Genomic DNA, 72,089 nt, shown 5'->3' with positions numbered 1-72,089 from the left:
TTCTATTTCTTCCTGGTTCAGCTTTGGTAGTTTTTGTGTCTGTAAGAATGTATCCATTTCCTCCAGATTTTCATATTTGCTGGTGTATAGTTGCTCATAATACATTCTTATAATTGTCTGTATTTTTTTTTTTTTGGTGTTGGTCATGATCTCTCCTCTTTCATTCATTATTTTATTAATTTGGGTCCTTTCTCTTTTCTTTTTGATAAGTCTGGCCAAGATTTTATCAATCTTATTAATTCTTTCAAAGAACCAGCTCCTAGTTTTGCTGATCTTTTCTACAGTTATTTTGGTTTCTTTTTCACTGATTTCTGCTCTGATATTTATTATTTCTCTTCTCCTGCTAGGTTTAGGCTGTCTTTGCTTTTCTGTCTCTAGCTCCTTCAGGCATAGGGTTAGGTTGTGTACTTGAGACCTTTTTTGTCTCTTGAGAAAGGCTTATATTGCTATATACTTTCTTCTCAGGACTGCCTTTATTGTGTGCCAAGGATTTTGAATGGTTGCATTTTCATTTTCATTTGTTGCCATGAATTTTTAAAATTCTTTCTTAATATTCTGGTTGACCCATTCATTCTTTAGTAGGATGCTCTTTAGCCTCCATGTATTTGAATTCTTTCCAACTTGCCTCTTGTGATTGAGTTCTAGCTTCAGAGCATTGTGGTCAGAAAATATGCAGGGAGTGATCCTAATGTTTTGGTAGCGGTTGAGACCTAATTTGTGATCCAGAATGTGATCTGTTTTGGAGCATGTTCCATGTGCACTAGAGAAGAACCTTATTCTGTTGTTTTGGGATGGAATGTTCTAAATATAACTGTGATCTCCATCTCATCCAGTATGTTATTTAAAGCATTTATTTCCTTGTTGATCTTTTGCTTAGATGATCTGTCCATTTCAGTGAGGGACGGTGTTAAAATCCCTTACTATTATCGTATTATTGTCAGTGTGTTTCTTTGATTTTCATATTACTCGGTTTATATAATTGGCTGCTACCATGTTAGCGGCATAGATATTTTCAATTGTCAGATCTTGTTGGAAAGACCCCTTGAGTATGATATAGTGTTCTTTATCATCTCTTGTTATATTCTTTGGCTTAAAATCTAATTTATGTGATCTAAGGATTGCCACCCAGCCTTCTTTTGATATCCATTAGCATGGTGAATTGTTTTCCACCCTTTCGCTTTAAATCTAGAGATGTCTTTGTCTAAAATAAGTTTCCTGTAGACAACATGTTGATGTGTGTTGTATTTTTATCCATTCTGATACCCTGTGTCTTTTGATTAGGGATGTTTAACTCATTTATGTTCAGGGTAACTATTGAAAAATGTGAATTTAGTGCCATTGTATTGCCTGTAAGGTGACTGTTACTGTATATTGTACCTGCTCCTTTCTTGTCTGTTACTTTTAGGGTTTCTCTTTGCTTAGAGGACCCCTTTCATTATTTCCTGTAGGGCTGGTTTGGTGTTTGCAAATTCTTTTAATTTTAGTTTTTCCTGGAAGGTTTTTTTGTCTCCTTCTATTTTTAATGACAGCCTAGCTGGATATAGTATTATTGGCTGAATATGTTTCTCATGAAAGTTCTAAATATATTATGCTAGTCCTTTCTGGCCTTCCAGTTCTCTGTGGTAAGTCTGCTGCCAATCTAATATTTCTACCATTGTGTGTTAGAGACCTCTTGTCCTAAACTGCTTTCAGGATTTTCTCTTTTTCAATGAGACTTTAAAGTTTTACTATTAGATGATGGGGTGTGCACCTATTTTTATTGATTTTGAGGGGGGTTCTCTGTGCATTCTTGATTTTGTTGCTTGTTTCCTTCTCCAAATTAGGGAAATTTTCTGTTATAGCTTTCTCCAAAATACCTTCTGCCCCTCTTTTTCTTTCTTCTTCTTCTGGCATCCCAATTATTCTAGTAATCTTTCATCTTATGGTATCACTTATGTCTCGAATTCTCCCCCCATGGTCCAGTAGTTGTTTGTCTCTCTTTTGCTCAGCTTCTTTATTCTCCATCATTTGGTCTTCTATATCACTAATTCTATTGTCTGCCTCTTTTATTTTATCAGTAAGAATCTTCATTTTTATTGCACCTCAGTAATAGCTTTTTAAAAAAGACTTTATTTATTTATTTGACAGAGAGAGACACAGTGAGGTTCCCAATCATTGGTACTGCCGCTTGTTCTTTTTTGTGTGTGTTGAGTTTTTCTATATTGTCATTTTTTCCAGGTAAGAATAGAAGAATGAGGGTACAAAATACTAAAAGGGTAGCAAGGGTCTCAGAAAAATATACACTAACCAAATCAGAAGAGACCTGTAACGGTGGGAGATGGAAGAGGGAAAAAAGAACAAAATATTTATATATTTTGACTGGTGAATAGGACAGAGTCACATACTTGATTTTTGGTATATTTTGGTCTGTTAGTATTTGGTCTGTTAGAAGAAACTACCTCCTAAAACTTTAACGAAAGAAAAAATATATATATATATGCAACAATAAGGTTAAACATGAGGAAGGGATGGAACATGACTGTAAAGATGAAAATTAAAAAGGATTCTAAAAAAGGAATTGATAAGATAAGAAGTTAGTTGAAAAAAGAAAAAAAGAGGAAAGAATGTGATCAGGCTGGAGACTAGAACAAAGCCAAGCCCTAGATTTAGAGTATATTTTGATCTATTAGAAGAAATTATATCCCTAAATTTTAAAGAAAAAAAACCCCTATATGTCTACAAGATATAAGGTTAAATACAAAGAAGGGATAAAATATGATTGTGACAATGAAAATTTAAAACGATTTTGAAAAAAGCATTGTTAAGAAAAAACAGTTAAAAACATTAAAATATGAAAGAGGATTAATAAAAATTAGAATAAGAAAAGCATAAAGTTAAAAAAATTTAACTGTGAAAGATTAAAGGATCATGAGAAAAAGACCATGAATTCTATGTTTTGCTTTCCCCTAGCTCTGGAATTCTGCAGTTCACATTGATCAGTAAACTTAGTCCTATCTGGATGTTCTTGCTGATCTTCTGGGGGAGGGGTCTGTTGTATTGATTCTTAAATGTCTTTGACTGATACGGAATTGCACCACCCTTACCAGGGTCCTGGCTAAGTAATCGGCTCAGGTTCACTCTCCGTAGCATTTGTTTCCTGAACACTTTCCATACAGCTTTGGAGGGTGGGAATGCAGGTGGTGGCCTCCCAATCTCTTGCCCCATAGGAGCCGAGAGCTCAGAGCCCCACTCCTCAGTGCACCCTCAGAGAAAAGCAGTCAACCCCTCCCATCTTCCTGGTCTCTGTCCACACTCCAAGCTCACCCAGCCTTTGACTGAGAGTTTCTATCTCTGGAGAACAGCCCCATTTGGAGTCTCCAAACCCACCATATTCCTATAGCATATTCCTGTGTCATTCCTCCCAGGGGAAGAAGAAGGGGGTCTCCCCAGATCTGCTGCTCGTGGGGTCCATGCTTGAAGTGCAGTGGCCTGACTGTGCCTTGGATCATGGTTTTAAGGTAATCCAGAGCTGAGAGTGCACTGCTTGCTTCCATCTCTGTGGCTAGCTTCTTCAGTCCAATACTTGGGAGCTCTGCCACACTCAGACATCCCTGGCATTTTTGTGTCCCCACAGGTCCTGAGACCACTCTGTTTCCACAAGGGCTCCACCCCCCACTTAGCCTCTGGAGTGACTTCCATCAGTGGGGCAGACTTCTAAATGTTCTGATTTTGTGCTCCGCTGTTCTCTCATTTGCCTGGAGCCAGCCCCTCCCGCCATGGTCTGTCTTCCTTTTGTTTATGATTCACTTCGCATGTCCTACCCTCCAGAAAGTGGTTGATTTTATGTTCCTAGAATTGAAGCTCTTCTCTTCTGTCTCCTGTTGAGTTTGTAGGTGTTGAGAATGGTTTGATAACTATCTAGCTGAATTCCTGGGACCTGGTGATATTTCAGTATCCTACTCCTCCACCATCTTGCTCCTCCCCCAAATAGCTATTCTAATGACTTAATATTTCCTTTTAGATGATCTAAAATTATGCACTTGCCTACTTATCTCAACCCATATTGAATAGGTTGTCAAGTATATAATTTTATTTTCACTAGTGATTTTTCAAATGCATCTTGTACTCTTTCTATTCCCTTTTACCTGCCTCTATTGACCATCACTTTTTAAACTCTTTCTATCCAACGTTACCCTTTCTTGTCCAATGTTAGCTGAAATGTCCCACTCCTCTGAGAATGTTTTCATGACCTCTCCAGGCAGCACTGAACATGTTCCATAGACTTGAGAATTCTTCCAATGTGTATCCCTTTGTTATAGTCATTGATTTCTCATGTTTTTCTTCTGTGGCTATAGTGACCATTTCCTAATTTTTTTTTAACATTTTTTTAAAATTTATTTTATTTGATGACAGAGATTACAAGTAGGCAGAGAGGCAGGCGGAGAGAGAGAGAGAGAGAGAAAGGAGGATGCAGGCTCCCTGCCGAGCAGAGAGCCCGATGCGGGACTCGATCCCAGGACCCTGAGATCATGACCCAAGCCGAAGGCAGCGGCCTAACCCACTGAGCCACCCAGGCACCCCCTAATGGTTTTGTATTCTTAATACTTAAAACAGTATCTAAAAACATGGTAGGCACTCAAATAGAAAAGTAAATGTTTAGATGTCTTCAGAAATTCTCTGTGGTTGGTTTTCCTCAAGATAATTGTCATAAGCACTGGATATTATACACAACTGATGAATTATTTAACACTATATCTGAAACTAATGATGTACTCTATGTTGACTAATAGTACTTAAATTAAAAAAAAGTAATTGTCTTAAGTTCATGACAGAAGAAACAAGTTTCTCTGGGGCTAATTTTAAATATTTTGCTTTTGGGGTTAATTTTAGTTGCAGAATCTTTTAGAACCTCTGTTTATCATTGTTAAAATATCTATGGTGCCCAGAGCAATCTATATTTTCAACACCATCCTGATCAAAATACCATTGGCGGTTTCCAAAGTGCTGAAACAAGTAATCCTAAAATTTGTATAGAACCAAAAGACCATGAATTGCTAAGGAAATGTTGAAAAAGAAAAAGCTGAGGGCACCACGTTGCCTGATTTCAAACTTTATTACAAAGCTGTGATCACCAAGACAGCATGGTAGTGGCACAAAAACAGAAACATAGACCAATGGAACAGGGTAGAGAGCCCAGATATGGACCCACAACTCTATGGCAAATAATCTTTGACAAAGCAGGAACAAAATATACAGTGGAAAAAAGATAGTCTCTTCAATAAATGGTGCTGGGAAAATTGGACAGTTATGTATAGAAGAACGAAATTTGACCATTCTCTTACACCATTTGCTAAGATAAACTCAAAATGGATGAATGGCCTCAATATGAGGCAGGAATTTATGAAAATCCTAAAGAGAACATAGGCAGTAACCTCTTCAGCATTGGCCACAGCCAGTTCTTTCAGGACACATCTCCAAAGGCAAGGGAAACAAAAGTGAAAATGAACTTTTAGGACTTCATCAAGATAAAAAATTATCTGCACAGCAAAGGCAACAGTCATCAAAACAAAGAGGCAATCCATGGAATGGGAGAAGATATTCGCAAATGACACTACAGACAAAGGGCTGATATCGAAGATCTATAAAGAATTTCTTAAATTCAACACCCCAAAACCATAATCCAGTCAAAAATGGACAGAAGACATGAAGAGACACTCCTCCAATGAAAACATACAAATGGCTAGCAGACATGAAAAAATGTTCATCATCATTAGGTAGTCATCAGGGAAATTCAAATCAAAACCACACTGAGATACCACCTTACACCAGATAGAATCACAAAGATTAACACTGCAGGAAACAACAAATGTTGGAGAGGATGTGGAAGAAAGGGGAATCCTTCTACACTGTTGGAAGGAATGCAAGTTGGTGCAGCCACTTTGGAAATCAGTGTGGAGATTCCTCAAAAAATTAAAAATAGAGTTACACCATGACCCAGCAATTGCACTACTGGTTATTTACCCCAAAGATACAGATGTAGTGAAAAGAAGGGCCATATGCAACCCAATGTTCATAGCTGCAATGTGCACAATAGTGAAACTGTGGAAAGAGCCAAGATGCCCCTCAACAGATGAATAGATAAAGAAGATGTGGTTCATATATACAATGGATTATTACTCCACTATCAGAAAGAACTTTTACATCAACATGGTGGGACTAGAGATTATGCTGAGTGAAATAAGTTAAGCAGAGAGTCAATTATCATATACTTTCACTTACTTGTGGAACCTAAGGAATAATATGGAGGATATTAGGAGAAGGAATGGAAAAGAGAAGGGGCAGAATCAGAGTGAGATACGAACCATCAGAGGCTGTGGACTCCAAGAAACAAACGGAGGGTTTTAGAAGGGGGTGGAGTGGGGAGATGGGTGAGCCTGGTTGTGTAAGGAAGGCATGTATTGCATGGAGCACTGGGTGTTATATGTAAGCAATGAATGTTGGAATACTACATCAAAAACTAATGATGTATTATAAGGAGACTAACCCAACACAATAATTTTTTTTTTAAATCCCTGTGTTTATCATCTCCATAGAGAATATATATACCACTGTTTTAATATGAATTGCTTTATGTAAATTGTGCCTGGTAAAATACTTCATGACATGCACAAATGGATACCTCAAATGTTGTTCTTTATTAGAGTGGAAATGAGTTTAGCTACATAAAAACTTTAAGGACTAAAATGGACCATTTTTTAGCAAAATTTTTATATACCAGGCAAGGGTGGAAAGAAAGGAGACAGGAAGAGAGTTAGCATTTTAAAATATATATATAGTGAAATGTCATTGTTAAACATTGTGATAGGTACCATAAAGGCAATTATTTAAAGGTTTTAAAAATTTGAAGTAGGAATTTGCTACCTCACTATTTGGGAATAGTATGTCAAGAATGAAATAAGCTAAAATAAATATCTCACATACTCATGTCCACGTTTCGGAGATGAGAAAACTGGGACTTAAAGAGATGAAGTTGCTTGCTAAGCCTAACCTACAGTAGGACTCTAAATGCACTTCATTCTCATTCTAAAACCAGTTCTGTATGCTTTTCAATGAAAGTGGAATAAAACAAACCAGTGCTACTTCCTTCCATTTTACTTCCAAACTGGACTTTGTATTCATCCTGCATACTTTTTTTTTTTTTCTTCTGCTTGTAAAAGGTGTCCCAACTTGTCCATACTAATATCTCTCTTTTCTAGATTTACCTCCTTTCTCTGGTTCTGCTTCTCTTGGCTTCAGTTTACATGTAAGTTCGGATCTTCTTCATTCTCAACTATAGTTATCCCTCAGATTCTCTATTCTGAACTTGGACACCCGTCCTACCATTTAGAAACATGCAAATGAAGCTTATTTTCCTCATTAAATTCTCTGATTATGCTCCCATTTGTTTAATCAAATGAGTAACTGGTATCACTGGCAGTATCTTAAATCTAAAGCTAGGTTTGTCTCTTTTTACCCTTACTGTATGTAAGATATCCCTTACTGTCTGATGTTTTTTCCCTTTCTTCTCCCTTTGATTACCTTTGCTGTCTCATAAACATTTGTAGACTCCAGAGGTGAAAATGTAAGCCTTCTCCTCTTTTTTTCTTCTGTGCTTTCTTCCCATTTATTATAATCCATGTTCTTTAACTTCAGCTAAAATTACAATATTATCATTTTCCATCTTTACACTGAGCTTCTGGTTAACATTTTTAATTATCTGCAAGACCATTCTAGTAGGAGATTCCATGGGCTGTTTAAAATTGATGTGCCTTAAATATAATTTCATATACTTCCCCATCCTCAGTGTGTAAAATGTCTTTCTGTTTCTATATATTGGTAAATAGGGTCATAATAGACCTAGTGGTTCAAAATAAATGCCTCAGATCCACTTTCAAAGCTTGCTTTTTAATACCACTTCCTTTAATATCCCTGAACTCTCGTTATTCCCAAATACATTCTGTTTTTTTCAGCATTCACCTCTATTGCATTATGGCCGACCTTCCTCTTCATCTTCCTATACTACTACCTGCTAACTAGTTTCTTCCACCTTCAGGCTATGCTTTCTAAAACAGATTTTTCACTTTCAAGCATCCATTGGTTCTTTGTTGTCTATACTGCATAGAATTCTTAGGATTGTGTGCAATGGGGATAGGTCAGAATTTCAAGTGAGTCATCATGTGTTCTCTGAAGAAACAGTCAGTATACATAATCTTTTCATGATAAAGAGGTTAAGAAAGTGAAGCTGCATGAAATATTCTTGGATGAAGTTAGACATAGTTACACTATGCGAGTAAAAAACATCGTAGGGAACATGAGGGAAAAGTCCCAGATTCTTACCTAGCATAGCTTGCTGTTAACAATCTCACATTGACATTTGTATTTTTAAAAATATTTTCATGTTTTTTATTTTTTATTTTTTTAGAGAGTATATGTGCATGCATGCAAGAGCAGGGGTGGGGGAAGTGCAAAGGGCTAGGGGGAGAGAATCCCAAGTAGGCTCTCCACCCAGTGCCAAGCCTGAAGTGGTACTTGATCTCATGATATTGAGGTCATGACCTGAGCTGAAGTTAAGAGTCAGATGCTCAACCCACTGAGCCACGTAGGTACCCCTGACATCTTTTATTTCTGTCACTACAGTTCTCAACCAGTGGTTTATTTATACTTTGTTACTAGACCCTGCCATTTCACATCCTTTCTGTATTAGTTTCATTTTGCTCCTGTGACAAATGACCATAAATTAAGTAGTTTAAAATAACTCAATTTTTGATGTTTTAGTTATGGTGGTTAGGAGTTCAAACTGCATTGGACTCACCTGGTTAAAATCAAAGTGTTGGTATGACTGCATATTTTCTGGAAGATCTAGGGGAGAATCTGCTTTCTTGCCTTCTCATTTTCATTCCTTGGCACATGTCCTCTTCCTCCATGTTTAGCATGCATCACTCCAATCTCTGACCTTTGCCTCCATCCTTATATTCTATCTCTGTGAATATCATTCTTTCACTGCCCTTTTATAAGGATGTTTTTTATTGCATTGTGCTTACTTGAGTCATAATCTCCCATTGCAAAATCCTTAATTGAATTACATCTTCAAAATTCCTTTGACATACGAGGTAACATGTTCACTAGTCCCAGGATGTGAATGTGTTTGTGGGTGGGCATTATTCTGTCTACCAGAGTGACAATTCCGTTATACTTTATCCTAGACGCAGAAGTCTCTTTACCTTAAAAAAAAAAAAAATCTTTCCTTTATGACCTAACTATGCTTCTTCCTCTGAAAGCTCTTTGCTGTGACTCTGCCAGACCAACCTGAAGCAGAATTAATAGATTTCTATCTCTATTCCCTCAGCACATTATACTCACCATATGGCAATAGGGCCAGTCTAATTAAGTAGGTAAGCATTTGTTTCCTTTATTGGTCTATGAGCCTTCTTTATTAGAGTGCATTGCATTGTCTTTGTGTCTCCACTACACCATAGCATAGCATCTTGTAACTACTATATGTTTAATAAGTCTTTACCAAATGATGAGTTGGAACGCCAGAATTCAACTTCATGTAATAGTAGCCACATTCAATCTGTCATACATTCACTTTTTCAGCTAAAATTTACTGAGCATTGGAAATAAAAAGATGAATAAAACATGTTCACCCTGATGGGACTTCAAGTCTAGGAAGATAGAAAGACATAAAATTAAAGAGATAAGCTAATAGCTTGAGGTAGGCTGTAAAGAAAGCTGGTATATATAGAAAGTTTCTCAGATGAGAGGATGTAAGTTGTATCTATGATAGTGTTAACAATAATGGCAACAGCATCAACGGTAGTGTGAACAGTAACAATAACAGCTTTCATTTATTGACTTTGTTGTCTACCTCTTCTAGGTACTATGCTATATACTGTAATGATACCTATTTTTCAAATGAAGAAGCTAGTCACAGAGAGGTTATTTGCCCAAAATAATATAGCTAATAGGTGGTGAAAGTAGGATAAGAACCTAGACTGATTGCCCAAAACCACTGTAATATGCTCATTCTCTTTAAGGTGTATAGTGGTTTACATGAAGTTACATGGTGATGGTATTAACAGGACACAGGCAGATAATTTCAGGTCCATCCATCCATAATTTGAAGCTACTGGAAATTAAGTCATTGATACGATGAGCCATCATGTGACAATAAGAATGTACAAAGAACATCACTATATTTATATATAGTTGGTATTGGGATTTGTGGGTAAGGATTTTAATTATGCAACAAGTATAGTAAAGCTTTGATGTTTATGAGTAGATACCTTTGATCTGTCTTTCAAGATAAAGTATAATAAATTATATCAAAGAGGTTTGTAAAGATTATTGTAGGTTGATCAAAATGTTGAATCTGTGATATGCCATATATTTCTTCCCTAATACACAGCATTTCAAGAGGCTCAATTAAAGATCTAGATGTTACCAAATTGCTGCTTTCCAAATCAATTTAGTTTTAAGAAATAAAATTGTAGACTAGCTTGTGTGCAAAAATAGAAACGAAATGACTGATGAAGTAGTATTTTGAACAAGAGTAAAGTAATAAGATAGTTAAGCTGGAAGGTCCTGCAGTGTATAGTTGAATCCTGGAGTTTCTTGGGTAATGCTGATTAAACTCACCCTGAGAGAGGAACTGATTCTCATGGCTAACCTGAAGGCTGAAGATACCAACTTGAAGATTTCCTGCAGCTCTAGTTGGTGCAGTGGCTGGGAAATGGGATTCAGGTTTTAGGATCCATGACTCAGGCTTGCACGGTAATGTGGCAGTTCATCAGATATGTTTGATGAGTTGGTTTTTCAGGCTAGGTTTCATTTATGTCTTTATGTGAACTCAAGGTCCTTGGTTAGAAAACTGAAACAGGCTATCGTCATTTAAAGGAGCTATAGTTAAAATAGCTTATTTACAGTGCTTAGTTTAAAAATTCACTGACTTTCTGACTAAAGTGATGATGGTATCACTTTACTTCAAGTGAATAGATAGTGATTTTTGTCTTCTGAATTAAAATGTGTCTTAACAGACTTTTATTAATGCAAATGAATTAATCATTTAGAAATATTCAGAGGTGAAAAAAATATTCAGAGGTATCTGCAGCAATAGGAGAGCAAAATATGTGACTGTCAAACTACCATTTCAGCTTCCTCATTTTTAATAAAGTCATAGCAATTGAAAGTTGAATATGATCAGTCCTCAACTGTCTTGGAAAGAAACTTGTGCTGTCATAGATTGACAATATATTTGAACTGTGTTCTGACTTGCTACTTTTTGAAATTCAGTCTTTTACCTCTAATATCTCAGTCTTACACAAAAATAAAAGAGGGGTGATTTTCCAAGAAATACAGTGTTTCATTTTAGTTAATTTCAAATGAAATTTATCTCCCTTTTGAAATCTAAACACCAGGCTAATTTCCCTTCTAGTATCCCCCTGAGAGCCTTGTAAAAGGAAGAAATGATATATCTTTCTGTAGCTATCAGAGACAGCGTACTTATTTTCAATAGAGACAGTCTTAAAATTCTCTTGAAGTATCTTTTAGAGATTTTTGAAAGAGAATTATAAAATTATAATTAAATCTTTACAGACAGAAATTTATTATTTCTTTTTGATGGGAAAGAATTATACAGAATAAAATCATATTCTATTGTAACATGGAACATTAAAAATGTCAGTGTTTGGTAATTTATATTAAAAATCAATTGTTAGTGAAATAGTCTTTTTGAAGGGATTGTTTCTACTTACTTAAATGCAGTTAAGTACTCTAAAGAGAAATTAAAAATGTTTAAATGATCTTAAGATTTTAAAACAAGTTGGGGGCCCCATGGAGACATAATTTTGGCACTACCTGTTTGGATTTTGCTTAGCAACCACACATATAGGAAAACATACAGATTCTGTTCACATTCTTTGCTCTTGTGATCCCCACTGCCCCAATTGTGTGCACGATCAAAAGTTGAATAAAAATCTTAACATATTGCTATATATTTTTAAAATATATGTTTTTCTTTTTTATCTTTGCTTTAGGGAACAGCCTTTAAAAGCTGGAAGATGAAAGCTCCGATTCCACACTTGATTCTCTTATATGCTACTTTTACTCAGAGTTTGAAGGTTGTGACCAAAAGAGGCTCTGGTAAGCAGTGTATCTTTCTTTATTCTCCTTTTATGGCTTGAAGTGATGGTGCTACATTTACACATGTGCCATTTGTGGAGAGATTGATAATTAATGGGGGCCAATGTTGTAGAAGTATTGCAGACACATTTTTAAATGAATGGAGATTATTCACAGGGAATTAGAAAGATGGGAATAGGTTGAAAAAATGTAGCTTATATAATCAATTACTATGAATTTGAAGGGATTTAAAACCAAAAGCTTGTACTTTTTTTTATAATTTTATAATATGATTTTCAATATTTGTTTATGAAGAGTTTCATTTTAACTTTTGCATGGAAATATTGTGACTTATTTTCATGTTAACTTTACTGTTACCATTTCAATATCAGCTATGCTTTGGGCAGATTCTGTTTAGGGTTGTACTTCAGCTGATTTGCTAGATTATTTTGCAGGTATTTAAAGAAAGCACCAGAGTTATTAAATAAAAAATGTCATGGGGGAAACATCCTAACATGTTAGTAGAAAAGTACAGAGGTAAAGTAGAATGGCAATAGGAAAGGAGCTGCTAAACAGAATAGCGTTGAAATTTATGGAAAACTTTGTGTTATAAGACATCTTGGTTTTCAGTTGACTGTTGCTACTTAGAGTGAGTGAAATATATGAGGCTATTGAATAAATACTGTTACCAGTATGAAGTTTCATTTTGTCTAATAAGTGACAAGTGACTTGCCACACTCACATTTTATGTGGGGTTACAGAATTTTTGAAGCTATAGTTTTTGAGTATAATGGAGGAAGAAATGTGTTTAGTTGCGAGAACTAGAATGTGTTGTATGTTAGCTCTAGAGAGACAGTGGGAAAATGAAGAGTTAATGTGTAAGAGGCTGCAAGGTGTTGTGATTATTAAGAATTGTATAAACAAAAGTATCTTGGGAATTCAGAAAGGAGAAGGAATGAAATGGCCTAGATGGGGCTACAGCAACCATTCTCAGTCCCTTAGATTAAGAGGCTCCAAACTCATATTGATTATCTTATGAAAAAGTCCACATGCAAGGGAAGTAAAGAACAAGTCTGCTCTCATGAGCCCCCCTCCTCCTTTGGATGAAAGTCTGGGGAAGAATTGAGGGGTATTTGTGCATATATGGACAAGGGGATGATGTAAGATTGAGAATAAAAGGAATTTTATTGAGCCTCTTGGCTCTAGAACTTTTTGGTTATTGCACAGCTGTTGTATCTGCCATTGATGTGGTTGTAGACAATGGGAAAAATAGTGTTTCTATGTTGACACATTATTTCATATGTTCCTCCTGGTGGATTTTTTTAAATGGAGAAAATTCTAGAGCAAGATTATGATGTGGTGACTTTCATAATTCCAGTGGGTTACTGGCAAATACCAGATGTTTTTATTTCTTTTTCTGCCACTTGTACAGAAAGTTGAGCATACCTATGGGAGTTACAGTAGATACAAGAGGGAGCAGGTAGTGAAGGAAGCTGGTAATTTCTACAACAGTGCTGTTTTCTCCAATGGCAATTTACATTAAAAGCAATTAACATGGATATTTGATATACTGGCCGCATAGAAGGGAAACACTTAACTGTCCAAGTTTTAAAACAAAATGAAACTATTAAAATAGAAATATTGAATGAATCTTAAAAAGCTTAATTTTTTCTGGTTATGACACTTGGTTACATAAAATTTTTTTCGTTCTTTTTGTGTATGTCAGATTTAAGATTAGTATATTAAAGTGCAAATGTGACTTTTTTTCTACCATCAAATAGTGGTGACAAGTCTAGTCTATATAAATTGTAATTTGGGGGAAAAACTTCTATTAAATCGGGATTTACTTTGTTTGTTTGAGTAGCAAGGGAACAATGCTAGAAATTTGGGACAGTTAGAAAATCCATAACTCCTTCTGCTCCAGAGACCTGAGAAAACTCAGTGACCTGTCTCAAAATCAATTTTCTATTTTAATGATAGAATTATTTTAAGAGAGTGGTCATAAAATGCTGCTCTACGTTTGGCAGAAGTTCTAAGGCTTTGTTCTCCTCTATTAACAAATGTAGTTGCCACATAGCCACTTAATATCTCCCAAGCCAAATGTGTTTTCGGTATCATAATGTAAAAATGATAAATAAGGCAGATACTGAGATTAAGTGGCAGGTTTGATTTATTTTTCTGTGTGATGTGAATTAAGATAGCTTCTCCCACTATGTGTGTTAAGACCCAACTATAAAAGTCTGTTTGTATGATTTTTGAATACTAAGCATGCAATTTAGGAATAAATAATATTACTTTACCCATATACTTTCATAGCTGACACTCATTTCAGCTGATGCCTGTTACCATGTCACCTTTGACAAGAGGAACAGATATGTAGCTTACTGAAGAGCATCATTACTGATATCCATAGATCAAGTAGAAGAGGAGTGCACTTGGCATCTTCTCCTTAAAAGATTAATGGCTCAGTCTTCATGCCGAGTCCAACCTAGGAAACCAGAGGCACCAAGGCCAGGGAATAAAAATCAGTTTTTGATGTTTGATTTCACATACTAACCAAGAGGGCTATTTATCCTTGTTCTTATCATTTAATTGTTTTTTTATTTTTAATTTTATATATCTTTTTGAAAATACAGTAAACATCATTTAAAACCGAATAAATGAAACAGGATGGGATTGGGAGGGAGACAAACCATAAGTGACTCTTAATCTCATAAAACCCAATGTTTTTCATGTGTCTTTTGCTAAAATACTATTTTTAATTCACTGTGACTACTAGAAAACAAGAACTAGATATTTTAATAACTAAGAGCATACTAAACATGATTATAGTACACATTAGGAATGCTGAATTTTTTATGTCACATCACTTGTTTATAACATTGACTTTAGATAAACACATATGGCCATTCCATAAAAATGTAGAAGTAGGTATTTGTTTCTTACTAGCAGAACTAATTTGAAAGCAATAGGAACTCTTCATAAACAGGCTGGAGATGTAATATTTTTATCACATTGCCTTACACCCCCATTGCTATGAATTTAAGGAACAAATTAAGTATAATGAAATTATGTCATCATAACATTCTTGGTTGAAATATTAAAAATTGAGTTTTATGACATTTTGGGTTAAATATCACATTTGGGTGTGTATGTGTGTGTGTGTGTGTATATATGTATATATACATATACATATATACATATATATGTATATAGACACTAGATTCAATCCTTGCTTGTTATAATCATATATGTGTGTGTATATATATCTAGTGTCTATATACATATATATGTATATATATATATACACACACATATATGATTATAGCAAGCAAGGATTGAATCTAGTGTCTCAGGTCATGTTTTAAAGTTTTGCCTACATTTAGAATGAAGGCCTTTAATATCACTGGGAGTAGATCTTTAGCCTTTGTACCCAATAGATTTTCTTTTGCAACAATTTTCTACCTTGTTTTTAGTTTTTATAAGCAGCACTTGAAGAAAGAAGCAAAGATTTTCAGTAATACCCATTCTCCTCTAGTTTATGAAGCACTGTAGCAATTCAGTAAATAAATATTTGAGTTGCTGTCATTTGTCGAATTCTGTACAAAAACCCATGTAAAGCAAATGCTTGCTTGGAGAGTCTGTATCTCCACCAGTCCAGTAAGGTTAGCTTAATGTTCTCGTTGGTATGTGTGAGTGGGTGGGTGAGTGAGTGAGTGTGTGTGTGTGTCTGTCTGTCTGTCTCTCCTTCTCTCTTCCCTTTTTCTTCCCTTTTCTCATTTCTTCCTTTCCTTCTCTTTGTTGCCTCCTCTTGCTTTCTCCTCTTTTTCTCTCCTCCTTCCACCCCTTTGTCCTTTTTTTAATTAGTGTATTTGTCTGCAAACAAAACAACCTATTTTGAATATTCCCACTGTGTATTTGTAGAACTTCTTTTTAACTACAAAAATACTGTCATTACTTTGTTTGAAGGGTTAAAGTCCATGAAATACCATGTCTTCAAAAGGTTATTTCAAGAGTGTAGCATGGACTCTGTTCAAAATGGCTATTACATATTTTTTATTTTGTGTGACTAAGAGGATATAGAATATGATTCAGAAGCAGGGGTATAATATAAACTGTTAAAAGACTGTTATGTACAAAGTATGGGTATAGTATTTGTCTGCAAACAAAAGAACCAATTTTGAATATCCCTACTGTTTATTTGTAGAACTTCTTTTTAACTACAAAAATACTGTTATTACTTTGCTTGAAGGGTTAAAGTCCATGAAATACTATATCTTCATAGTATTGTTTGGGAACTAAAGTATGAGTTGTGATTTGGTCCAAGAGTTGGGGTTGTGGAATATAAATTGAATCCAGAGGGACCTGGATATAGAGAATTGGGAACAGAAAGGGATCCAGACCTTTTTGTTGTTGTTGTTGTTGTTGTTTTGTATTTTGTTTTGTTTCTCTTTGCTTTCATAATCATCTATAAAACGTAAGATGACGAGTGCAAGTGCCATGATTTATATATACTTATAACCTCCACAGTGTCACATATGATACGTGTTTTAGAGTCTGGAGTCCATGATGATTACATGAATGTATGAATGCGTGACTTTAAAGTTTAGGTTGGATTACATCAGTGAGGATGCTACAAGTGTTAGGAAAATAAAGGTAAAATAGGCATTTAGGAAAAACATTTTTTCTTAAATAGAAATTAGTATAATGTATAATATGAGACTGTTGAAGCAAAAGATATAAACTCAGAATAAGCAGTATCTAAGAAATACTAAGAGTTTATATGAAGACAATGAACCTTTGCAAATCATGAGTATCTTCACGAGCTTGGAGTGCAGTTCAAAATCTTCCAGAAGGCAAGGAAAGTGATTCTTTAAATATTATTGCATAGGAATTTTACTATATTTAGTTCTGCTTCAAAGAAGTATTGTCATTATGCAGGCATTTTGGTTTTAATGGTATTGCTCAATATAGATCACTGGGTAAAGGATGTAGTGTAGTTCATGATTACTGACACACATTAAGTAAGCAACTGACTTCAGTATAGAAAAAAAAAGTATTCACAATTATTTAGAGCATATGGAGAATAGTAGGTGGCTATAGTACTACAAACCAAAGAGTATATCTTATTCTAGAAGGTATTTAGGATGTGTAAAAGCTACTAAAACCAGTCAGCTATTAGAGAGTAAAAGGTTTACAACAGGAAGTTTATCTTCTCTTTATTCTAGAACACGACAGTGGACACCTGTTTATGTAAAATGTTTTAGATTCAGTTCTTTCTGACAGCAAAAGGAAGTCGTCTCTCAAGAGGTTCTGATCTTTGTTATTTCTGGATCTCCATTTTTTAAGAGAAATAAATTATGCTACTGTGTAAAGAAATTGAGATTTAACTGAACAGGAGTGAGAAAGTTTGGTGGGGTGTTTCCATTTCATGCCAATGTGATTTATGAGTATCAGCCTCGTGAACATTCCAGAAAGTCAGTGAGCTTAATTCCACATGATTAAGAAACAATCTAGTCCCCAGCATCTGCCTTTTATTATGGTACTATGTATTTATTCCCAATTTGCCAAATACGTAAAAAAAGTATGAAGTATTTCTCCTGTTTTTCCTTTGGGATAGCTTATAATAGCAAACTTCTGAGGCTTTGTTTCTTTACTTTTTGAAAAAAAAAAGTACTTTGTTTTTTCTTGGAAAAAATTCCCCTCTTCTATGTTCTTGTTTCTAAAATAAATCTTGAAATTAGGTCTAGAATAATTTTAGTATTCATTTGAAATAATGAATTAGACGAAGTCTAATGAACAAATGGACAACCCTGACAAAATTATCCAGCATATTTTTTTTAAATAATCATCTGATATATGTAAAAATTTCACCATAAACTTGTTCACCTTTAGTTTTCAGTACGATTTTATATAGAGTTAGTGTAGATTAAGGTCATTTGTGGAGATTGATGCCTGCTTCATCATGAATTTACATGAAGAAGATAAAAGTCCATGTGGATGAGTCTTGCAAGTTAAAAAGGATTTAAGTGGAAGAAGAATACTTCAAGTTAAAAAATATATCAGTGTGGTACTGTATCAAAGGAATAATAAAATATATATCCTTTTACATATGTAAAGGGATAAATGAGCAGTAGGTGCAGAAGTGAGGAGCCAGTCATGATGAACATTTTAAGTCACATTAAGAAATTGATGTTCATTCTAGAGATAACACAGAAGTGACCACTGGTGGGCCAGCAGATGAGCCCCTGATCCATGATGAGTCTACTGTAGGCTTGAAGATGATCCAGGAAGTGTCTTGGAAATTAGGGACACTTTTGTGTTAGTATCCTATTGCTACTTTCACAAATAAGCAAAAAAGTTCAGTGGCTTAAAGCAACATAAATTTATCATCTTATGATTGTGGAGGTCAGATGTCTGAAATAGGTTGGTAGGACTGTGTTCTTTGTGCAGCCTCTAGGAAATCTGTTTCAGGTTGTTTTTGTGCTTCCATTGGCTGCCTACATTTTATAGCTTATGGTCCCCCATCACTGCAACTTCTGCTTATGATACACATCTCTTTCTCTGGCTCTGACTTTCCCTGCCTTCCTCTTTCCCTTTTAAGGGACCTTGTGATTACACTGGAACTGCATAGGTAATCCAGAAAAATCTCCCCATCCCTAGATCCTTAATTTAATCAGATCCACAAAGTCCCTTTTGCCATGTCATGTAACAAAGTCATTTGTTCCAGGAATTATGATGTAGACATATTTGGGGAGGTGAGTGCGTTATTCTGTCTGCAATTACTGATAATTACCTTAGTCAAACAAATCTATTATTGCATTTGGACTACAGTTTAGAGAATAGGTGGTCAGTTAAAAACTAGATAGGAATGGGAGAAGTTGAAAATTTTTTCCTGAAGGAGACCATGTGATTTGTTATCTATGAAAAAAGGAGATGAGATGGGGGACAGAAGGAGGAAAAGGGAAAAGAAAACAGGGAAGAGAGAAAAGGAGACAGGAAAGAAGGAAAAGAATCTAGTGATGCTTTGGGTCTTGATAACTTAAGTTTCATCTGTACCCTGCAAATATGTTCTAAAAAATATCCACCATTTTTTTGGTGATAATTTAAATGAGTCTGTTTCTTTCAATCAAAACTGCCTGACACAAAAATTATTTCCTGACTCAAAGTAACAACAATGAAAATAGGAAAGAAAAGCAACTTTAATGTTAGAATCCATTGAGTTTGATGATTAGATGGACATTTGAAAAATAAGCGTAGAGAGTATAATTCTGTAATAGGATTAGATGTCATCAATCATATTAAAAGTTTCCAAAGAACACAGACTCAAAAGGACCGCTTATTTAAATAAAACAGCAGGGGAGTCTTTCTGATTAAGATGAAGCCCAAAAAGTAGATTGAGCACAGAGTTTGAAGAGTTTCATATGCCTTGCCATGGGATTTTGGATTTTATTTTGTATAACAAAAATTTTGGCTGAAATATTTAATTACTTTGTAAATCCCTTTAGTAGTAAACTTGGTCTGTGAGGTTGGGCCTCAGATTTGTCAGACCTATGTACTGGGGTGTCTTCTATATACCATAAAGATGAAACTCCTTGATAAATATGTAGTAGTGCTACACAAGTGTTTGTAGCAGCCCATCAGTAAAGCTGCCTTTACAGAAAAGAAAAGACACACACAGAGTCAAGCTATAAAGGGTCACACATGTCAGTGGCATGGTCAGATCAGTTTTGAACAGATAAAACTCCTGGTAGGATAGAATGTATTGGGGTTCCAGTGTGATCAGTCAGGGATTCAATAAAAATCATATTGAGCTACACTCAATATGAGCCTGAAAAGCAGTCAGCTGGACTGAAACATATTTCTAGAGAACCATAAATGTGGACAAGTAAATGTTTGGAGATAATAAGTTATATTGATTGTGTCACCAATTAGGAGGAGGGGCTTCCCTCCTTTCCCCCCTGGGAGACACAATGAAATGAGTTCAGTTTGGAGCATATGAGCTGTGGCAATCACTGAAAATATTGAGCTGATGGATTTATGGGTTTGGAGTTATACTATTTCCTGTGGCTGCCATAACAAATTACCACAAGCTGGTGGATTTAAAACAATAGAAATATATTCTCTCACAGTTCTGGAGCTAGAAGTTCAAAACCAAGGTGTCAGCAAGGCCACATTCCCTCTGAAGACTCTTTAGGAGAATTCTTCCTTGTCTTTTCTAGCTTCTGGTGGCTTCAGGTATTCCTTGGTTTGTATCTGCATAGTTCCAGTCTCTCTGCCTGCATCTTTGCATGGCTTTCTCCTTTATATCTTTAATCTCCCTTTGCCTTTCTCTTGTAAGGATACTGGTCATTAGATTTAGGGTCCACTTCAATAATTCAGGATGATCTTGAGATCTGAAAGCTACTGTCAGGTTTTAGTTGTGTTTGTGTGTATATTATACATAATCAGTATATTGTAAGTGTTGTTTGTTTTATATAGTTTGCTCAATTCTTAGGAGTTATTTTATTATTTTCTATTTAGGTAAAACAAAAGTAAAACTCTTGTTTGTCCATGATAATGAGATGTGTATGTAGAAAGGATAACATTTCTCCAACCAAAAATTCTTTTACCTAAATCTGAAATGTTTGCTTAGACTAATCTCCTGAAAGTAGGGTAATACTGATTCAATTTTCTTTCTCTTATTTTATATAAACAAATAGGAAAGCTTGCTTACAAGGATATTGAAATGTGTCATGGTTATTAGTTTTTGATGTAGTGTTCAGTATTCATTGGTTAAGTATAACACCCAGTGTTCATCACATCACGTGCTCTCCTTAATACTCATCACCTGGCTACCCCCTTACCCCACCCCTTCCCCTCTGAAACCTTGAGGTTGTTTCCTAGGTTCCATAGTCTCTCATGGTTTTCCTCCCTCTCTGATTTCTCCCCCTTTGGATTTCCCTACCTTCCCTTATGGTCCTCTGTGCTATTGCTTATGTTTGACATATGAACGAAATGATACGATAATTGTCTTTCTCTGCTTGACTTACTGTAGAGGTGGATAACTGAACATAATAAAAAATTAAAAAATTGAAAAACATAAGAAAATCAGTATTCAAAAATTATCTCAGGATAATTATCTCAGGATATTCATATAATGAATAAGGGATCATTGTATGAGTAACAAATAAAAATAAGAACAACACCTCCCCAAAATGTGTCATGTTTAAGCCTCATGTTGACTATCATAAATTGGCAGCCATTTCTATAGATAACTGATAGTGACATGTCAACTTTTTTCTACATTGATGAACACTGAAAACACATGCTTTGAGTTGTTTTTCCAGAAGTAGTTTTTTGTCTTTTTTTATAATGTTCAGTTAGCCAGCATATATAGTACATCATAAGTTATTGTTGTAGTATTCAATGATTCTTTAGTTGCATAGAACACCCAGTGCTCATCCCAACATGCGTCCTCCTTAATAGTTTAGATAGTTTTGGCAAGTATTACGAGACTTACAGAAGTGGAAATTAAGAAACTAGGATTTCAATCCCATTATGTTGATTGGGACAAGTCCCTGAACCTTTCAGATCTCAGTTTCCTTTTTCATAAATGAAAAATTTTGAGTTACATCATCATCACTAGAAATCGAAGTTTATTCTTTTGTTCATTTCACGAGCATTTATTGAACACCTTCAGTACATACACAGTATATAAAATGATACCTTTTCTTCTGTAACATATTGCACTTATTTACAAATTGATCAAACAGATTTAGATGATCAGAGTTTATAGTCAGAATACTTCATGGCTATATTTAACTTGATGCTACACAGTTTGTCTTAACACTGCAGGGTGGAGGATATCAGTTTAAAACAAAGGTTCAATTAAGAAAAAAATTGTTTTTAGTTAAAAAAGCACATGGTACATAGTTACAATGCTTAAATAAAGATAAGGTATTTTCTTTGCTGGTAGTGATATATCTAAGTGAAATTAGGCTTGGCGGTTCATAGTACTAAACTGTATTTTAGCCTATTTTGGCTTATTTATGGCAGATTTCCTTCTGTAGAATTGTAGTCTCTTAAAATATCTAAAGTGCTGCTTTGCATGGAAAATGTTGCCTTAAGGCAATGACAATGGATAACTTTGCCAAGTTTTAAAATCTGAGGGTTATATATAAACATTTCTTTAAAGAGTGTCTGTCTGTAAGCTTTTTGTGGGTATCCTAAACACTATTTCAAATACCATTTATATTTTACTAATTATACTAAAATGTTTCCCCATTAATATTGCTACATGGATTCAGTAAAGTTCTTTCACTGGCATTTTACTTTGATTACTAAAAGCATATTCCATTTAGTTTTTATTCATATAAGGAGTAATTATTTTTATCATTGATAAGAAAAGGTTTCTATACTCTGATTAATTCATTTTTTTCTTCAATATGTATTTACATCAGAAGAAAAGGACAATTTTGACTTGAAAAGAAGATTCTTCCAGTTTTTCCTATAAATATTTTCCATCAAGTAATTGGTTGGACTCTCCAATGCCATCTGGTGGCTTTTCAGAGTTGGTGAAAATACAGGAATAAACAAAAAGGAAAAAATAAACATGGAAAGAAAACTTCTAATGAATTATTGTTCCGATGTTATTTTAATTGATTTTTAGTATTTCCCAAGTCTTTATTTTATCCAATTATATTGCTGTAGGTTTGGAAAAAAAGTGTATAGATTTCTGTTCTTTCTTGGGTATATTTTACAATAGAATTTTTCACTGAGTTTTTTAAAGAGACAGAAAAAATACTGTATTTTACAAATATATAGTCATGTCATTTAGTAGCCCTGTATTATCAAGTTCAAGCTAAAAACAAAAGTACATGCATGTCATAAAGTATTTAAAAAATTCCTTCTTGTAGTATGCTGCTGCCATTAAGGTCTTGTCACTGTAATGATTTAGGCAATAAAAGGAGGAAAAAGTGAAAAAAGATTTTTCAGTTCACTAATATAAATAAAAGCTGCTGGTAGAAATACAGAAATGAAGAAAATGGGAGGATGGCTCTGTGCTAAACTCTTTAGATTTTCCTGATTTCCTAGAGGACTGGGCATGGAACATGAGGTGGAAGGTCAAGCTAATAAATGTAAAGTGTGAGTTACCAGGAAAAGTTGTCTTGAAAAAGCAATTGCTCTTTTTAAATTAATTAACTAATTAACTAATTTTTAATTATTTTTTATTACTTTCAGTTAGCCGGCATATAGTATACCATTAGTTTTTGATGTAGTTCAGTGATTCATTAGTTGTGTATAACACCCAGTGCTCATCACCACACATGCTCTCCTTAATACAATTAAACAATTGTAAATACAAATAAAGCAATTGCTCTTATCTGCTTATTCTAGAAGAATGAAGTTCACATTGAAAGGAAATTCCTGGTTGGCCATATCTCATTTTTTATAAAAGGAAAATTTTCCAAGAGACTTAGTTGTTAACAAATAACTTTTCAAACAAAAGGAATATATTACACATACACAAATACTAATGTACAGTCTTTCTCACTCTTTTTAAAGTTTGAAGATAATCTCCATCTCTTTGTAGTTATGAGTACTTACATTTAATGTGTACAGCTGTATTCATTTGTTTCTTTTTTTTTTTAAGATTTTATTTATTTATTTGCCAGAGAGAGAGAGAGAGAGAACACACAGGCAGGCAGAGTGGCAGCAGAGGCAGAGGGAGAAGCAGGCTCCCCGCTGAGCAAGGAGCCCGATGTGGGACTCTATCTTAGGACGTTGGGATCATGACCTGAGCTGAAGGCAGTCGCTTAACCAACTGAGCCACCCAGGCGTCCCCGTTTGTTAGTTTCTTTTATGCATATGACCTAATGTCACATGGAAGCTCCTTCATCTTCCCAATGGACAAAAGTAATAGGATCTGTATACAATTGTTGACAAACATCTATTGAATTCCTACTATAGTATGTGGACAATAACATTGACTAACATCAGTTATCCTGGCTATAAAAGAGGTTAAAATGTTTAGATATTTGGCTGTAGAGATTTGACTTTTGGATTCGTTATTTTAAAAACTAAATGATAGGAAATTTTGGTAAAAGAAACAAGGTGAAAAGATTTATCATTGTTGGGTTTGATCACTTCATTCTTTGTTTTCCATATCCATGAACTGTATTGTGAAAATTGTTTATACCATTTCCCCATAGCTTTGTTAATTATTGTTTTAGAAACTGCTATGGACTGCTGATTTTGGTAGCTGCATGTTTTTTTTTCTTTTTTCAATAACATATAATGTATTATTTGTTTCAGGGGTCTGTGATTAATCAGTCTTACACAATTCACAGTAGCACATACCCTCACCGTAGCTCATACCCTCCCCAATGAGCTGCATATTTTTTCACATTATAAAACCCATATATCTATCATAACATTGGAATTGGTAATACTATAGGCATTGTTGTTTCATATTTACTAGTCCATTCTAGTTATTCTTTCGTATTTAGCAAATACTTTCACACAGAGCATACTATAAACAAAAAATTGTACTGGATTCTTTGAGGGATTAAAAAGATGAACAAATAACCCTCTCTATACTGTTTCTGATGTTAAAAATCTTGCAAAAGAAATAAGTGATATGATATATACAAGTATAGTGTATTGCTATTCCTATTGCTCCTTTGAAAATTACCACAGATTTTGTGGCTTAAACAATCCAGATTTATTATCTTACAGTTCTGGAGGTCAGAAGTCCTAAAATCAAGGTGTCAGCAGGGCTGCATTCTTGTAGGAGCCTCCAGGGGAGAATCTCATTCCTTGCATGCTCCAGCTTCTAAAAGCCATCTGCACTCCTTGGCTTTTGTGGCTCCTTCCAAACTCAGATTCCATGACACATATACTAAACTCTCTCTCTTTCACTTCTACTTCCATTGTGACATCTCCTTCTCAGCTTCTCATGCTCCTGATTCTCTGTGATAGGATCCTTTTGATTACAGTTAGAGTCCACACAATTAATCTAGAAAAATCTCCCCATCTCAAGATTCTTAATTACATCTGCAGGATCACTTTTGCCATATTAGGTTACATAGTCACAGGTTATGGGAATTGGGATGTGGGAATCTTTGAAGGGTCACTCTGTCTATCACAGATGTACACTACAGTGGTTTTTACTTGAGAGAGTTAATGTGGCTGGAATACATGTACAGCTGGACACAGCATGGATGAAAGGAGGGAGTGTGTCAGGAGTAAAGGTGGGAAAAGATAGATAGGAGCCATATCACAAAGGGCTTTGTATGACATAGAAACAATAGGAATATTATTTGGGAACAATGGAAGGAATTCAAGCAGGTGGGTAGCAGGAATAGTCTGACCAGGTAGATTGGAAAGAGCTCTGAGACCAGAGGGTGGGAAATGAAGCCAACAGTCCAGGCCAGGAAGTTATGAATTGAGGCAGTAGCATTAAGGAACATGAACATATGAATTTGATTGTTAGTGTAATAAAGAACTGATAAAACTTAGGGGCTGATTGTATAAGTGGAGAGAGGAAGAGGCAGAAGGTGATTCTAGTCACTTTCATTAGAGTTTTGTTGAGAAATAATAGCTAATGTTGCATTTCTAGTCTGCATTCTTCCCGGAAAGATACATTTTTAGGATTCAATATGATCTATGTTTTGTGGTTTGGCTTTAGACCTGCCCACTGTACATCTGACATAAAAGTCTAGGTTTTGGAGCTAAATCTCTCTTTTTGTAGTAGCTCTCTCACACAGAGCATCTTCCTAAAGTCAGTGTTTACTTCTTATAGTTGTTTCAAGTTTCTTCTGTCAAATGCTCTTGTAATAGAGGATTGTATCAGTGAGTGAGTCTCCCTTTGCTCATTCCAGTGAACTACCTCAAAAGAACATAGGAGTATTTTTTAAAGGTGTCAGGCTTTTTAACAAATACAGTATGGCATATGTGCATATGTTCATACATACCCACATACATACGTGTCTGTGTGTATGTATGCATAATTAACTTCACAAAACACATTTATCAAGAAGCCACTATGTGCCAGGTGCTGAGAGTTCAGAAGTGATTAGGCTATGTGATTGCTGCATATTTTAACATCTGTCTTTTATTTACCCAACTAAATAGTACAGACTCATTGAGTGTAAAAATATCGTGTGTTTATGTATATGTCTTTTAGAATCACTGTGCTTGAAAGAGTCATTGCATAATTAGTGCTCAAATACATATTTGTATTTGATTGCTGGATTTAAGCATGTTGATGAAGCTCATCACAACACTGTATTTTCCCACAGCAATTTTTGTGCATGTCATAACTCCTCCCCAATACCAGAAGTTCCTTGAGGAATGATCTCTATGTAGTTTAATTCATACTTTTTGCAAACCCTCACTCAAGGCCTTGCACAGAACATTTTGAGACTAATTGTTAGGTGAGCAAATGAATGAATTTAGCTTACATAAAATAAATATTTTGTTGGAATTTACATTTCTCTGGAAAGGGAGAATTAAATTTTATCTTCAGCTGTCACAGTGATCTGACCATCAGTGGTTATTGAATATACTTCCCTGCTAGAATTGTAATAACTGAAGCCAAAAGCACTGAGGCTATTCTAGGAAGTGGATCTTGAGGTGGCATTTTTTTCTTCTGCTCACAAGGGCAGCTTTTTAGTTATTTCATTATAATGGGAATTGCGCAGCTTTTTCCTCCTTCTTATCCATGGAGGTTTTGCCACATGTTTACATATGTAGGTCATTCCATGCAGGAGGACTAGATGCACAAAATGAGTCCTGCATGGAAGGAAGCCTGCTAGGAGTGGGGCATGAGCCAAAGCAGCTGCTCATTGCCTCCATGCCTCCTAAGACGTATCACAGCAAACCCTAGGAATGCTGGTGAATAGAAGTGGCCTACAACATTGAGGGTGTTTTATTTTAATTCAGAACATGAATTAGTCCAATTTGGCAACTTGCACATTCATTCTGCCACTCTGTAATGACATGCAGCTCGGCAATGAACAGTGGTGACTTACTGTTTGTTTCAAAGGCATGTTTTTGCTTTGGGAGACGTGCTTAGTTTGTTTTGTTCAATTTTTAATGATACATGATTTTATTTTAAATTTCTTTTGAAACTGCTTTGTATCCTAGGGTTTCCGGCTTTCTATGAATTGAGGGGAAGTTATTACCTTCTAAGTTTTCAATTAGGAGCACAAAGCAAGTTTGGAAGCTCTGTTGGGATCTTGTAAACCCTCTCAAAGCATGTTCTGAATGAGACAATTTTTGTGCAACTAGCTCTAATTGTCTGAGATGAGACTATCTACAGAAGTTAATTGGAGAGAGTCTCATTCTGCAGCATGCATGGGGTTGATACAACAATCATTCTTCTTTGGTTTCTTTTTGTTTGTTTAGTTTTAGAGGTTTTTGTTTGTTTGGTCCACTCTTCCTTTTTGTACTTTATATTTTTAAGGGAAATTTTTCTCAATTTTAACTCATTAATTCTCTAAAGATAAGGTTCAGGCTCTGGGTTTACATATATATCCTCAAATTCTGCATATTCCTAAATCCAGATCCATTTTTTTTATTTAATAAGGAATTAGTAAACTATTGATGACTTGTATCCCCTTGTAGTTAACCTGCATTTGAGATTGGATTCTGTTCCAGTATAATGTTTGTGTTCTGGATTATAGCTGGTAGGTAGAGAATAGTATTTATCCCATTTTCTTTCGTATGATCACCACCTGAGTGATTATACTGTTGACATATTCTGAATTAGACAAGAACATGTGCTTGACTAAATTGATATCTCACATAAAAACTTACATATAATGAGTTTCATTTGTGCATTTATTTTAATTTTTGATTACATTCGTTGGTTTTAGTTTTATATTGTTTATGGTTCCTCAAATGTGTTTCTTCATAACTTCAAAGATGAGACTGCTCTGAAACTTGGAAACTTAGGCAGATTTCCTATCGTCCTACCTTGAAGAAATCAGACTCAGAGGAACAATATGTAAACTTTATGGATGCATGCCATTAGTTCTCATATCATCCTGAATTTTATTTTTAATTTATAATATTTACCTTGAAAGTGGGGAAAAAATAGAATCTTATTGACACCTTTTGGATGTAATGGAAAAGTTTACTGGAAAGCTCTCTTGTGTCAGATTATTTTTTCTACAAATCTTCATGTGATGCCTGACAACCAGAGGAAAATTCTGGTTGAAAACTGGAAAGTAGAAGGGAGGAAAAAGTCCCAGAAAGGAGGCCCCTGGGAGTGCAGGGTAGGGAAAGTTTAGGAGGCAGAATATTTAGTAATGTGAGGATAGAATAGAGTTTTCCACCCTCTCCTTCTTGTACCTAGTATCACACTTTGCCATTATGCAGTTTTGTCATAAAATCAAACCCATTTTCCCCACAATAGAAAGAAGTAGAAATTAAGAAGAAGAGGATGGAATATGCCAGTGGATATCATGGCTTAAATCACAGATGTTTGTCTTGCGAAGAAACCCCAAGAAAAAGTTCAAGACTAGGAAATCTATGTTACAGCCAGATGTTTTGAATTAAGGGAAACATCTAGATGCTTTTTGAGATTATTTTTTAAATGAGAACACTTGGTTCATGTTGCAATGGAGTTGAGCCACACCATCTGTAAATTAGTGTTCAGTGATGAATTATTAAAACTTCGATTCAGACTCATAGTTATATTTAATTTAGATGTCTATATCTCCAGGAGTTGAAATATAAAACACAGAAGTGAACTTGCATTAATACACGAAGAGTTGGTGAGAATCTGGATTCCCATGTGTATGAATATAAGTGCATGTTCCATTTTATATAGATAATTTAAATATTACTTATATGGTTATAAGGTTATATATTTATATACTTAGAATGGGTTATTAGACTGTGAGCTTTTAATGAGAAAAAGTTAAATATTTCTGAAAAACAAATTTGTTATTCATTAGAAGCATATAAATATGAGGTCTTTTAAATTTCTACCTCACTTTATAACCAAAAAAGAGGTTATGTTACCTTTACTGTTTGTGGAAGGAGGAGGATATTTATATCTCCACTATTGCTTTTTTTTTTTTTTTTCAGTGTTAGGGAATCAGTGAGTAGAATCCTTTTTGTTGGTATTGTATTGCTGTTGAATAGCCTAAGTCATTACAGAGATAACAATTTTAAAGAGGTATTTTTTTTAAGAAAACATTTTGAAGTGTGCAAATGAAAAGAGTAAATCTATTTTCTGTCAAGTTGTACAAACTCTTCTAAGAGCCCTAAAGCTCTTTGCTTTTTTAGTGATTGTTTGGCTTGTGTGTTGAACAGAATAGGCTGGGGGGTATTAAAATATGATGTAGTCCTTTTCTTCCAAAAGTAGAAGATCTAATAATTTTCACTTGATACCCATTCAGCATATAATGTTCTGAGTGGTTTGCTGTGTGCCAGGTAGTAAAATGATTGGCAAATTTACCAATTTCAAATAGGGTGGGTCAGGAGAAGCCTCTTTGAGAAGATCTCATTTGAGTTGAAATTTGACTATAAATAAAGAGCCCATTATTTTAAGAATGTTGGCAAAAGCTCATTCCATGCAAAAGGAATAGTGAATGCAAAAGACATGCAGCAGGAGCAGACATGACACGTATAAGAAATAAAAAGAAGGTCATTGTGGTCTACTGGTAGTGACCAGAATTCATTCAGTGAATCAGACATTTTCAAAGGCTGTAGGGCAATGATTGGAGGGGTGAGGCAGAAGGAAATGTTGGAGAATTAGCTGTAACCCTCTAGGTCATCATTTGGAACTTGAATTTTATTCTCAGTCTAATGTGAAGTCACCGGAATCTACTAAATGGAAGAATGATGAGATCTGATTCACGTTTGTAAAGATTGATTTGGCTGTGGAGTAAGAAGCTACTGAAATCATCCTAGCAAGAGAGGACAATTGCTAGTTCTAAATGAAAGATGGTGAGGAAAAGACTGGCTTGGGTGACAGTTGGGAAGGAGAACTAAACAGGACTTGATGTCATACTGGATGTCACAGATGAGGAATGCATGAGGAATATATAATATGTAAAGAACCATGGATGGCTTCAGAATTTTTGAAACAGTTGGGTTCGTGGTGGGGCTATTAACTGAGGCGGAGCCAACAAGGGGATGGAGAGCTTACTGTTTTAGAAGTGTTAAATTTGAGATGCCCATTCAAAATTTACATAGATTTTTCAAGAAGTCTGCAGGCAACTCAGTGGACAGGTCAAGATGGAATATCTAAATGGAAGGAGTCACTGGCGTTAATTGGTATTTAAAATCATTTGCCTGGATGATATCACTCAAGCTGGGTGTTAGTAGTTATAAAAATGGAGTTTGCAGGATAAAGCTCTAGAACGCTTCAACATTTCAGGAGCTGGCAAAGCAAACCAAGGTGCAAGGAAAGTGAGATTAGGCAGGGCGCCTGGGTGGCTCAGTCAGTTAAACTTCTGCCTTCAGCTCAGGTCATGATCCCAGGGTCCTGGGATAGAACCCCGCCTCAGGATCTCTGCTCAGTGGGAAGTCTGCTTCTCCCTCTCCCTCTATTCTTTCTCCCCCTCCCCTTTCTGTCTCAAATAAAATTTTTTTAAAAAGTGAGATTAAGAAAAAATGGAGTGATTTCTTGTGAGTTCTAAGTAATTCAAGGACATGAAATGTATTGAATAGGGTTGGAAAGTGAAATAAGATGAAGCTAGTGTACTACTTGTTAGATTTGTACAATAATTAGTAATGAAAAGCAGAGAACAAACATGAGAAAAAAGTTGTGAATGATGGCTACGTGGAGGCCAAGGAAGCCAGCTTTGAAGTCTTACCTTATTCACAGTGTTGGTGTTACACTGTAGCTAATTTAACTTCATCTACTATTGGTAACATGTTTGTGGAGGATGCTACTAGCTCTTATGAGGAGGATATGTAGGCCAAAAGGAAAAGTGAAGAGAATAGAAGCAAGGAATTTAAACTATTATATGAAGATTTTACATATGTATGTATTTATTTGAGAGAGAGAGAGAGAGAGAGAGCGCGAGTGAGCATAAGCAGGGGGAGTGGCAGAGAGAGAGGGAGAAGCAGGCTCCAAGCCAAGAGGAGCCCTATGTGGGGCTCAATCCCAGGACCCTGGGTTTATGACCTGAGGTGAAGGTGGATGTTTAACCAACTGAGCCATCCACGTGCATCCAAATATTTTAGGAAAAAAAAAAAACTAGTTAACATCAGATTGATCGAAATTTATTTCACAAACCCATATTCCTCACGTCCACTGTCCTATTAGATCTCTTATATAATGAATAGCTGTGTTAATTATTCCCGCCACCTGGATCTAATGAAATTAGAAGTGAAATTTCTGATAGGTACAGATGGCCATTTGGAAAAAAAAAAATTTTTTTTCCTGTCAGCTGGTCAGATCTCCTAAGTTAGAAATGTTCAGTGTATGAAGTTAAATCACCATCCTTCTTCATAAGTATAGATAATGAGCACAAATGATAATGTCTTCAAGCTCAAATAAATTTGTTTTATTTAAATTTAGAGCTTAAATAATATTCAGGTAAGCATACCATGCTGACACATTGTGATTTAAAACAGTGTTTGATAGAGGTTTAACGTAGTTGAATTATTTCAATTTAAATAATCTGATAACCCTATCTCCGTTTAATTCTGTAAATTGTATGCAAGTACATGTTAATATAACAATACATATAAAGTATAAAATAAGACCAGAGTATGATATGTTCTGGTTAATAATAAGGCTGCCAATATTAAAGCAATCCTCATAGAAAAGGTGTGGCTTATTATAATGAATAATGCACAATTTTGACAATTTGTATGTGAAGCATTAATTTTCCTAGCAAGGAAATAGAACATACATAGTAATGATGGTCAGAATCCTATTCATTTTTCACAGATAGCTGCCAGGATTCTCATTCTGAGGATTGCTAGAATGAGGATTTAGATGGCTGTGGGAAGATACAACCTAGAAATCAGGAGTCCACGTAGATATACCTGGTCAGATAAAGAAAGGATGACAAAATAGAGAAGCAAAGACATAGCTTGGTTACTTGAGTTAAATAAAAAAAAAAAAATCAAACTGGACACAGTAATTGGAAACAAGTAAATTAAGCCTAAAGATGAGAAATACCATGATTAGGAATATGTTCAGATCTACATATGTACCAAATGCAGTGGATAACAGACGTCTATTTCACTGTAAAAATGGGCTGGGACAGGTAAGGCTTAAGATGACCACAAGCTAAGAGAAGAAGCAGAAACATACTGTGAAAAAGTGTCAAAGCCTAGAATGTCAGGGGTCATGTGTTATAACTCTCTCTTACAAGGTGAGTTTATAATTTACTTTCCTATATATACTATATATATATATCTAGTATATATACTATACTATAATTTTACAAGGTGAGTCAATAATTTACTTAAAGTTGTTCTGCTGGTTGTATGGCCTGCTAGTTTATACCTGATAGATATAACGTGGTTCTCTTTGTATGAATTGTTTAGGAGAATTATATGTGGTATGAGGAGAGGTCACACCTGTGGGTTAGAGACCAATCTTTGTGCATTACTCATTCTGCAGGATGCCAGAATAAAAAGTAATTTTTCATTAAGTGGCATATTTGAATCATAGAGATCAGTGACAATACTGCTATTGCACAAAATTCATATATGAAGAACCTACTTGTGTGCCCACCTATTTAGTTTTTATTAGTTTTGTCTCTGCAAAATGAAACAACCTATTATGTACAGATTGTTTAGGCAAGCACCCAGTTGAATCTCAGAATTTGCCTACTTGGACCTTTTTTTTTTTTTTTTGTCTTTCTTAGTTAACCTTGTTTTTAATGCATTTATATTAATTTGCCATGGTATCATTCTCTGATTAATTAAAGTTTCAACCCTTTGAGTTTGGCAAAAGCTGTAATTTTGAGAAAACTTAACCAGGTATTTTTGGATCCTTACCATTTTCTCCTCTTGAATATAAAAGATTTTGAATATCCACAGATGATTTTTTTTTTTTTGCTTGTTGTAATTAAAATGTCAAATTTCAAGTTGTTAAAATACATACTGTTCTCGGATACTAGGAATTTTTTTCTCTTTACGAAAGCATTTATCTGTTATTTAATACTATACATGTCTCTGTATTTGCTTAGGCAAATACAGAAGTGCCTGTTCTAAAAATTTGCCTATAAGTGAATAAGTTAAATATGTAAGTCTCAATTTATAGATATATCTTCATAAAATAGAATGTGAAAAAATTACGGAGAAACCTGTTCCGTAAGATTAAAAAAAAACAAAACTCAGCAGTTTGAAAGAGAGGCTTAAGAATGACACTATACATAGAGTGTCATGAAAGTTTGTGTTGAATGTCATATCCTCAGGTACCGTTAACCTAGTCACACCAAGTGTTACTTCTTCACAACACGTGTCTCATTACCAAGTTCTACTTTATTTACACACCTATGGTCATCAGAAAGCATTTTCTTTATTCATTTAGTTGTTTAATATTCAAATGTCCCTTTTAAAATGTCAGCTTGGTTATAGGAGGGATTTTCCTTTCTTGTTCATTCCTATATCCCCAGCACCTAGAATAATATCTGGCATATGAAAAAAATTCAATAAATATCAATGAAATAAATGATAACGTTTTTCTTTATTGTAATTTTCATTAAAAAAATCCAAGTCCATTTTAATTGACTTCAGGTGTTTATTTTTAATGCCTGAATGTAATGCTACTAATATCCTCCTACTGCATCCAAATTTTGATAAGTTCTGTTGTCATTTTTGTTTAATTCAAAATATTTTAAAATTGTTTTGAGGCTTTGTCTTTGATCATGGATTACTTATAAGGGTGTTATTACAATGAATCTTGGAACACTGAAAAAATAAAATTAAATAAAAAAATAAGGGTGTTATTAAATTTTGAAATATTTGAGATTTTCCAGTTATCTTTCTGTTGTTGAATTCCAGTTTAATTACACTATTATCTAAGATAATTCATTTAATCATTTCTATTTTTAAAAATTTCTTAAGGTATGTTTTATTTTGCCTAGAATGTGGTGTATCTTGATGAATGTCCCACAGGAGCTTAAGATAAATGTGTATTTTGCTGTTGTTGGATGGAATTTTTATAATGTCAGTGAGGCTGAAATGATTGATTGTGTCATTCAGATCATATATAACCTTACTGCTTTTATGCCTCATTGATCTACTAATTACTGACATACGGGGTATCAGAGTCTCCAAATATAAAGTGGATTTGTTTATTTTTCCTTTCCGTTTTATCAGATTTTCACTCTTATATAGTCAGGGTTGCAGTGTGTTTTTGAGAAATTGATTCCTGTATCATGAATTAATTAACTTCTCTTACAGATGTTTACCACATTTGGAAGATTTATTAACTGGAATTAATAATTAAGTTTTCTAAAAGTTTATGAATTCAGGTTTCTTTATAGGTGCTGGGTAGCCAGTAGTTTCTGATCTTGCCTTGCCTCTCTCAGTGTGGGATCTCTGTCCTATGAAAGAGCTGAAGCAAGAATGTTGAAGATGCCAGGAATCATGATCTGTTGTACTTAGGATAGGGCTTCTGTTAAACTGCGGGAGGAAGAGTTGAGTAAAAAAAAGGATTACTCCAACTTTTTAGTTGTACAAACAAGCAAATTAGACTCTTAATCTTGGAACTGGAAGGAATGAGAAATGCTGGCAGCTTTTTCCTTCCAGTGGAATATTTGATACATTTGATGGGGAGCTGAGTAGGGAAGGAGCACTTATTTTTTTGCTGTACCTACCTGTAATGGAGCTTTTCTCTAGCTGAGCGGGAGGAGAGAGTTATAGGAAGGATGGAGCAGGTCATGGTTCAAATGTCATGGTTCAGATGTCAGTGTTGATACCAAGTTTTAGTGTATTTTTTTGAAAGGATGTTTCTTTGTTTGCTATATTCCTTACGGACACTTTTCAGATACCCAAAGTTTGTTTTTAATAGTTTCAACAATTTTGCTTATTTTATGAGGGAATAGTCTACAGAGTTCCTCACATTGTCATTCCAGAAGTAGAATTCTCTTTGTTTGTATAACTATTAGCATTGTATATCTTTATTGTTATTCTTGTAATCTATGGCTCTTTATGTTTAAGGTGGGTTGTTTATTGGAACATATACTTGTGTCTTGTTTTTTTAATAGATCCACTCTACCAATCTTTATTTTTTAATTGGTGCATTTTGACTATTCACATTTAATGTAGTTATTGAAAAAGTTGAATTAATATTCACATATTTGTAACGTTTATATATGTTGTATTCTTTTTTTTCATTTCCCCCTTTTTCTGCCTTTCTCATTATAATTGAGCATTTATGTGCTCCATTTTATCTCCTCTGTGGCATATCAATTACTTCTTTTAAAAAAAATTTATCTCTTTCCCTGGTGTTTGAAATACATATTTTTTAAATCTTGTTTCAGTCTACCATCAGATAACACTACACTTAGTGATGTATAGTGCTGTTATTTATAAAGCACATCCCAATTCTTTTCGATATCACTAGCCATCAGGGAAATAAAACTGAAATACCCAATTACTATAGGGTCATATTTGCTTTGTGGGAGTCGGCAAGGCTGCCACAAAATGCTGTTTCACTCAAATCACAAAAGTTATTCAAAGCCAGCAGGAAAGTTACATAGTCCCATTTAAAAAAAAAATTATTTTTTTTATTTATCTGACAGAGATCACAAGTAGGCAGAGAGGCAGGAAGAGAGAGGGGGGGGAAGCAGGCTCCCTGCTGAGCAGAGTGTCTGATGCGGGCCTTGATCCCAGGACCCTGGGATCATGACTTGAGCTGAAGGCAGAGGCTTTAACCCACTGAGCCTCCCAGGTGTCCCATAATCCCATTTTTATAATAATAGATATCACCTCCCTGGAAGGGGTTACTGAAACCAGTTTCCTCTCCTGGATCCATGGACAGTTGTTGGGCCCTAGTCTATAGCCTCTGCATTGCTTTTTGTCTTATTTGTGTCCTAAATCTTATACTGGCACCAGACTTTTGCATATGCACTGCTGTCTCCTTTTGTCTCAAGCATCTGAAAAATGATTCATGGACGATAATCTAGCTATGATTCTGTCTTTGTTTTGTTGGCTAGCACCAATGATTGGATGCATCTCTTAGCCCTTTCAGTCTGCATCTTAGGATTTGGAGGCTGCATCTTAAAGTTTGACCCAATATCCAGGATGCTTTGGCAGGATTTGCTCTTAGGACTTCAGTTTCATCCTTTCGTTTATAAACCATAGATCTGATCACCAAACACCATCCTAACCAGCCTTATCTCGTGTTTATTTAATACCAAGTTTTAACCAAATTCCTGAAATTAAAGGAATAATAGTTTTCCAACTGAATTTTCAAATACATCATCTTTTGAGTTTGTGTTTCCATCTTTAAGTTAGTTTCCGACAAAGTATACAGGAAGCCAGGAACAGCTATAGTTTCCTCTCCTCAGACTGCATCTTTTCTCTAATCCTCCAATGTTTTCCTAATGCTGGAAGTGCTGTTTTCAAGAGCACTATAAAAGAAATAGTAGTGCAATTTATCACATTAGTCTTATCTCCCAGTTACCTTGCAGCCTACTTGATAACATTTAATGAATCCCAAGGAAGTCTTCCTCTCCTTTGATTGTAGCCTATTACATGGGCTCAGCAGTGACTGGAATTTTAGTATGACACTTGCAGTCTTGAGGCCAAATGGTTACTTCCTGTATCACACACAGATCTTGGAAGAGTGATGCTTTATATGAGGAGTAGTTTTGGTAGAAAGGACAGAAGGAAGAATGTGACTGTTGAATGGGGGAAAGGTGTTAGGGAAATGGAGGAGTCAGTGGTTGGGCGAAAGGAACACAGTATCTTTTTCAAAATTAGCTTTGAACTCTCGATTCAAGAGGAAGCCTAAATTTGAAGCTCTCTTCCATCATGAGTTACGAGGCTTTACAAAACCTTCTTAGACTCATAGTCTAGTTTTCTTACATGTGGATTAAGAGCAGTAATAGGACATCTCTTAGAGAATTGTTATTGATACAAGTAAGGCATTTAGCATATTATCTGATACATATTCAGTGTTCAGTAAATCTGAACTATTATATTATAAAGAATAATTCAATAGTTTGGACATTGGGGAGGGTATGTGCTATGGTGAATCCTGTGAATTGTGTATGACTGATGATTTACAAACTTGTACCCCTGAAAAAATAATACATTATATGTTCATTTTAAATAAATAAATAAATAAATGAAAACGTTGCAACTTAAAAACAAAAAAAAAGAATAATTCAATGATAAAGTCCAGTGTAAGGTATTGCATTTCTAAACTGAAGATAATGTAGAGAAACTTATTCAGTTGCCCATATATGGAATTTAATCAGATAATTCTTCATTAAACTTTAGATTTCTTATCTGGTATTATAATGATGGTAAAGAGATCAGCAGGGTTCTTTATATATACTCAGTGATGTTTCTCGAAATGTATTGTAAATGATGTTTGTGTAAGGAAGACACAGAGAAAAAGCAAGTGTTTCTTATGACCTTATATCCTCCCACTCTATCACTTCTAAGGCCTTCAATACTGGATTTCATACACTGTAACCTTTGAGTCAATAATCATGAACTCCTGGGCGCCTGGGTGGCTCAGTGGGTTAAGCCGCTGCCTTCGGCTCAGGTCATGATCTCAGGGTCCTGGGATCGAGTCCCGCATCGGGCTCTCTGCTCAGCAGGGAGCCTGCTTCCTCCTCTCTCTCTGCCTTCCTCTCTGCCTACTTGTGATCTCTCTCTGTCGAATAAATAAATAAAATCTTTGAAAAAAGAAGGAAAAAAAATAATCATGAACTCCTAATACCAGTTTATTTGCAGTGGGTCACCCATGTATCAGATAGGCCTTTCAAGATGATGAATAGGGGAAGGGTGCTTAGAAGTCACCATGCTGAAAGAACAACAGGTTGCCATAATCTCCCAGAACAATACTGACAGGAGACTATTAGTATAATCAACATAATATATAATATGCTTAGAGCTATCTCTAAACCAGTTTTATCAGACGTACACCAAGCAGAGGATACATAATTAAATGTAGACATTTACTGTGAAACAAGATGACATGTTATCTTAAACTAGAATATACAAATCGGAAAAGAAATGGAGTTCATTTCGGTTTTGAATATCCTTGTTTCAGTGTTGTGCCTTTTTCCCCCAAATCTGTATTGCTAGTTATTGTATGTTAGGATTTAGGCAGGTAGCTAAATAATTTTCACAAGAGAAGGACTCTAGGTCTCCTCTGGAAGATGACCTGTTTGTAATGTTGAACTGACATGTAACGGAATGATGGACATGTCATGTTACGGGCAAGCAATTTTCTGTTTCGGTGGGGAGAGTTTTAAGATCATTGGACTCTGAAACCTTTGTAAATGCTGACAGGATTGTGGGTCTAGATATGATTGAGCAGTTTAGTAATGTACATAATTATCATGACTGCCTGAAAGTTCTAGGCACCTTTTCACTTTTGATCATGATTTCAACTACTGACGCTTAAATTACAAATCAAATGGTAAGATAAATCATGATGCCGGAGGCATAGCTGGTCTTGCCAGGAAGCTTCAAATTGGGTTTTGTAAGGGGGGTTCCAAACTAGAAAAGGTTTGTAAAAGAAAAGTTGTAACTTGTTTAGAATATACTTGAAGGCATAATTTTGGATTTACAAAACGTTAAGGATAAGAGGAGTTGCTATTTTGAGAAGGCTTATTTTTTGGATGTGGAGCCTTACGTTTTCACTTATATGTGGAATTTAAGAAACAAAACAAATGAACAAAGGTAAAAAAAAAAGAGTCAAAGGAAGAAATAGACTTAACTCTAGAGAACAAACTGATGGTTACGAGAAGGGAGGTGGATGAGGGGATGGTGAAACTGGTGATGGGGACTAAGGAGGGCACTTGTGATGAGCCACTGGGTGATGTACGGAAGTGTTGATTCACTGTATTGTACACCTGATACTAACTTAACTGTATGTTCACTAAGTGGAATTCAAATAAAAACTTAGAAAAAGGCTTAAATTTTCCATTTTAAAGTAGGATTAATATTATTTGGGTAAACAAATGTATTAGAGCTTGAAGAGGTGTATGACCTTAAGTGTGTAATTTGTAGCAAAACCAAATTGTGGGCATAGAAAGCCACTGTTTAATAAGGAATAACTACTCTGTATCGTAAGAATAGCTGTATTTCCCTAAGATAATTTCCCAAAATGAGGGGCCAGAAACAAAAATTTCATTAGTTATATTTTGTATGAGAATATATGGTTACACATATATATGCTTCCATCTGGGACTCTGGAAGTTGTTTAAGGCCTGACAGTTTCTGAATCCTAGCTGAAGTTGATTGTTTCTTATATGATATAAGGGCTAATGATTCATAACTTGGTTTTTATGAATTTTCTATATAAAGTAGGTTAATTTTCAAGTGTTTCATGGACTTTTTAGGTGATTTTAAGATTAACATTGAAGTTCCTGACCGAAACAAGACTAAATTTCTTCTGACTTAGTCTGACTGTTTTCTTGAGCATGATCTCTAACTTCTGAACTTCAGTTATGCCCCCAGTAGTTTCTCTGTTTATAGACCAGGTGTTTCTGAAACCTTTGAAGGTAAGACTGAGTGTTTTCAAAGTTCCCATTCAGTTTATATCTAGGGATCAGTGGAAGTCTTTTAAAACTAGGTGCCATAGTTATACTTGCCTGTATCCTCTCTATTTACTCCAAAGTGCAGGAGCTCTATAAAAACCATGAATGCTTACTACTATATCACTGCCTGTCAATGAATTGCAGGTCTGTGCCACAAAGAAATCTGGACTTTTTCATCATCTTAAAACTGCTCCAATATTATACTATAAACTAATCAGTTATTCCCTTAAAGAAAGAGCATTGACTGAGAAAATGCAAATATTTGCATCTTAGGATACTTAAATCCAAAGATTTTTTTTTTTTTGAGAAACCTGATATGCCACTTAATTTGAAATGTGTCTTGTATATGTAAGATGCCTAAGATATCATAAGATATGACCTGGAGTAAGTGAATTTATTTCTTCATGCTAATTAATGTTTTCTTCCTTTACTAAAGGAATTTTTTGCGACCATCTGTATTTTGTGACTATTGTGTTTTGTGACTATCTGTAACTAAAATTGTCCTGTAAAATATATTGTAAGCTTATTAAGACTTCCCTAAGCCTCTGTTAGCAAAGTGGCTAAAACAAATACAGCAATCTTAGGTAAGCTAAAGTGAAATTTAAGCCAGACACATACCATTATGAAGTCCAAATATTTGCAATAAAATATAGTAACTGATTGCTAATGAGATTTTCTTAGTTGTAAATGTTTATGAGTTTTAACAATTATTTAAAATCCCATTCAGCCATATAAATAATGAATCATCTTTGTAGAATATTTTTAACAGTTGTATAAGATCATCACAATTTTCAGAAATCCAAGATTCAGAATTACTTTAGGATAACTACAGAGCAAAAATAAAATATACCTATTCCTAGATTTTATATGTTCATTTGTAACTATAAGAACTGCATGCATTCAGGGAGCCTTGGTGGCGCAGTTGGTTAAGTGTCAAACTCGATTTCAGCTTAGGTCTTGATCTCAGGGTCATGAAATTGAGCGCCACCCCACATCCAGCTCCAAGCTCAGCATGGAGTCAGTTTGTCCCTCTCCCTCCACCCCTCCCTCCAGTTGCACACACTCTCTCTCTTTCAAGGAAAGAGAGAAAGAAAAAGAAAGAAAGAAAGTCTAAAAGATCTGCATTCATTCTTTTCTATTTTGGTAACTTAATTATAGCTGTGCATTTTTGTTAAATGTTTATGATTTACTAAATTTGATTTATACAAGAGAAAGTATTAAATTAGACTGTCTTTAATTACATTTTAATTTCTTAGTTTTTCTTCCTGTGAATGAAGAATTTTTTTTTTTTTTTTTTGACCAGGGGGTAGTAGAGGGAGAGGGGGAGAGAGATTCTTTTTTTTTTTTTTTAAAGTTTTATTTATTTATTTGACAGACCAAGATCACAAGTAGGCAGAGAGGTAGGCAGAGAGAGAGGAGGAAGCAGGCTCCCTGCTGAGCAGAGAGCCCGATGCGGGGCTCGATCCCAGGACCCTAGGATCGTGACCTGAGCTGAAGGCAGAGGCTTTAACCCACTGAGCCACTCAGGTGCCCCGGGAGAGAGACTCTTAAGCAGGCTCCACACCTAGCATGGAGCCTGAAGCAGGATTCAATCTCACAACCCTGAGATTGCAACCAGAGTTGAAATCAAGAATCAGATGCTTAGCTGACTGAGCAACCCAGGTGCCCTGAAAACTTTTGCTCTATATTTACCATTGGGACTTAACACATAATCATAGTAATACAGATTCTATATTTAGATGTGAAAATTGAATGGAAATTAAGGTAGTAATTTGATAAAATACTATCTACTCAAATTATGGCTCTTAGTGTAATCACAGTATAAACAGAAGACTTAGCAAAATTTAAGAAAATACTAAACAGTTTTGGGATTGTTCATATGGATAGTTTTCTCTGCCATGGAGTCAGAGGATTTTGTCACTGACATATCATCAGTACATATATAATTAAATGATTAGTTCTGGAAACGACCCTTGGGATAATCTATGCCTGTGTCTCTTTTTTTAAATTAAAATATAATGTATTATTTGTTTCAAGGGTACAGGTCTGTGAATCATCAGGCTTACACAATTCACAGCACTTACCATAGCACATACCCTCCCCAATGTCCATAACCCAGCCACCCTAACCCTTCCCCTGACCCCCCAGCGTTGAGAAAAGTGATGTCTGTGTTGAGGAAGTGACTGACTTAATGGTATGAAGTGAATTGGTTATAGAACCTGGATTAGAACTGACTACCACTTTGTATATCTTCCCCTACTTCAGCATTGCTGATAAATATCATCTAGTGCAGTATTGAGTTCCACCACTCACTTCTTGATGCAGCTGCTTTGTGATTCAAATAACAACAAAACATGATCTCATAAGCCTAATAGAAACAGTGAATGTATGTATTAAGGTTTTTGTCAGGAAAACAGAAACCACTGCAGGTTCTGCAAGCTGGAGGGGTTTCAACTCAAGGAATTAGAGGACTGTACAACCATTGGAAGGATTGAAGACAGGTCAAGGAAGCTACTCTTTGAGTTCACAACGTGACAACTTGGGATGGGAGGGAAGCCAATGCTGGTTATTTATGCACCTCAGTAGGTGATTCACAGGAAGAGCTCAGTTAGGAGCTGTTGTAGACTTAATATCTGCCATCTGATTTTGCTGCAACTGGCATGGAGACTAATGGCACATTCTTGTCTTCAACCCCCTAATAAAGTGCAGATGTCTCTTACTGGCTAAAGTAACCCTGGAGCATAGAGACAAAGGGATTCTAGAATGTTTAGTTTTAGGTTTTTTCCTGGCAAAACAGTGAAGAGTATAAAGGCATCACGATGCTGCTGAGTTGATGGTAGACAACACATAATCCACCTCAAAGAAGATGATGTTAAAAGTACAGAAAGGTCAGGAAAAGATTAAAAATGAAATACGGCTAAAGCCCATGTCCTATCTTGTTTTAAAATTTGGGACTAATTGAGACATTTTAGCCTGACTGAAAACTAAACAGGAAAGGATGGGTATTTATTGTAACTCAGATGTAAGGAATACATGTGCATGTATACATGTAAAAGTGAGAGAAATCCCAGTGTATTCATTAGTGTTCATGGGGTATTTTTCTTCTGCAAATGTTGGATTTTTTTCTGAAAATAAAGAAAAACTATTCATTATAACATGCACAGTTTCTGGGGGTTAGAATGTGAACACACTTGTAGGGTCATTATTCAGCCTACTACAAAACTTGGAGTTTTAATAGCATTCTCTAAACACACAAAGTCCTTTAGGTTTCCCAAAGATAGAAATTTCTCAGAGGGCTAGTATTTGTAAGCAGTGTTATGAATGTACATAGAAATCAGACCTATATGATAAAGCAGTGTATTGTAATATGGATTATTTGGACTCAACATATTTTTCCTAGGCAAAATGAAACATTTTTTTTCCTTTGTAAACTCTGTCACCAAGATATTTCCCAGCCTGTTTAATCTCTAAGCCTTACCATACCCCTCGGTTTCTCAGGCTTCAGGATAAGGTAACTGATGGGTTGTGCATCTGAAGATGACATGTGCCATGGGATGGTGGCCAGAAAATGGGTGAAGTTTAGTAATAGGAAGCATCTCTTTCACATTGTATCAGTTATGCTTTTGATCAAAAGAAACAGAAAATCTGAATCAAATGGCTTAAATTATGACAGAAACGAATAGATTTATTTTTTAACCCAAATGCACAGGTATAGGAGAAACTTTAAGCATGGTTCATAATTTGAGCCAAAGGTTTTGATAACAGTATGTCTTCAGCTGTAGTGTCTGTGATTGTATTGGCTCTGTTCCCTGCTTCCTCCTCCCACCATCCATTCAGTTTGCTTTATGATGATTTCACTTGGAAGACAACAAATTTGACGCTAAAGGAGTTCCTTCAAACAGCTCCTCATCATGCACCTGAAAGCATTTCCGTAAGAGAGACTCATCTGGAGTCTCATAGTACCTTGTCTAAGTTTTCCTTAATTCCATTACATTCAATCTGATGCTTGTTTTCTATGTCCACATTGATAATGACCTGTTACACTAGAGGTTAGCGGACTGTAGCCCATGTAGCAGACACACATGTAGCCCACAGCCAGTTTTGGTGCAGAACATTAGGTTTTTATGTTTTTCAGAGCATTGTAGAAAAAACAAACAATATGCAATGCAGACCTAGTGTGACCCACAAATCCTAAAATATAGACTATTGTGCCCTTTATAGCAAAAAATTGCCAGCCTCTATGTTAGGTGGTTACACGGTGCAAGAAACTGTCTTTTTGACACATTCCTGTTGTATATATTGCAGTTCCTTCCACGTAGCACTCTCATCTTTAAACACCTCTACTCATCTACCCTTTAGGTCCTTTTTCTCTTTTATTTGAGGAAATAAATATTATTAATTAAGGAGAGGGAAGACTTAGAGGAGAGGGTTTGTGGAGAGAGAGGAAATGAAAACTTCCACCAGTGTAAAGGGATTTAAGAACTAAAAGAACCTGAGAGAGTATTCTGTTCTTCTGCATCCAGTCACAGAAAAGGAAGTAAGGCCCAGGAGGGAAGGAGTTTGCCCCAGATCAAAGCCAGCTCGTAAGTCTTAGCAGGGTGCTGTGTCACCATCATCCAGTACTACTTCAACCATCTCCCATTACTCTTGGGATTCAGCATCTTTGACTTACATCCAACTCACACATACACTTAGCAGTTGTAATCCATGCCAGGACTGTCTTAAACTGCTCTTTTTACCAAAGGGGTTTCTCAGGAGTCCACACTCACTGCTGGAAAGAGCAATCAGGAACTTTCTTAAAGGGACTTCTTTCACTGTGCTTTATTTATTTTGTTTTTTCTTTAGCTCACCTCAGAACTCTTGTGATTTCCCTGGTCCTCTAAGCTATGTCTTTGTTTTTCCTCATATATTTCAGTATAAATTTCCTATATATTTTAGTAACCCTAGCTTCATTTAGACATCATTGGCTGATTTCTAAGATGTCTTGGTGTACTGTTCCCTCACTTAATTGATTAAATAAAGGTGGTGACAAAAGGATGTACTGGTGATGAATGCAACTTGTTTACTCAGAAATTGGCAAGCCCTGTTAAAGTCCTTAGATTTAGTAGTTTTCTCAGATCTCTTTCTCCTTGAACTCTCTCTTTAATTCTATTAACCGTCTCCCCAGTCATATGTGCCATGACACCTGCATCTCTAACATGCCTTCTGATTTTTCTGATAGTTGATTTCCCCTTCCTTTGGTTCTAATTCCTGCTTCTACTCCTAAGTATGGGTAGTCTAAATGTATTAGTCTCCTATTGCTGCTGTAACACATTATTATATAAACTTAGTGGTTTTGAACTACACAAATAGAAACACAGAAAAATATTACCTTTTTCTCAAAGGCTAGAAGTACAAAATGGGTTTTAGAAGCTAAAATCAAGGTGTCAGGAGAGCTGTGTTCCTTCTGGAAGCTTTAGGGAGAGTCCATTTCCTTGCCTTTTTCAGCATCTACCGGCTACCTCCATGCCTTTCCTCATGGTCTTGTCTTCTGTCTTCAAAGGGCAGCACTCCAGCCTCTGCTTCCATCTTCACATGTCCTTTTTTGGACTTTGACCCTATTGCTTCATTCTTGGCAAGATCTTTGTGATCACTTTGGACCCACCAGAATAATTGAGCATAGTCTCATTTCAAATTTCTTTTTTTTTTTTAAGATTTTATTTACTTATTTGACAGACAGAGATCACAAGTGGGCAGAGAGGCAGGCAGAGAGAGAGAAAGAGAGAGAGAGAGGGAAGCAGGCTCCCTGCTGAGCAGAGAGCCCAATGTGGGGCTCGATCCCAGGACCCTGGGATCATGACCTGAGCTGAAGGCATTGGCTTTAACCCACTGAGCCACCCAGGTGCCCCTCATTTCAGATTTCTTAATCACAAATGCAAAAGTCCCTTTTGCCGTATAGGTAAAATTTCACAGCTTCCTAGAGTTAGGATGTGGGTATCTTTAGGGGTTATTATTCTGCTTACTGTGCTTAGGTTTCCACCATAAGATCTCAGCTACATTTGCTTTGTCAGTCTTAGGGGCACTCTCTGCCTGTTTAAAAAAAATTTAAATGGGGGCGCCTGGGTGGCTCAGTGGGTTATTTAGGAATATTAACATTTGACTATATGATATGTATTCAAATAAATAAAGCAGCACATATTGAAAGTGTACTTTTGAATAACCATGTTGGTTTTCTGATAATAACTAATAGTATTAGTGTACTGTTTTGCATATAATAGCACTGAGTTCATGAGATTTTTTTGCATTCCCATAAACCTATGAATGTTTCAAAATTATTTAAAATTTTTTTTGAATTGTTGAGACTCTATATTGAGTGATGTAGATTTAATACAGCATAATATGTGAATTTCAACTTTTCTCAGTACTGGTACTGCGTTCCATCATGGAAGAAAAAACAGAGAAATGCTGAAGGGAGAGTGAGTTTGCATATATACAGGCACAAATCACCAGTGTTAAACTGTCATCAAAATCACCACTAAAATTTATTAGCTTAAAATTTTTTTATGTGGGGGTGCCTGGGTGGCTCAGCGGGTTAAAGCCTCTGCCTTTGGCTCAGGTCATGATCCCAGGGTTCTGGGATCGAGCTCCGCATCGGGCTCTCTGCTCGACGGGGAGCCTGCTTCCTGCTCTCTCTCTCTCTGACTGCCTCTCCGCCTGCTTGTGATTTCTGTCAAATAAATAAATAAAATCTAAAAAAATGTTTTTTTATGTGTTTAAGAATGTACAGTGTTCAGAACATAGAATCTTGATTTGTCAGATGCAAAAATACCTTATTTATGTCCATTTACTTATTAAAGAATATTCATATCATTTTGGCTAACTCCGTATGGTTGATGTATTTCATGTGCAAATATGAGACAAGTGAGCCTAGAGTAAACTCTAAGAATAACCATTAGTCAACTAAAATATGAACTTTAATTTCTATCTTCACATGTAGTTTAACTTCAAAGGATTTAATCTAAGTATGAATTTCTCATTGAATTGGTACTCTAGACCAGTGTTCCCCTCTGAAAGTACAAAAGTTAAAAAAAAAAAAAAGTTTTCTGACCTCAGGAAACTTAGAGAATGAAGGGAGCTATGGACAAATAAACTTGGTATTTACAGGACAAATTCTGTCAAAGATGATGTGTGGTTACTGTGGCTACAAAATTATATCAGGGGAACATTTAATATGGATTTCTTTTTTGAAATATCACTTAATTTTTTTAAACTCGTGTATTTGCTATTTAGTAAGTGATCATTGGTTATGTGTAAGATAGGTATTACCCAAAATACCTATCTTCACCCAAAATGTGAAGTTATTTAACTTGGACACACTGTGTGTGTGTGTTTGATGTTACATTTTGTACATAGACATTATACATAAAACCTTACATTATACCGTGTTGACTTAAGCTGTTAGTACATGGAATATCCACATTTTAGCCTCCCAGATCTACTTAGAAGTTAACCCAACTTTTGAGATGAACAGTCATTTTTAAGACTCTGCCACTCATTTGCAACAAAGTGTCCCAATTTTTGTGATTATCTTGCACACAATTAATACATCAGTGACAGAGTGGCCTTCATGGGAAAGTTACATCATATTTAAAAATTTGACATTACCAGGTCGGATTCATAAGATAATGGAGCTAAATTCTTCAGGGGAGTAACTGCTCATTCTGTAATCCCTTACCAGTAGCAACAGTACTCTTGAGACTAGATACCATATTGATATTGAAGGCATGGATATTTCAGCCCTATTAGTAGTGGAGACAAGATTACCTTCATCATAATCATAGAGCAGTAAGGATAGGGAAAGAGAGCTGGTATATTTTGCATGACAAATTTCTTTGCATATTCAGATAGTTTGCGAGGCAGCCCAATTATAAGAAGCAGGTCTGTGGTCCTAAATTTGCTGAGAGATCATTAATGATCTGTGTAAATGTTGGAGAGGAGCAGTATGGTTAATTAAATTGAATTTATTTGGACACAGGAAGTTTTTACATTGGCTGTTGAAGTTGCTATTTGTGCTAAATAAAAAGATCACTAATTAGGATACTTTCTAAGAAGATTTTTACATGTACTGCATTTTTATTCTCAGTAGAAAAATATTTGGAGCATAATTGTTTTATTTAGCTACATATTTTCAATTAAATGAACTCACTTTTTAAAATTCCTAAATATTTATATTGTCTAAAAACCTGAATTAATCTCATTTTAAACTGAGTTTGTAAGCTGGAAGCTTAAGAGCTATATGTAGGAAAATTTGTTGGCTTTTTATTTTTAAGTTTAATCAGGACTAGACAGGGACTAAATTGAGTGTTCACTCATTTTGAAAGATCAGAGATGATACCCAAAATAGAATATTTCCAAATAACACATTTAAGATGAAATAAGAAGAGATTTTCATGTAGGCTATAAAAAGGTTTTCTTCTTACTTGATTAGTTTTTCTCATTCATATAAAGAACCCCCAAGTGTCTTGATCTTTTTTCTGAAATTTGAACAATTAAGTTTTACCTTCATGTACAGTGGCTTTGAAGAGGATTTATATTATGTGGTAGCTATTTGTACATTTAATTAACTTTCCCTGTCAGCACTATTGAAAAATTTTATTCATTTATTAGTACTTGCAGCAAAGATAAAGTTAGAGAAGTAATTAAGATGTGGGTTGTTTTGCTCTCCTACAAATACTGAATATCATTAACATTTTAGTATCTCTTCTGTTAGCTTAATTAAGAGTTGAATTATTTTAAGCAACAGTTGTATGTTTTAGTAATTCCAAAAGTTTAATCTACCTATAAAATACTTTTTACTTTACATGTACTGCCTCACATTATTTTCTGTAATGACATCTTTATGTGTATAGCTTGTTTCTGACACTATGATTTTGCAAAGAACCTATCAGTTTCCAATATTTATGTGTCTTCACCAATTCATTCTTCTGTATTGGCCTATGACGAGATCCTAGATTGGCTTGTACACTTAACAATTATTTGGCTGCTGTTAGAGTTGCCTTCCAGTTCCATTATCCTAAATTGAAACACTGACTTAGAATTAGTCATTGCGGACGACTAGCCAATGAGTTCATGGAAGAAGGAACTCAAATTCAGCATTTAATGTGAGGAAATTAAACATAAACTAGCACCTTTAGAAAAGATTCTAGTATCTGAACATCAGTCCTTATAAATGTTATTTTCCGTCACAGTGAAATATCTAATATTGCCTGTTAATGGATGCTTTTTCCATTTCAGGTAGTTCTTTAGTATAACACTTTTCCAGCACTATGAAATACTTGAGAATGTGAAAAGCCTCTTTCCATGTGCTTCTAAAGAAATGTCTTTTCAAATCCTTTGCCCATTTTTAAATTGGGTTGACTTGACAGTTTTTAAAAAATATATATTCTAGCTCTAAGTCGCTTATCACCAATGTGTTTTACCACTATTTTCTCTCAATATGTGGGTTGTCCTTCAACTTGATGGTATCCATTGAAGGTTATAAGGTTTTAATTTTTATGATTCCAAATTTATCCATTGTTTTTCTTTTGTTGTTCATGTTTTTTGGGTATCACGTGAGCTGTTTCCTAATGCAGTGTTTTTGAAGATTTATACCTGTATTTTCTGTTACGGGTTTTATAGTTTTAGTATTACAATTTTGTTTTATCCATTTACAGTTAACTTTGTACATGATGTAGGCTAGAAATATAATGTCATTCTTTTGCATGTGGATATCTGGTTGTTTCCAAACCATTTGTAGAAAAGACTATTTTTTATTATATATATAATATATAAAAAGTTTAGTTCAGTTAGCCATCATATAGTACATATAAGTTTCATTAGTTGTGTATTTTGTTTTCTCAACAATTCATGAGTTGCATATTTTGTTTTCTTGTTGAATTGTCTTGGTGCCCTTGTCAGAGATCACTTAATTATAAATTTGAGAGTTTATGTTAGGGTTCTCATTTCCTTTACATTGATCTGAATGTCTGTTCTTATGCAGTATCACACTCTTTTGATTATTACAGATTTCTGGTTTGATTTTCCACATGTCTTTTAGGCACAGTTTGTAATTTTCTGCAAAAAAGGAAAAATAAGAATTTGCTTTGAATCTGTAGATTAAAAATTGGGAAGTATTGTCATCTTGACAATATTTAATCTTTGGATCCATGAACATTGGATATATTCCCATTTATTTAGGCCTTCTTTACTTTCTTTCCACAGTGTTTCATACTTTTCAGCATATAAGTCTTGCACTTACTTTGTGAGGTTTATTTCTAAACATTTTATTAAATTTGATGCTTTTGTGAATGGAATTGTTCTATTTCATTTTCAGATTTCCACTTAATTCTAATTAGTTGTTTTATCTTGATTTTTGAATCCTGCACCCTTGCTGAATTTATTATTTCTAATAGGTTTTTTCCTATGTATGAAGATGTCTTAAGATTTTCTTTACTATAAATTGTGATTGTTTTTCTTATTTCTTTTCATTCTGGATGCCTTTTATTTTATTTTCTTGCCTAATTTTCATAGCTACAATCTGTGTTGCAATGTTGAAAAGAAATTGCTAGAGTGAAAAATTCTTGTCTCATTTCTGATCAAGGGGAAAGCATCTAGTCCTTTACCATTTAATATGGTGTTAGCTTTGAGCTTTTCCCAGATGCTTTTTATTTGGTTGAAATAGTATTCTTCTATTCCTAAGTCATTGAATTTTTTTCATGAAAGGTATTGGATTAAATTTTTTTTTCTTTATCAGTTGAATTTGTCATGTGATTTTGCTCCTTTATTAATAAGGTGTACATGGATTTTTGGATATTAAACTAACCTTGATTTCCTGAGAAAGATACCAGTTTTTAGTGGTGCATAATCCTTTTTATATGCTACTGGATTTGATTTCCTATTATTTTCTTAAGGTTGTGTGCATCTATGTATATAAGAGATATTAATCAGTAACTTTCACTTATTAGGACATCTTTGGTTTTGGTATTAGGGTAATCCGGGTATCAGAATGAAATGGGAAGTGTTTCATTCTTTTCCATTTTCTGGAAGAATCTGTGAATGATTGGTATTACTTTCTCATTAAATATGTCATAGAATTTACCAGTGTGCCCGAGAATTTCTTTGTGGAAAGTTTTGAATTACTAATTTAGTATCTTTGTTATAGGTCATTGAATTTTTTTATTTATTTGGAGTCCATTTCAGTCACTTGTGCATGCAGGGAGTTTCACTCTTTCAATTTTCTTTGTTGTTACTCTACATTTTGGAGTATCTTCTTAGTGGTTGTTATAGGTATTATAATTAACATATTAAAACAATTTTGGAAGGCCTGAGTAGCTAAGCGGGTTAAGCCTCTGCCTTTGGCTCAGGTCATGATTTCAGGGTCCTGGGATCTAGGCATCCATTGGGCTCTCTGCTGGGCAGGGAGCCTGGTTCCCCCTCTCTCTCTGCCTGCCTTTCTGCCACTTGTGATCTCTCTCTATGTCAAATAAATAAATAAAATCTTTTAAAAAATTTTATCTCAGATTAATATCAATTGTGTACAAAACCTGGCTTCAGTCTGGGTCTTTTCTTCTCCACTGTTTGTACTATATTTTCATACAAATGACCTTCTTATTCCTTATGATTCTATCAAGACGTTTTTGTAATTAATGCATTATACAGCTTTCTAAATTTTAATTGAAATGGAAGAAGAAAAATGTGGTAAGCAAAAATACACTTAAACTGTCCATTATACTCATCTATATAGCTATCTTTAATGGTGGTTCTTTAATTTATCATGTGGATTTGAGTTACTGTCCATTATCCTTTTATTTTAGCCTAACGTCTTTAGTATTCTTGTTGGTTGGATCTGTTAGTGACAAGTTATTTCAGTTGTTATTTATCTGGGAATGTTTTGATTTCTCTTTTATTTTTTAAGTATTGTTAATACAATTCTTGGTTGACTTTATTTTACTTTTAGCACTTTGACTATTTCTTCTCCCTGCCTTCTGACTTAAGTGATTTCTGATCTGAAGTCAGCTATTAATTTTGTTTACACACCTTTGTATGTGATAGTCATTTTTCCCTTGCTACTTTCAGAATTCTTTATTTGTCCTAGAATTTTGGCAGTTTTCCTAACAAGGGTCTAGGCCTGTATATCTAAGTTTGTTATTGTTGGAATTTAAGTTATTTGATATATAGATTAGTAATCTATATATTAGATTATTTCTGAAAATACTCTACAGAAATCTCTGCTTGGTTAGCTTTTTGGTCAGCAAATGTTGGGACAAATTTTAAAAAAATGCTTTGAGCTAGTAGATCTCCAAACTAGTGGTTCTATGTGTATGTTGAAATGAACCTTCAACACTGTGACATTTGACAGCTCTGGCTTAACCTTTACTTACTACTTGTGTAGACGCTCAAGTCACCCAGGGGTGAGAGATTAGGGCTCTGCAATGAAATGGGAAGGTCTTTTCTCATCATTCACACAGCCCTGCACATATACATGGTCACTTAACTCCCCAGAAATATGTCGTGGCTTTTCAAAGCTGCCTATGGCCATCTTATTAACCACATTTAACATGTAAGTGTTTTGACTGTCTTCTTATTTGTCCCATCTTGAATCTGTCCCACCTCATGAATCAGAGATATTAAGCAGTTGGTGCTGATTATTTTTGCAAAATGCCCTACGGGTAGCACTGTCCTTACTGAGCAAGTTCTGAATTAGGTCATATAAAGAAAAGTCCTTGAATGTGGCTTTTTTATAGGAGGTGCAAAACACATCACATAGTGATGTGGTTTTTCTGTTTCTTTTGTTATTTTTGTTTTTTGAGATGGGGCTTCCCCTTTCATTGGCTGCTAGGCTACTGATTTTTTCAAGGACAACACAAAATGGGGAAGAGGGGAAATGGGAATAGAGATAGTTGAAATGCCACAAAGCTCACAGAACTTCCTGAGAGTCATTATTCCTGAATAAACACTCTTCAGATCATTGCTAGCTTTTCGTTAATATTCAGAGATCTGAAAAAGTTGATTTGGACAGTTTTCCGCAGTGTTCTTTTTACTTTCATGGAGGAATGGATTTCCAGAGGTTGATACTGTACCATTCAGGAGGTGCTTCTCATTTGAATATTTTTTTTCTTAATGATTCAACATTTTGAACAATTTATCACCTTACTTTTAAAAACCCATTAGTGCTTTCAGGTTAAAAAAAAAAAATTCCATGACGATTCACAGATCTGTATCCCTGGAACTAATAATATATTATATGTTAATATAAAAAAATTCCAGTACACTGATGTACTTTTAAAAGCTTAAGTCTTGGGATGCCTGGGTAACTCAGTTGGTTAAGTGTCAGACTCTTGATGTCGGCTCAGGTCATGATCTCAAAGTTCTGAGATTGTGCCCTGTGTCAGATTCCATGCTCAGTGTGGAACCTGCTTGAAATTCTCTCTCTCTCTCCCTCCCCCTGCTTACACTCTCTCTCTTTCTGTAAAATAATTAGTAAAATCTTTTTTTTTTTAAAAGCTTAAGACTTAATTATTTGAAGAACTACATTTTGTGATTGTTTTCTTGTACTTAATACATTGTAACATAAAGATTTGTAATAAACACTCTTCGGAATCCTGTTAAGATATTTATTCATTTGTTCATGAAATTGCTTTCTTTCCAAAATTAAGCATATTGTCATTCAGTAAAAATGAATTAGAAGATCTGAAAAAAAAACACAAAACTTCCAATATCATCTGAACCTACAAAATCTAAATTGGAAATATTTCGGGTAACATAGGATTTTATGACAGTAAACTGCAGTAAATTATCTTTACTTAGAAAATAAGTAACCTGATTTTTTTTCTGTACTCTATTTTAGAGAATTATAATCAATTGAAAACCTTATAATTTTATCCTTGTATTCAAAATAACTTATAGCACATGCCTTCAGATCAATACCAATTCAATCTAGTTTATTGTATGTTAAGATGTCATTGAGTTTCTTCACAGTCCCCATAATACTTCCAAAAATTAAAAAACTTAACTCCACAGAGTTCTAATGCAACTTATAACAATAGCTGATAGCAGTTTGAGAGAAACCAATGGGTCTTTTCCCCAATACTTCATGTAAGATACTGAGAAATAGGTCCTGATGAAAAACTTCCCTGTGACATTTCTATAATATAATGAGATTAAGGAACATTTTGTTTTTGTGGATTCAAGTATTTATAATTCTAAAAATCAATTTATGTTAATATTAAGTTGGCATTTTCAGGAACATTCAGCCAGTACTTAATGCTATAATCACCTTCTACTTATTTTATTATTTTGGGGGGAACTTGATCAACCTTATTAGTAATTAGGAAAATGAAAACCAAAAACAAAGATACCATTTGATACTCATAAGGTTGGCACAAAATATTTATATTTACATCTGATTTTGGTTAGTCATTAGATTACAGAAGGAAGCACACACAGAAAATCTAAACCATTCCCTGTCTTGTACGCATAAGTTGGAGAATTCCAGTAACACTCAGGTTCCATGTTAGCCAAGTTCTACAGCTACTATACTATTATTTTGTGATTACAAATGTCAAGAAATCAGACATTTTTCTCCTGGACATCCTAGAGCTGAAAAGCTTTCTGTCGTTATGGGAATATTTTGATTTCAGAATTTGTTTTGCTCAGGTTAGGACATTAGTCAACATGAAAATGATTTCTCGTATTCACCCACTCAGCCTATCAAAATACTGTGAGCTTGGGATTCACTTCAGCAATTCAAGAGTATGTGAGAAGAACATTCTGCCAGTCTGCTGAAGACTCGGGCGAAATTCCTTTTGCTAATCAATATGTGGTCTAGGCGGTTAGCATTTTAGTAGTAGGAGAATCTGTTGTGAGCCCCCCAGCCTTCCACAGACTCCACCTCCTGCTTTCTTTGTATGTAGAAATATTCAGCAGAAGAGTTGTTAGACACAAGTTTACCAAAATCTCTGAATTAATGATTTTAGAAAAGGAGCCTCAGTAATTACCAGAAAGGGCAATGGAATCTTCATGGGAGTTCAAGCTCCATTTTTAAATTTTTTTTCCCCTTTTGACACCCCTTCATCTTGTTTACACTCTCTATACCACCTCCCTCTGGCAACCACCAACCTGTTGTCTGTGTCTATGATTTTTTTTTTTTAAAGATTTCTCAGTTCATACAGTATTTGTCTTGGTCTGACTTATTTAGGTCCGTTCATGTCATAGATAGCAAGATTTCATTCTTGTGTGTATCTTTGTTTCTTTAATTTTTTATCCACTATTTCTTTATCCATCCTTCAGTGGATTTTTAGGTTGTTTGTTTATCTAGGCAATTGTAAATAAGGCCGCAATGAACATGGGCATGCATGTAACTTTTGAGTTAGTGTTTTTGCTTTCTTTGGATAAATACACAGAAGTGGAGTTGCTGGATCATAAAGCGGTTGTATTTTTAACTTGTTGGGGAGCCTCCATACCATATATTCGCTATTCATTTAAAATGTGTTAACACATAATATTAACAAATATTAAGTGGGTGTTTTCAGGAAAATGCAGCAAGTACTTAATGTATTAATCACCTTTTAAATTCTTGTATCGAGGTGAAGTTTTGTAACTATGAAATGTAGACCTTTTTTTAAAATGTTTTTTTTAAAGATTTTATTTATTTATTTGACAGAGAGAGATCACAAGTAGGCAGAGAGGCAGGCAGAGAGAGAGAGAGGAGGAAGCAGGCTCCCTGCTGAGCAGAGAGCACAATGCGGGACTCGATCCCAGGACCCTGAGATCATGACCTGAGCCGAAGGCAGCGACTTAACCCACTGAGCCACCCAGGTGCCCCCAATGTAGACCTTAACTAAATGATTTTTTTAGTTTTATGAACTCTACTGCTCAAATCCTAATCAAGAGATTATTACAGTTATGTGACTCCACATCTTTCCCTCATGTCTCTTCCAGCCAATTCTTACATACCAAAGGCAGCCTATATTCTAAGTTCTATGACTGTTGATGAATTTTCACTGTTATAGACCTTCATATAAATAGAATTATACAGTAGCTAATCTTATGTGTCTGGCTTCTTTTGCTCAGTGTGGTGTTTTAGAAATTCATCCATGCTGTTGTGTATGTCAGTAGTTGATTTATTTTTTTGTTTTAGTTTTTTAACATAAATAGCTACTTTTTACTCATCCTCTTGGAATATAAGTTTTCTTTGTGGGTATGTGTGGGGGGGGAGTGTTCCATGTTTGGGTGTATAATAAAGTCCTGGTTATGGTTTCTCAGATGAGGCATGAAGTGGGAACAGAAGGCATACTTAAAATTCTGTAAAGTTGTTACATGTGTTCATTGTGTATTAATACACACTCACACACACACACACACACACTACACATACATACACTACACATTCAATAAGAATAATAGTAATAAATAGTAAGAAAATGGCAGTTAACATTTGAGTGTTCACTTGTGCTACGCCCTTTCCTAAGAACTACACATGTTTTACCCCATATACTCCTTGCAACAATTCTCTGAAGTAGATAGAGTGTATTGTTATCTCTAACGAGTAAAGTGAAAATTTAGAGGATAAGCCATTTGCCTCAGATCACACATCCAGTAAGTGGCCAATTGGGGATTTGAATTCTGTCCCTTGATTGTTCTTAAACTATGGCTCCTCTTTGCTAATGGCTAGTATTTATTAAACACTGTTTCGTATCAAACATTAGTGGAATGTGCAAACACGAACTCATGCACATACCCCTGTACTACAGTGGAGAAAGTTTATGTAAAAGATTAGCTAAGAGGTCATGTCCTCTTCACATGATTATTTGAGTCAGGAGTCACAAACGGACTTGAGAGGCAGAAGCCAGTCATCAGATGTGTACTGTTTGGCCTGCAAGATGTTTAGAATTTATATTGTTTGTGGCCAACATTTAAAAATGAAATTTCACACATTAAATTCTCGATTTCTGGCATGTTCCAGGAAACCATGCTATCTGAAAGCCTTGCCTACTCTAGTGGTCTGGAGCTGACTTTCAGCTGCCTCTCTTGGGCCTCTACTCAGCCCTGAGAGCTCATTTATGCTTCCTGGATAGACATGAACATTTGTGAATCTTGACATAGTTTGTCAAGGAAGTTGTTCTAAACTTCTGTTTGAAGAATTCCAGCAGGCTATTGTAGACTTAGAAGATAGTATCACTCAAGGACGGAAGGACATTTGCTGGGTGAGCTAAAGGAATGGAATAATGCAGGAATAGCATGAATTGGCCAGAGACCAGGACGGGAGGAGGACTATGCCAGACTGTGAGGTGTGGCCTCAGTGTCTTAGCAAATCTTATGTTTTGAATACAGAGGAATGGCAGAATCAGAGTTTCAGTTTTCTAGCAGGAAAAATATAGCCTAAAATTGCTAATTGTAGAACATGTCATTCAGTTGTGGTTATTCAAACTGAACAGATGGTTGAAACATCTCAAATTGCCATTTTTGTAGGTTAAAAGGAATAAAGTTTCAACAAGTATGTATAGTTTGACCTTAAAAGTTTGCTGGTAACACTTTACTTTAAATGAGTCACTTATTTGTCATTTGTATTTGTAAAGTTCATTTATATTTTCTGAACCAGGACAAGGAAACTAGTACAAATATATACTGTAATACCTCCTCAGTTGTTGTTTTCTTTAAGTTTTATTTAAATCTTTAAAATATGTTCTTATATTTATTTTTTGAAATGTTGAATTTCCATAATATCTATTAGGATATTTATTAAATACATTGAGATGGTATTTCAGAATGTTAGGAAGGGACCATTTGAGTTACATAAACAAATAATACCGTTAACTAAAAATAGAAGATCCTCTTCATAATGTTGATACTTAAAAGAGAAAATTATGTGGATGAACATACGTAAGCTTCAGAGAGCTTTTCTTGTACTAGGCATTTAGCTGTCTTGCAACTGTTAATCAGCACAGGCCTTAAAACAGCTGCTATCAGATTAATTAGAGGGAATCCAGGAAATAATTCAACTGAATGTAGCATTCATGTAAGTGTGTTGAAAGCAATTAAGAGTAACTATAGTCATTACTGAGACTTCCAGGAAGTATGCCAAAGGGCTCAAAAGTTATAAAATACCTTCCCAGTTTGTGTGTGTGTGTGAGAGATAAAAAAATCTAGTTTATATGTATGATCTAAAGACACACTAGTAGAAATTAAAATTAAATAAAATTGAAATTATTTTCTTGAATTATGGGGTATTAACTCACTTACTTCTTTGAAGTTGAGGGACTAAGAAAGATAGGTCACTTAAACTGGTTTAGAAAGAAAGGGGTTTATTTGGTGGTACTGTATAAAATATTAAATTATAGTAGGTAAATTTTTATTAATTTTTATAACTAATGCAAGGCTTCAAATAGAGGAAGTTGGTGATTCACCAAGGTCACATATCTATGAGAAGGAAACTCAAAAAAGTTTCTTAATGATGAGTTTAAATCCTTAAGAAACTTTATACTTACCACATGGCATGCCTACAATACGCGTTTTTTGTGATCAGTGTTGTCATCGTCGTCATTGTCTTATCATCAGCAGCAGCAGCAGCAACACCACTGCTGTCACCTCACCATTATTTCCATCAGTTGTTATTAGGACTGAAAGCCTGCTGATCTAACATGTCATCTTGTTTCAACTTTCTGTAGGTATCTAGACTACTTTAGTGATTGATAGTAGTTTACCTAAAACTTAACAGTAGGAAAATTATGCTATTGTCTAACCAGTTTAGCCTTGGTTGACTTCTAAAGGAGGGAAGGAAGGGAGGAAGGAAAGAAGAAAGAAGGAAAGAGAGAAAGGAAGAAAAGAAGAGAAAAAGAGCAGCATTGAGGAAGAGAGACAGGGATGGGGACAGGGAATGTATATTTAAAAGAAAAAGTAATAATTCTTTCTTATTTAATAAGAGTACAGGGTGAACTCAGGTTAATTAATTAATTAATTTATTTATTTTAAAGAAATTTATTTTTTAAGGTTTTATTTATTTATTTGACAGACAGAAATCACAAGTAGGCAGAGAGGCAAGCAGAGAGAGGGGGGGAGGCAGGCTCCCTGCTAAGCAGAAACCCCACTGTGGGGCTCGATCCCAGGACCCTGAGCTCATGACCTGAGCCGAAGGCAAAGGCTTTAACCCACTGAGCCACCCAGGTGCCCCAGGTTAATTTATTTTTGAGAATGGACATTTGGTATGTGATTACATCTTTCTGTTGTGTTACAGTCTTTTAAACCTGCTTCCATATTTCTTCTAAAAAATGAGCTGGAAAGACAGGATGGCTAACACTCCCCATTTTCAGTCTTGGCCACACTTTTTCACAAGGGGTATGAAATAGGCAAAAGGCTTGCTTGTAATTCTGTGGAGAACTTTTTAATGTATTTTAGGAATGTTTTTCTCTTTGTTTTAAAGAAAAACTGTAGTTTGGGAACAACTAAAATGTTTTAGAGTGTTTTAGTTGGGACAAAGGACAGATGAGAAATATTCCTCTAGTTTTTTTATGCCCTACCCCCTATAAGTAACATGATGATAGTTCCCAGGGGTGGTGGGAGAGGCCTGATGGAGCCTAAGGCACTGTTTTCTCACAGAGTACCAGCACTTAAAAAAAAGATTTTATGTATGTATGAATGTATGTACGTATGTATGTATGTATGTATGTATGTATTTATAGCACGTGAGCAGGGGGAGGGACAGAGGTATCTCCCACTCCAGCACCCCTGTCCTCTGCCATTGCTCCTTCTCCCACATGGTAATACCACATACCACGTTTCTTTCTTTAGGCCCCACCTCTCACTATTGGCAAACTCTGATATTTTTTTCATTCAATTCGAATGCCCTCTTTCAACAATGAAGATTTCATACACTACTCTTCCTGAACTTTGTATTTTCCAGGTGTTACTATCTCCCTCAAATTATCAACTGTAAATTCTGTCTTCAGGTATTCATGGATGTCTCTTGTTAGTTCTACTTCACCACCAGAAACAAACACCATGGACTCACTCTAGGAAGAATTATTTATTTCCACACAATTAGTTGCTTTATGGAAATAAAAACAAAAAAGATCCTAAGGATAGATATCATATCATAGAACTGTATTTTCCAAAAAAACTGGAAGGGTTCTTAGAATCTATCTAATGTAAACCCTTTATTTGGGAGTTCTAGACACAGAACTCAGAAGGCGTGGTACATCTGGTAAGAAATAGAATATATTTTTTTGACAAGGTGTACTAGAAATTAGGTCTTGTGATTCCCTATCCAGTATACTTTCCACAACACTGCACAGAATCTAATCCTTGGGTTATAGTATTTGAACAACTTGAACAAATATGAGAGATCATATTTTGACAGCTGGAAATAATGGGAAATAATAGGGGCAAGTATTCCCCAAACAAGAAATAGATGAAGCAAAGGTACAAAGTGAAATGATTATGGTCCTTTTAGGGGAGAGCATATAGTTCAACAGACTGTAGACTACCAAGCCTGGGTGAAAGGACCTCAGGAAAGGCAGTAGAGTTCTTTTCTGGTAAGGAAAAATGAGAAGCAATAATAAATTTTTCTTTTTTTATTATTACTATTACCAATTCCAAATTATGCCAGCTTTAACGTACTTTGACTTGAAAAAATTTTTTTTCTAAATTTCAAATAATTGCTGCACTTGTGGTTTATGTTCAATAATATATGTAAGCTTCAAATTAATGCCTAGCTATTACTTACATGCTTGAATAAACATGGAATTCTGCTGGGAAGTCTATTTAGCAAATTCCCGGTTCTATAGGTAGCCCTGACACATGCACACTCAGCTGTTATACGTGTTCATTTTGAGAATAAATTTATAAAGTTTTCAAATCTCTAGAGCTTGTTTCAGATGGAGTTCATATTTCCAGTCTCTATAGTAGTACATAATCTTTCACTTAGACAGTAGATCTGAAATAAGCCAAAATAGCTTATTAGTTACTTCCTTGTATATTGTTATTCTTGTGACCACTTGTTTTTATATGTGCTTAAAGTTTAAATCATTGAAACATAATACAAAAATCAGGTTGAATTTTTTTAGTAAGTGCAAATGTCAGGTCATAAAAGAAGTATTGTATTGAATTTTAATAATTCCAAAATATGTTAACATATATACTAAATAATAGTAGGTTGACTAGATTGTATCTAAGTGAAAATGTGCTTATAAGTACAAAGAATATACTCATATATTCTTATATTTGCAATATTGAAATACTGTTATAATTCTTAGAAATTAAATGTATTTCAATTTTAAGAAGGATTTAAAATATTGCTATGAAGTATTCAAGATAGTAAAGCAAAATATAATCAGATACAGTTTTGAAATAAGATTTTAAAATGATAGCCACTTGTAAGTATACATAATACCAAATTATATATAAAATTCTTTATTGAAGAGCTGTGGTGCTCAAAACATTGAGCAAGTCCATGTTGACAGTGAGTGCTAGAGACCACATCTAAACACCAAGCTGAGACAGAATTGATCTACATATTTATTTATTTTATGATTATTTATTTTTTTAAAGATTTATTTATTTCTGCGAGAGAGTGCACACAAGCAGGGGGAGGAGGGAGGTAGAAGGAGAAGGAGAAACAGGCTACCTGCTGAGCAGGGAGCCTCCTGTGGGACTTGATCCCAGGACCTGAGCTGAAGGTGGATGTTTAACCAATTGAGCCACCCAGGCTCCCTAATTTCTGATCATTTAAATGGAATATATATATTTTTCAATTTACATTGCATATTTCAGCGACTTGTCTTCATGAGGGTGATTGAAGTTGTAAGTCATTTACCCAAAGAGAGCTTAGGTAATTTACTCATTAGGAAAACATGAGGAAGAAATGATGACTTCATTTACCTTCATTACATTATCTCTGAAAAGACCCATGAAGTAAAAGGGTGTTTCAGAAAAATATAGTAGAATATAAAAGTGTGGAACTTTCTCATACGTGTATTTTGAAGGAAAAGAAAAAAATACAGAAATTAAGAAGTGCTGGTTCCTTTTTTTGCACCACAATGATGGAGGGATAGAGCCCTGATTATTTATCACCTGAAGATGACTAATGAATATAGAATTAAAATACAATAGGAAACCTAAAAACACCTTATTTTGGAATAAGTTTCACAAAGTACATTTTAAACTTACTATTTTGAAACAATATCATACTCACAGAAGTTGCAAAAATACTAATGTTCCTTTGTGTCCGTCACCCATTTCCTCCGATGGTAACATTTTGCATAACTATCATCCTTTATCAAGACCAGGAAACTGACACTGGGGCCATACTTAGTACAGACTGTATTCATATTTGACACATAAAATACTTTTTTAGCATAAGAACTTTTAAAGTATTTTAAAATAATATGTTTAGAAATCTTAGTTTTGTGTGTAATAGGAAAAATACAATTAAAATGAATTTGTTTGCTTTATCTTAAATATACATTTCTTTATTACTGTCTGAATATGAGGTGTCACATGTTTGGACCTCATCTCTTTATTCCATGGTTTAGGAAGACTTAAGCTGTCATGTTTATGTTGTATTTCCCAATGTGATTACCACTAGGACCCAAACCATTGGAAACTAGAATGAGACAGAGTAATGGTAGATGTGGGAAAACCTCAGGTTATTCCACTTCTTAATGGCAATAGGCATAGAAAGTAATTTACAGTGGAAATATGTTTTATATGTGTTTTTGTATTGTAGTCTCGTTTATGAGCAAAACTACTTCACTATAACATTATAAACACTGACTATTACTAGGTCTTCAATGTGTATAGATGATTTTGGAGGAAAATAATTTTCAATATAATATGGAATATATTGTCAGTTTTTGTCAGTATGACAATTTGAATATTCTAATATCCTAAGCTTGAGGGAAAACTGTAAATCTTTTTGAACTATCTTTTCCAATTTTTACTATAGTAAAGTGTGCAATACTTAATATTCCAGTAGTCTACCATTAGATACATTTACACTTACTATGTTCACCACCAAGCCTTTTATGACTAGGAGATTGATAACTTTTTATAAGTACTGTACCATAATGCATAACTTAACAGGATAATTTACATAAAAAATCCAACTCATAGACTACACTGGTCACCTAGAATTATGCATTACAGATTTAAAGTTAGAGCAGGCACATTTTAGAGATAATAACAAAAGCTTTATAGTACAAAAATAAAGTTTGTAGAAGAAAAACAAGGTTAAATAATACAAGGTTTTGCCTTTATAGAATATTACTAAGAATATTTTGCCAAAAAGTTCATGAACAGAAAAAAGCCTTAAGCTCACAAAATTCTGTTTTTTATGTAAATTAAAAAGAAAAGAAATGACAGTGAAATTGAAAATCATCATATAAACCATGGTTCTCCATTTTTGGTGCACACCATAATTTCCTGGGGAGTGATTTTGGAATATATCAGATAAAATCTGTAAGGGATAATCTAAAACATGTCAGTAGAACACATTTTTTTCTAGTAGAGATGCAAGGGCAAGTACGGTATCATTGGTTTCCTTGTAGTGTATTTTTTTCCAGCATTGATTTGTAGATTACTTAAGAGTCAACAGCATTACTAAGTAGTTGTAACTATTTGACTTTAGTCTCTTTTTAATTTGACTACTTATTTCAATGGAGATTCTTAGGAATAGGGAGATACAATAACATGCAGTGGTGTAGTGATCAGATTTAGCTAAATTCCAAGCTATAGACATAGCAGGAACCTGCAGTGGCTTTGGAACTTAAAAGTGGAGAGTGTGGGGAGAAATGTAATGATCTGATTTTTCAAACTGTTTTTAGCTGATAGTATAACCTTAATGGCATATTGTAGTTTGTCAGCCCTCCCATGATATTTATCAATACTTAGAAAGATTTTGAAGCTCATCTAGCCATAACTTGGAATCTTAAATATTTAAGCACAACAAGGATAAATAAATTATGCTTTTATTACCTTTATTTTTATGAGATGTCCAACATGTATTAGAAAAACATGGTGCAGTGAGAAAAAGTATAGACATTGATGTTGGATAGGTCTGTGTTCTAATGCAGGCTTGCTGTATTTCATCTATGAGCTTCAGCAAATTACTGAACTATTGAACTTCCTGTGGTTCCTGTAAGAAATTAAAATGTACTCCGAAAACAGTCTAACACTGTGCAGTCAGCAGATGTTTCATTCTCTTTGCTCCTAATTATGATACAAGACAGTTACTTGTAATCCATACATGTTGAGTTCTGCATATTGAGGACACTCTTACAGTGTTTGATGAATGAATGAAATCATAGATTAAATTCGCTGTAGTATAAAACTGATGACTTTCACTCATCCAGTAAAATCTTGGGAGTGTGAATTGATAGAAAATGAATTAAGTCCATTTATTCATATGTTGATCATAAGAATTCTAGGCTAAGTTACAGAATATTGTTCTTCTTTTAGTTCTTTTTTAAAAAACTTTTTATTATATTAGTTACCATACATTACATCATTAGTTTTTCATGTAGTGTTCCATGATTCATTGTTTGTGTAAAACATCCAGTGCTTCATGCAATATGTGCCTCCTTAATACCCATCACTGGGCCAACCCATCCCCCCCACTCCCTTCCCCTCTAAAACCCTCCATTTTTTTCCTGGAGTGCATAGTCACTCATGGTTCATCTCCCGCTCTGATATCCCCCTCTTAATTTTTCCCTTCCTTCTAATGTCCTCCATGTTATTCCTTATGTTCCACAAATAAGTGAAACCATATGATAATTGTCTTTCTCTGCTTGACTTATTTCACTTAGCAATAATCCCCTCCAGTTCCATCCATGTCAGCGCAAATGTTGGGTATTCATCCTTTCTGATGGCTGAGTAATATTCCATTGTATATATGGACCACATCTTCTTTATCCATTCATCTGTTGAAGGGTGTCTCTGCTCTTTCCACAGTTTGGCTATTGTGGACATTGCTGCTATGAACATTGGGGTGCAGGTGCCCCTTCTTTTCACTACATCTGTATCTTTGGGGTAAATAACCAGTAGTGCAATTGCTGAGTCATAGGTTTGCTCTATTTTTAACATTTTGAGGAACCTCCAGACTGTTTAACAAAGTGGCTGTACCAATTTGAATTCCCACCGACAGTGTATGAGGGTTCCCCTTTCTCCACATCCTCTCTGACGCTTGTTATTTCATACCTTGTCAATTTTTGCTATTCTAACTAGTGTAAGGTGGTATCTCAGTGTGGTTTTGTTTTGAATTTCCCTGATGGATAGTGAAGTTGAACATTTTTTTAATGTGTCTGTTAGCCATTTTTATGTCTTCTTTGGAGAAGTGTCTGTTCATGTCTTCTGCGCATTTTTTTGACTTACTTGTTTTTTAGGTGCTGAGTTTGAGAAATTCATTATAGATCTTGGATACCAGCCCTTTATCTGTAATCTCATTTACAAATATCTTCTCCCATTCTGTGGGTTGCCTCTTTGTTTTGTTGACTGTTTCCTTTGCTGTGCAGAAGCTTTTTATCTTGTTATCCTTTGTTGTGCAGAAACTTTTAATCTTGATGAAGCCCCAAAAGTTCATTTTCGCTTTTGTTTCTCTTGCCTTTGGAGATGTGCCATGAAAGAATTTGCTGTGGACTATGTCAAAGAGGTTACTGCCTATGTTATTCTCTAGGATTTTGTGGGATTCCTGTCTCACACTGAGGTCTTACATCCATTTAGAGTTTATCTTTGTGTACGATGTAAGAGAATGGTAGAATTTTGTTCTTCTGTATATAGCTGTCCAATTTGCCCAGCACCATTTATTGAAGAGACTGTCTTTTATCCATTGGATATTTTTTCCTGCTTTGTCCAAGATTAGTTGGCCATAGAGTGGAGGGTCCATATCTGGGCTCTCTGTTCTGTACCATTGTCTACATGTCTGTTTTTGTGCCAGCACCATGCTGTCTTGGTGATCACAGCTTTGTAGTAGAACTTGAAATCAGGCAGTGTGATGCCCCAGCTTTGTTTTTCTTTTTTCAGCATTTCCTTGGTGATTTGGGGTCTTTTCTGATTCCATACAAATTTTAGGATTTTTTTTCCAGCACTTTGAAAAATGCCATTGGTATTTTGATCTAGGGCCTGATGAGTCCCTGGGGGAATTTACCAAACATTAAAAGAAGAAATAATTCCTATTCTCCTGAAGCTGTTTCAAAAAATAGAAATAGAAGGAATATCCAAACTCATTCTGTGAGGCCAGCATTACCTTGATCCCAAAACCAGGCAAAGACCCCATCAAAAAGGAGAGTTACAGACCAATATCCCTGATGAATATGGATGCCAAAATTTTCAACAAGATCCTACCTAATAGGATCCAGTAGTACATTAAAAGGATAATCCATCATGACCAGGTGGGATTTATTCCTGTGTTGCAGGGGTGGTTCAACATCCAAAAATCAATCAGTGTGATAGAACACATTAATAAGAAAAGAGACAAGAACCATATGGTTCTCTCAATTGATGCAGAAAAAGCATCTAACAAAATATACCATCCTTTCCTGGTTAAAGCTCTTTAGAGTGTAGGGATAGAGAGAACATTCCTCAATTTCATAAAAATTGTCTATGAAAGGCACACAGCGATTATCATTCTCAGTGTGGAAAAGCTGAGATCCTTTCCTTAAGATCAAGAACATGACAAGGATGCGAACTCTCGCCACTGTTGTTCAACATAGTACTAGAAGTCCTATCAAAAGCAACAGACAGCAAAAAGAAATAAAAATTATTCAAATTGGCAAAGAAGAAATCGAACTGTCTCTCTTTACAGATAACATGATACTTTATGTGGAAAACCAAAAGACTCCACCCCCAAATTACGAGAACTCATACAGCAATTCAGTAATGTGGCAGGATACAAAATCAATGTACAGAAATCAGTTGCTTTCCTATACACTAACAATGTTACTGTAGAAAGAGAAATTAAGGAATCAATTCCATTTACCACAGCACCAAAAACTGTAAGATGCCTTGGAATAAACCTAACCAAAGAGGTAAAGGATCTATACTCTAGGAACTACAGAATACTCATGAAAGAAAAGAAGACACAAAAAGATGGAAAAACATTCCATGTTCACTGATCAGAAGAATAAACATTGTTAAAATGTCTATACTGCGCAGACCAATCTATATTTTCAATGTCATCCCAATCAAAATAGAATTTTGTTCTGCTGAATTTATATAATGGGCGTGTGTGTGTGTGTGTGTGTGTGTGTAGTATTATTAGTATGATTCTCTTAAAAGTTTCTGGTGTATTCATGGTGAACTCTCAACATTGATTCTGAAGTATATACAGAAAAGGTGGAAACAATATAGACATGGGTTAAGAGAAAGGGAAGCAAGTTATACAACTTTATTTACCATTATTTTAGCTCAAATAATTTTAAGGCATATGTCTATGGATAAGTGGAAATAAAGCTTCTGCTAAATTTCAAGGGTCTGGGGATTAGCTGCACAGCACATTTTTTTAATCTAAATAAATGTTTTTTAGAGGGCTTGAGTTACCTTTTATACCCATAAAGGAAATATGTACAAAGTAACTCCTAGCTACTCAGTGTCATTTTCTCATAAAATTAATGAACTGGAATTAAAAGATAGGTGAATGTGTAAAAAAAATTACTGTAGATGTCTAAAGTACCATTTACTAAAGCATGCTGCTGTTACATGTGTTAGGGGTCAATTTTGTGACTTTCATCCTGATGAACATTTTATGTTCCTTTTGTTATTTCAGTGGTTACTATACTTGTTCCTAGATTGGATATTTAGTGAATCATTTATTAAGTATTTTTTAATAACTTGAATCTTTGGGTTTTCTGAAAAGAATTACTGTACTTCAAATTTGTTTATATCTTTGGAGTTTAAAAAGCATGTTAATTAGTTGAGAATTAATTGTAGGAATTGCAATAGAGTCAAATTTTACTTATTTCTTTTATTCCATAACTTGCTTTGTGATAAAAACTAAATGTTGGTGGCAAGAACAAGGGGATTAGAACATGAAAACGCAAGATATTCAAAGCAGTATGTTGTTAAAACATGCCTTATTTGAGTTTCAGATGCTTTCTTCTTACAATGAAATTTTTGTCTGGCAACATGTATTGGAAGCTTTGTACTTGAAAATCAGTGGTTTGATTTCTCCACTGGATTTTTTCCATAGCCTATTAACTGGTCTGCTGGCTTTCACTATTGATATTCTTCCTCCATAGCTCTGTGACCTCATCACCTAACACTCCCTGTCTTGCTTCAGTCTTAGTAACCTCAACTCCTCCTCTGCCCCCAACAGCAATTTGTGATGTCTTTTGACTTCCTTCCTTCAAGTGGTGGAATTTACTTTCTTATATCCTGAATTATATCTGGCTTTGTGATTTGCTTGCATGCATAGAATGTGGTAAAAGTGGCATCACAGGGGCACCTGGATGGCTTAGTGGGTTAAGCCACTGCCTTTGGTTCAGGTCATGATCTCTGGGTCCTGGAATTGAGTCCTGCATTGGGCTCTCTGCTCAGTGGGGAGCCTGCTTCCCCCTACCTCTCTGCCTACTTGTGATCTTTCTCTCTCTGTGTGTCAAATAAATAAATAAAATCTTTAAAAAAATGTTTTAAAAAGTGGCATCACACCTTTTCTAAACTTAGGCCTCAAGGGACCTTGAATGCTTGCACTTGTTCTCCTGGAAATCTGCCACTACCGGATGATGAGAGGCATGTGACTCATTCACAGCAGCCAATAGCTAGCCTGCTGTGAGACATAAGTAAGGTCTTACTAATAGACCAATAAACTCACTGGTCTTTGGTATTATCACTTAGGTGTTGTGGGTATTCATGTCTTATTTTAAGACATGGTCAGTTCCTTCCTTTGTTTTGGTAGAATTCCTCTAAGATGATATGAGGTTAATGGACTTCCATAGAGTTTTCTATGACTCTTCAGATCTCATGAGGATGAATATTTAATTAAAAAAGGGTATTTTCTCTACAAAATTAACTTTCCCATAGACTTTTTTTAGGAGTAAATGTTTTTGTGAGGTTGGGGTACCAGGTGGTGGGTATTATAGAGGGCACGGATTGCATGGAGCACTGGGTGTGGTGCAAAAATAATGAATACTGTTATGCTGAAAATAAATAAAAATAAATTTAAAAAATGTAGCTTAAACTTCCTACAGTAAGGGAAGAGCATGTTACTTTTTAAAATTCATATGACACAGAGAGAGAGAGCACAAGCAAGGAGGAAGGGCTGAGCAAGAGGGAGAAGCAGACTCCCTGCTGAGCAGGGAGCCCAACATGGAACTCGATCTTAGGACCCTAGGATCATGACCTGAGCAGAAGGCAGAACCTTAACTAAGTGAGCCACCCAGGCACCCAAGAACATGTTACTTGATTGAAATACAATATTTCCTTCAGAAAAGAGAGATGTAGTTATTCAGATTGTGTTAAGACATCATCCGAATTTGAGGGGACTTAGTATTGACCCTTTAATATTACAGTGCTTGAAAAATGCTTTGATTCCCATTTTAAGATTATGTTTGTCTTGAGAAATTTTGAAAGTGAGGGCTAAGGCAGGATATAAAAAATATTCTGTTGATGTGTACACTACAGTGAAAATATCACAACCTTATAGAAGTCATCTCAGACAAATTTAATTCTAAAGATGACCAGGGTGGAAGTGGTAGTAACAGGTATTATTTGTAATGTTAAAAGAGCATTCCAGAAGTAAAAAAATAAGTCCATGCAGGAGGAATAGTGTGGAGTGTTGTATATTAGACATTTTCTCCCAGAGTTTATAGAGTTAGGGAATGGTCACACAAATATAAAATATGTATAATCTAAACTGAAGGTACCATATTGAAATTGATAGGTATGTTTAGCCACTAAACATTATTTTTTTCCTGAAATTTTTTCAATATTACTTTTGGCATACATGACCTTAATTATATGTAGTAAAAAGATAAACATTTATCAAAATCATCAATCTTAAAAAAATCTCCTCACATGATTTAAAACAATCCAGCTTTATCATATTAAAGGGAAATTATTCATCTCCACATCTCTTGGTTAAATCAACTTAGAATTTCACCAAAATAACACAGGGTACCTTTGGTCCGATTAATATCTTTTAAAAATTGATTTTTAAAAGAACAGTTTTAGGTTTAGAACAAAATAGGGAGGAAGTTATGGAGTTCTATATATCCCCTGCCCGTACAGGTGCATAGCCTCTCCCATTATCAGCATCACTTACCAGAGTGGTAAATTATTTTTACCATAGTTGATGGTCCTACGTAACACCTCAAACTCACCCAGAGTTCATAGTTTATATTGTGGCTCTCTATTGGTTTTGTTCATTCTGTGGATTTGAGCAAATGTATGATGACATATATCTGTCATTATAAGATCATACAGATTACCTTCACTGCTCTAAAAATCCTCTTGTGTTCTGCTTATTCTTCTCCTCCCGCAAACCCTGGTAACCACTGATCTTTTATTATCTCTGAAGTTTTTCCCTCTCAAGAATGCCTTATAGTTGGAATCATACAGTATGTAGACTATTCATATTGGCTCTTTTCACTTAGTAACATGTATTTAAGATTTCTTCATGCCTTTTCATGGCTTGATAGCCTATTTATTTTTAGTGGTAAATAATACTCTTTTATCTGGATATGCCAATTTATTAATATATCTACCTTTTGAGGGGCATCTTTGCTGCTTCCAAGTTCAGGCAGTTATGAATGAAACTATTATAAACATCAGTGTGTAGGTTTTTGTGTGGACATAAGTTTACAGCTTCTTTGGGTAAACATCATCCTGCATAATTGCTGGATTGTATGGTAAGAGTATATTTAGTTCTCTTAGAAACTGCCAAACTGTCTGCCAAAGTAGCTGTACCATTTTGTGTTCCTACCACCAGTGAATGAGAGTTGCTGTTGCTTCACATACTCTCCAGCATTTGGTATGTCAGTGTTCCAGATTTTGGCCATTCTAACAGGTGTGTAGTGGTATTTTGTTGTTTTAATTTACAGTTCCTTGATGGCATATGATGTGGAGCATCTTTTCATATGCTTATTTGTCATCTCTATGTCTTCATCGTTGAGGTTTATTAATGTATTCTTATGTTTAAATCACTGATTCTCATGAATCTAATGGCAGCTTCTTGAAACATCTACCAAATGCTTAAATTTCATATTGAAACAGCAGGTTTTTTTACTATAGGATATTATCTGAACAGCAAAAGATTGATCATATGTGAGATATACATAAGTCACACTTAGGCATATTTATATTACATATTCATATATTAGAATTTTATGAGGATAAAGGAAGATTTTATTACTAGTCATAAAAATCTTATAACATTTGGAAGTAACTTCAAAAAGCATCTTGTTAAAATCACCACTTAGTTTATGATCTTACTTTGTAATATTTTATTTTAAGGGATCATTTCATCTAAAATTCCTTTGAGACTGTCTTTGGAATGTTTTTTCTCATGATTTCCAGATAATCTATATTCTGCTAAGCACTAGGGCTCACTCCTTGCATGTCTTGCTTATGTGTGTATACTCGCTATGTTGGGGACCTTTCAAATGCCATGGCTTTAAATACAACCTATATTCTTAAGATTCCCCAATTTTCATCACCACCTTGGGTCTCTTCCCAGAAGTCCAGACTCATATATCCATCTGCCTAGTCTACATCTTTATTTGTGGTCTAAATAAGCCTGTAACGCTTAGCCAAGTCCTAAAACATTCTTATCTTCCCTTTTACACCAGACCCTTCCTATTCTTCCTTAGTGGTAACTTCATGCCTCTAGGTGGTCAGACGAACACCTTGGATTCCTCTTGATTCCTCTTTATCATATGCTTCACAGCACTGGCAAATTCTCTCAGTTTTGTCTTAAAACTTAGACCCAGAATTTGACCACTTCTCCCCTCATCTGCTGCTATGTCTTGGTCCAGACTCCATCTTCTCTTACCTTTTGCATTTCAGTAGTCTTCTAACAATTTTTCCTTCTCACTGTTACCACTTTTCATTTTTTCTCATCATGGCAGCCAGTATGATTCTATGAAATACAAATTACATGATACCTTTCTCTGCTCAATATCTACTCTGTCATCTCCCTATGTATAAAACCCCAAGTCTCTACAGTTGTTTACAATAGTACAGTCATGTGACTCTTCCTTGCTATTGTTTGTCTCCTGGTGCTTCCTTCTTGCTTGTTCCACTCCAAGGCACAAT

Source organism: Mustela nigripes, chromosome X (assembly GCF_022355385.1).
Source record: "Mustela nigripes isolate SB6536 chromosome X, MUSNIG.SB6536, whole genome shotgun sequence".
Lineage (NCBI taxonomy): Eukaryota > Metazoa > Chordata > Mammalia > Carnivora > Mustelidae > Mustela > Mustela nigripes.
The sequence above is the reverse complement of the archived record's forward strand: the minus strand, read 5'-3'. Positions refer to the sequence as shown.